The sequence below is a fragment of the Triticum urartu genome, chromosome 7 (genome assembly GCF_003073215.2).
Source record: "Triticum urartu cultivar G1812 chromosome 7, Tu2.1, whole genome shotgun sequence".
Lineage (NCBI taxonomy): Eukaryota > Viridiplantae > Streptophyta > Magnoliopsida > Poales > Poaceae > Triticum > Triticum urartu.
In genome coordinates this window covers 277,407,629-277,474,749 of record NC_053028.1, presented here as the reverse complement: position 1 = coordinate 277,474,749, position 67,121 = coordinate 277,407,629, and the positions used below count along the sequence as shown (strand labels likewise).

Genomic DNA, 67,121 nt, shown 5'->3' with positions numbered 1-67,121 from the left:
GCTAATTGCTCCCACTTTCAATATGTATCCATATTGAGATTTAGAGTCATCTGGATCAGTGTCAAAATTTGCATCGACGTAACCCTTTACGACGAACCTTTTGTCACCTCCATAATCGAGAAACATATCATTATTCCACTAAGGATAATTTTGACCAATGTCCAGTGATCTACTCCTAGATCACTATTGTACTCCCTTGCCAAACTCAGTGCAGGGTATACAATAGGTCTGGTACACAGCATGACATACTTTATAGAACCCATGGCTGAGGCATAGGGAATGACTTTCATTCTCTCTCTATCCTCTGTCGTGGTCGGGTTTTGAGTCTTACTCAACTTCACACCTTGTAACACAGGCAAGAAGTCCTTGTTTAACGCCATTTTGTCACGACGTTGTAAAACGACGGCCAGTGAATTGTAATACGACTCACTATAGGGCGAATTCGAGCTCGGTACCCGGGGATCTTGATGCTCAATATGTAAGCAGCTTCACCGAGGTCTTTCTTTGAAAAACTCCTTTCAAACACTCCTTTATGCTTTGTAGAATAATTCTACATTATCTCCGATCAACAATATGTCATTCACATATACTTATCAGAAATGTTGTAGTGCTCCCAATCACTTTCTTGTAAATACAGGCTTCACCGCAAGTCTGTATAAACCTATATGCTTTGATCAACTTATCAAAGCGTATATTCCAACTCCGAGATGCTTGCACCAGTCCATAGATGGATCGCTGGAGCTTGCATATTTTGTTAGCACCTTTAGGATTGACAAAACTTTCTGGTTGCATCATATACAACTCTTCTTTAATAAATCCATTATGGAATGCAGTTTTGTTTATCCATTTGCCAGATTTCATAAAATGCGACAATTGCAACCATGATTCGGACAGACTTAAGCATAGATATGAGTGAGAAACTCTCATCGTAGTCAACACCTTGAACTTGTCGAAAACCTTTTGCAACAATTCTAGCTTTGTAGATAGTAACACTACTATCCCCGTCCGTCTTCCTCTTGAAGATCCATTTATTTTTTATGGCTTGCTGATCATCGGGCAAGTCAACCAAAGTCCACACTTTGTTCTCATACATGGATCCCATCTCAGATTTTATGGCCTCAAGCCATTTCGCGGAATCTGGGCTCATCATCGCTTCCTCATAGTTCATAGGCTCGTCATGGTCAAGAAACATGACCTCCAAAATAGGATTACCATACCACTCTGGTGCGGATCTCACTCTGGTTTACCTACGAGGTTCGGTAGTAACTTGATCTGAAGTTACATGATCATCATCATTAGCTTCCTCACTAATTGGTGTAGTAGTCACAGGAACAGATTTCTGTGATGAACTACTTTCCAATAAGGGAGCAGGTACAGTTACCTCATCAAGTTCTACTTTCCTCCCACTCACTTCTTTCGAGAGAAACTCCTTCTCTAGAAAGGATCCATTCTCAGCAATGAATATCTTGCCTTCGGATCTGTGATAGAAGGTGTACCCAACATTTTCTATAGGGTATCCTATGAAGATGCACTACTCCGATTTGGGTTTGAGCATATCAGGTTGAAACTTTCTCACATAAGCATTGCAACCTCAAACTTTAAGAAACGACAACTTAGGTTTCTTGCCAAACCATAGTTCATATGGTGTCGTCTCAACGGATTTAGATGGTGCCCTATTTAATGTGAATGTAGCTGTCTCTAATGCATAACCCCAAAATGATAGTGGTAAATTGGTAAGAGACATCATAGATCGCACCATATCTAATAAAGTACGGTTACGACGTTCGGACACACCATTACACTGTGGTGTTCCAGGTGGCGTGAGTAGTGAAACTATTTCACATTGTTTTAACTGAAGGCCAAACTCTTAACTCAAATATTTGTCTCTGCGATCAGATCATAGAAACTTTATTTTCTTGTCACGATGATTTTCCACTTCACTCTGAAGTTCTTTGAACTTTTCAAATGTTTCAGACTTATGTTTCATCAAGTAAATATACCCATATCTGCTCAAATCATCTGTGAAGGTCAGAAAATAACGATACCCGCCGCGAGCCTCAACACTCATCGGACTGCATACATCAGTATGTATTATTTCCAATAAGTCAGTTGCTCGCTCCATTGTTCCAGAGAACGGAGTCTTAGTCATCTTGCCCATGAGGCATGGTTCGCAAGCATCAACTGATTCATAATCAAGTGATTCCAAAAGCCCATCAGCATGGATTCTCTTCATGCGCTTTACACCAATATAACCTAACCGGCAGTGCCACAAATAAGTTGCACTATCATTATTAACTTTGCATCTTTTGGCTTCAAGATTATAAAAATGTGTATCACCACGATCGAGACCCAATAAACCATTTTCATTGGGTGTATGACCATAGAAGGTTTTATTCATGTAAACAGAACAACAATTATTCTCTAACTTGCATGAATAACCGTATTGCAATAAACATGATTAAATCATATTCATGCTCAACGTAAACACCAAATAACACTTATTTAGGTTCAACACTAATCCCGAAAGTATAGGGAGTGTGCGATGATGATCATATTAATCTTGGAAATACTTCCAATACACATCGTCACTTCACCCTTAACTAGTTTCTGTTCATTCTGCAACTCCCATTTCGAGTTACTACTCTTAGCAACTGAACCAGTATCAAATACCGAGGGGTTTCTACGAACACTAGTAATATACACATCAATAATCTGTATATCAAATATACCTTTGTTCACTTTGCCATCCTTCTTATCCGCCAATTACTTGGGGTAGTTCCGCTTCCAATGACCAGTCCCTTTGCAGTACAAGCACTCAGTTTCAGGCTTAGGTCCAGACTTGGGTTTTTTCACTTGAGCAGCAACTTGCTTGCTGTTCTTCTTGAAGTTCCCCTTTCTTCCCTTTGTCCCTTTACTTGAAACTAGTGGTTTTGTTTACCATCAACACTTGATGCTTTTCTTGATTTCTACCTTCGTCGATTTCAGCATCACGAAGAGCTTGGGAATCATTTACGTCATCCCTTGCATACTATAGTTCATCACGAAGTTCTACTAACTTGGTGATGGTGACTAGAGAATTCTGTCAATCACTATTTTATCTGGAAGATTAACTCCCACTTGATTCAAGTGATTGTAGTACCCAGACAATCTGAGCACATGCTCACTGCTTGAGCTATTCTCCTCCATCTTTTAGCTATAGAACTTGTTGGAGACTTCATATCTCTCACTCGGGTATTTACTTGAAATATTAACTTCAACTCCTGGAACATCTCATATGGTCTATGACGTTCAAAACGTCTTTGAAGTCCCAATTCTAAGCCGTTTAAGCATGGTGCACTAAACTATCAAGTAGTCCTCATATTGAGCTAGCCAAACGCTCATAACATCTGCATCTGCTCCTGCAATAGGTTTGTCACCTAGCGGTGCATCAAGGACATAATTCTTCTGTGCAGCAATGAGGATAAACCTCAGATCACGGATCCAATCCGCATCATTGCTACTAACATCTTTCAACTTAGTTTTCTCTAAGAACATATCAAAAATAAAACAGAGGAGCTAAACGCGAGCTATTGATCTACAACATAGATATGCTAATAATACCAGGACTAAGTTCATGATAAATTAAAGTTCAATTAATCATATTACTTAAGAACTCCCACTTAGATAGACATCCCTCTAATCATCTAAGTGATCACATGATCTATATCAACTAAACCATAACCGATCATCACGTGAAATGGAGTAGTTTTCAATGGTGAACATCATTATGTTGATCATATCTACTATATGATTCACGCTCGACCTTTCGGTCTCCAGTGTTCCGAGGCCATATCTACATATGCTAGGCTCGTCAAGTTTAACCCGAGTATTTCTGCGTGTGCAAAACTGGCTTGCACCCGTTGTAGATGGACGTAGAGCTTATCACACCCGATCATCATGTGGTGTCTGGGCACGACGAACTTTGGCAACGGTGCATACTCAGGGAGAACACTTTTATCTTGAAATTTAGTGAGAGATCATCTTATAATGCTACCGTCATAACTAAGCAAAATAAGATGCATAAAAGATAAAGATCACATGCAATCAAAATATGTGACATGATATGGCCATCATCATCTTGTGTCTTTGATCTCCATCTCGAAAACATCGTCATGATTTCCATCGTCACCGGCATGACACCATGATCTCCATCATATTGATCTATATCAATGTGTCATCACATGGTCGTCTCGCCAACTATTGCTATCGCATAGCGATAATTGTAAAGCAATTATTTGGCGCTTGCATCTTATGCAATAAAGAGACAACTATAAGGCTTCTGCCAGTTGCCGATAACTTCAACAAAACATGATCATCTTATACAAACTTATATCTCATCACGTCTAGACCATATCACATCACAACATGCCCTGCAAAAACAAGTTAGACGTCCTCTACTTTGTTGTTGCAAGTTTTACGTGGTTGCTACGGGCTTAGCAAGAACCGTTTTTACCTACGCATCAAAACCACAACGATAGTTTGTCAAGTTGGTGCTGTTTTAACCTTCTCAAGGACCGGGCGTAGCCACACTCGGTTCAACTAAAGTTGGAGAAACTGACACCCGCTAGTCACCTGTGTGCATAGCACGGCAGTAAAACCAGTCTCGCGTAAGCGTACGCGTAATGTCGGTTCGAGCCGCTTCATCCAACAATACCGCTGAACCAAAGTGTGACATGCTGGTAAGCAGTATGACTTATATCGCCCACAACTCACTTGTGTTTTACTCGTGCGTATTACATCAAAGCATAAAACCTGGCTCTGATGCCACTGTTGGGGAACGTAGTAATTTCAAAATTTTCCAACGCACATGCAAGATCATGGTGATGCATAGCAACGAGAGGGGAGAGTGTTGTCCACGTACCCTCGTAGACCGAAAGCGGAAGCGTTAGCACGACGCAGTTGATGTAGTCATACGTCTTCACGGCGCGACCGATCAAGCACGGAAACTACGGCACCTCCGAGGTCTAGCACACGTTCAGCTCGATGACGATCCCCGGACTCCGATCCAGCAGAATGTCGGGGAAGAGTTCCATTAGCACGACGGCGTGGTGACGATCTTGATGTTCTACTGTCGCAGGGCTTCGCCTAAGCACCACTACAATATTATCGAGGACTATGATGGAGGGGGGCACCGCACACGGCTAAAAGATCAATGATTAATTGTTGTGTCCATGGGGTGCCCCCTGCCCCCGTATATAAAGGAGCAAGGGGGGAGGCGGCCGGCCTAGAAGGAGGGCACGCCAAGGGGGGAGTCCTACTCCCACCGGGAGTAGGACTCCTCCTTCCCTTGTTGGAGTAGGAGAGAAGGAAAGAGGGGGAGAGGAACAAGGAAAAGGGGGCTGCACCCCTTGTCCAATTCGGACCAGAGGGGGGGCGCCTCCTTCCTTTTGGCCTCTCTCCTCTATTCCCGTATGGCCCAATAAGGCCCATATACTCCCCGGCGAATTCCCGTAACTCTCCGGTACTCCGAAAAATACCCGAATCACTCGGAACCTTTCCGATGTCCGAATATAGTCGTCCAATATATCGATCTTTACGTCTCGACCATTTCGAGACTCCTCGTCATGTCCCTGATCTCATCCGGGACTCCGAACTCCTTCGGTACATCAAAACTCATAAACTCATAATATAACTGTCATTGAAACCTTAAGCGTGCGGACCCTACGGGTTTGAGAACAATGTAAACATGACCGAGACACGTCTCCGGTCAATAACCGATAGAGGAACCTGGATGCTCATATTAGCTCCCACATATTCTACGAAGATCTTTATCGGTCAAACCGCATAACAACATACGTTGTTCCCTTTGGCATCGGTATGGTACTTGCCCGAGATTCGATCGTCGGTATCTCAATACCTAGTTCAATCTTGTTACCGGCAAGTCTCTTTACTCGTTCCATAATACACTATCCCGCAACTAACTCATTAGTTGCAATGCTTGCAAGGCTTAAGTGATGTGCATTACCGAGAGGGCCCAGAGATACCTCTCCGACAATCGGAGTGACAAATCCTAATCTCGAAATACGCCAACCCAACAAGTACCTTCGGAGACACCTGTAGAGCAGCTTTATAATCACCCAGTTATGTTGTGACGTTTGGTAGCACATGAAGTGTTCCTCTGGTAAACGGGAGTTGCATAATCTCATAGTCATATGAACATGTATAAGTCATGAAGAAAGCAATAGCAACAAACTAAACGATCAAGTGCTAAGCTAACGGAATGGGTCAAGTCAATCACATCATTCTCCTAATGATGTGATCCCGTTAATCAAATGACAACTCATGTCTATGGTTAGGAAACATAACCATCTTTGATCAACGAGCTAGTCAAGTAGAGGCATACTAGTGACACTCTGTTTGTCTATGTATTCACACATGTATTATGTTTCTGGTTATTACAATTCTAGCATGAATAATAAACATTTATCATGATATAAGGAAATAAATAATAACTTTATTATTGCCTCTAGGGCATATTTCCTTCAACACTCTCCCCTCTCGTTGCTATGCATCTCCTAGATAGATTTTGCGTGATCGTAGGAACTTTTTTGAAATACTCCGTTCCCCAACAGGCCCATAGATGTCCGCTGTGGTGGTGAGATCGGGATGTATGCAGCACATCCAAATTTACGCAGATGGGGAAGAACTGTGATATGCAGTTGGCCTCAATTGTATCAAGTCAGCAGCGTGTAAAACAGTGTGACCCCAACAAGAGGTTGGCAAGTTGCAGTTCGTCAACAAAGGTCTTGCAATGAGTTTGATCCTCTTAATCAATGCTTCAGCCAAACCATTTTGTGTATGGACATATGGAACAGAGTGATGAACTTCAATCCCCAAAGCCATGCAACAATCATTCAAGCACGTGAGGAGAATTCTGCAGCATTGTCCATTCGAATTGACTTAATTCGACTTTCAGGATAATGGGCTTGCAACTTAATGACTTGCCTCTTTATCTTGGCAAATGCATGGTTTCATGTGGATAGAAGACACACACTTGACCATCGTGTAGATGCGTCAATCAGAACCATGAAATACCGGAAAGGTCCAGATAATGGCTGAATGGGACCACAAATGTCTCTTTGAATACGTTCAAGGAACTGAAGTGGTTCAGCTTGTATTTTGAGATGCGAGGGCCTCAAAATTAGCTTTCCCGTGGCACAAGATGTGCACACAAAATCAGAAGATTGAGGAAATTTTGACTCAAGCAAATTATGAATAATGGAATTGCTAGTAATTTTTCTCATCATCCCTAATCTAGGATGGCCTAGGCGATCATGCCAGGTTTGGAATGCGTTAACATTCTAAAAAAAATACTTTGTATGCAACATGTTCCACGGGGGTTTGATGTACATATAGTACAAACCAGACGATAGAGAAATAATTTTCTCATGTACCTTTTTGCCATATCCGTCATCTTTAGTGAAGAGTAAATACTCCTCTTTGTTGTCTTCATGGGTTTCAATGTGAAAACCATTCTTACGGATATCTCGATAACTGACCAGGGTACGTGATGACTCGGGATACAATAAAGCATCCTCAATCGTCACTTGTGTACCACTTGGGAGGGTGAATATGGCACGTCCAGTACCAACAATCACTGTATCGCGTCTAGCGATAGTTAGAATATCCCCATTCATCTTTTTCAGAGTTTGGAAATATTTTGTCTCCCTCGGTAAGTTTGTGGTACCACTGTCCACAAGGCATAATTCCTCTTCCATCAGATTGTCCCCGTAGAAAACTATATAAAACAAAAGAATTTTCAATAAGAAAACCTCATGTTAATACATAGAATACAATCTTTATTATATCAAATGTGCTGATACAATACAATATAAAGACAACAACAAACTTATGTTCTTATTACAATCATCACAAATGGATATAATTAAGTAGATCACTAAGGAGATTGAGGGACTAGTCGAAGTCGCCAAACACGTTGTTTGTGGTGTACTCAATCAACGTGTTCTCCATTTCAGCGGTATCCTCAGGCAGATAAGCAACCACGGCGTTGCTCGATCCAGGAGGAACATCATGTGAACCACCAGATCCTTTTGCGCTATCTGGATGAAGGTTGAAGTTGGCTTTAAACCTTTTCCCTTGAGGTGCTTTGCGTCCCCGAGATTGCTGGTACAGCATAACCAGATGCTTGGCCATTGTGCACTTTTCAGTAGAATGCGTGTAACATCCACACTTGTTGCAAAGCTTAGAATTATCAAACCTGGGCTTTGGAGTGCCTTTTCCCTTGCATGGATATCTAGATCTCCTGTTCCCATTGCGCTTTCGCTTATGCTCGAAATTGGATTGTTTACCCCGAGAGGTACCATTAAACTTTTGTCTATTTGCAACATTCAAGTGAACTTCAGGTAAAGGTTGTGCCCCAACTGGGCGCTGAGAGCCATTCTTAGCGAGTAGCTCATCATGCTTTTCAGCCTGAAGTAACATGTGAATAAGCTCGGAATAGACAGTGTAGTTACGAGCACGGCATTGCTGTTGGAGGATCCTATCTGAAGGGATCATAGTAGACAAAGTTTTCTCTATCTTCTCCCCCTCAGTAGGTTCCTTCTCACAAAAGCGCAGTTTGGAACATATCTTATGAGCAGCATGATTGTACTCACCGATGGACTTGAAATCCTGAAGACGGAGATGAGTCCAATCATGGAGTGCTTCCGGCAGGACTACTGCCTTCTGTTGTTCATACCTCGTTTTGAGGGCCAGAAACAGAGTACTAGGAGATTCCTCCTGTAAATACTCAGACTTGAGATCTGGATGAATATGGTGCCTTATAATGAATAAAGCAGCATAGTTCTGCTGTTCTGTCAGTGGCATGGCCCCAGCCAGGAGAGGAGTCTCCAGTGGTTGTATTGCACGCGCTATCCCACGGGACGCAAGACTGATCTTGATGTCCATAGCCCATGTAGAGTAGTTGTGGCCATTGAGGGCAAGCTCCTCAAACTCTTTGACACTCATCTTTGCCTACATGGGAAACCAGAGATAATTAATTTACGGGCGTAAATTAAAAACCATCATGGTTGTGTAATAAGACTGCAAAAATTTGATACTCAAGTGTAAACTTGAAAAATTCTCAACCTCAATTGTGTGAATATAACACTATGAAGATCAATTAGATCTCATAGTAATAGGCTGCATGGACATTACCTTGTGTATGCTACAATTTAGATATAAGGAACACACATTGAAGGTAATCGTTTGTCGGGATTGACAAAGCGTAGACCTTATAGTAAAAGAGGATAGTCTGCAAATGTGCAGTAGATCACAACTCATTACCTTGTGATTCCAAATAAGGTGAGGGAGAAATATTAAAAAAGTTGCAAGTTTGATATGCTAGAGAAGGTCTCAATCGCAAAAACATGTTCAATAAATATGAGATGTGGTAAACACATAGAACATGTCATTTTTCCCGAATGAAATTCGGTACTTTATTTATATTATCAAGCCATTACATAATATAAACACACCAATAATTACACAAATTCTAAACTAGAGTAAATCTAGAACTGGACTAAATGTAAATAGTAGTACTAAAACAGTACTAAATATAGTCTAAAACTACACCATGTAGAATAATTAGTACTAGACTAATAAAAACAGAGAAAAGAATGAAGTCCACGGCCAACAGGAGGACCCGCAGGCGCCTGGGCCTGGGCCTGCACGGCCTTTGGCCGGCCCAACTGTCGCCGCACCGCATAAGGCAGAGGGGGGAGAGGGCGGTTACGGATAGGGGTCGGATAATCCGACGCCCGCACCACCACTCGATCCCCTCCTCTGACACGGCGCTACCAGCGGGGGGAGCGGCCGCCGCCGCATCCCATTGGTCTCTAGTGGTCACCGGCTCGTCGCCGCCGAGCCCTCCTCATCCGAAGAGGAGACGGCGATGGTGGAGGCCTGGCGCAGCGAAGTGGTGGCGAAGCCGAGGTTCGCCGGAGCCCATGAGCCTGGGCGGCGAATGGGGAGGCTGTCGAGAGCCGCGACAGCGTGTCCAAAGAGGCTGCCAAAGCGCTGCTCCGCGTGGATGCCCGGGCCCGTAGTAGCCTCCAGTGGTGGTGGGGAGTTGACGTCGGCACCTTCCATCCCTACTCCGAGGCGGATGACGCTGGTGGGCGCTGACACGAAGCCAAGTGTGGCCTCTTCGTCCACAATGGCGTGCATCGGGACGGGCGCGTAGCCAGGAGAGCCACGGCTCGGGCCAACAGCCTCATCGGGGGCGTTGGTGTCGCGGGCAGGAGCCACGCGGCCGGTGGAGGAGGTGGAGGCGGAGATCCGGAGGGCGATCCAGGCGCAACGGCGGCCCCGTTCATCATCGGGGCGCTCGGGCCGGCCACCATCCGAGGGTTGAGCCCCATGTGCGCATGGCCATGGGCGCGGGGAGCACCGCGGTGGGCGCGTCCTGTGGCGCGGCGACCGTGTCCCGGGGTGTGGTGAGCACCACGAGCGCCTCTCCTAGCGCCACGGTGGTCGCGTTCAGCGGCGCGACGGATAGCCTGGCGACGAAATCGCCGGAGTCTACCCAGTCCGTGGAAACGGCGACCGTAGCGACGACCATCCTCATGGATCAGGCGGAGGAAGGAGACGAGGCTTGGCATCTCACCGGCGGCGAGTGCTCTTTCCCTCCCTTTCTTTTTCTCTTTCGCTCTTCACTGGTTGTTCTACGTGCGTGATAACGTGTTTGAAATCAAAGACTGCTTGATCCTTTGATGATGGTTACAGGGAGTATATATATCCCCTGGAGAGACGCGACGATCCTGAAGAGATGCATCGGTTCCAGGCGGACGGGAGAGAGGCGACGGTTGCGACGGACACAGGCGTCCGTGTGGGTGCAACCGCTCGTTCGATGGACAAAGAGAGATTTCCCTTAGTTACAGATTATACTTTAACAGTTTTGCTAAAGCACATCTAGATGTGCCATAAATATTGCACATCTAAGTCATATGTCATTGATGTTACATTGAGATTCGTGTGATTTTTTTTCCTTTTTAGGCTGGTTGTAATAGGGAGTATCAGGCTGGTCATAGTGGGGAGTAACTTATACTAGTGTCATGCATATGACACTAGGTTAAATTACTACCTTCATAGTGCAAAGTAATATAGTAGTAGTGTCATAGGTGGTTTCTTTTAATAGCTTGTAGACTCATCTTGTCTTGGATAGTGCTATGTTACATTAACATATTATGTTACCACCTCTCATTAACTACTTGTCACATAAGCAAAAAAAATTTAAAATGCGCTATGTTACTACCTAAATTACTCCCACTATGACTAGCCTCATATTGATACTACGTCCCTAATGCATAGTATCATAAGTTGGTATCATAGAGAACTACATTTATTGACATGCATGACACAAAATAACACATCATTTAATATGATACTCAAGCCTCTCTTTCTTCATTTAATTCTGTGCCACCTTATCAAACTTGCTTAGTTGGCATGCATGATACTACCTATGATACTTCTATTACGGGCAGCCTTATGCTTGATTCACTCATTTAGATATGCAATAACTAAATCACATCTAAATATGACCTAGACACATATTTTAATCTTAACAGAGGCCAACGCATCAGTAAAATCCTTATCCAAATTGCTAGTGGTATATTGAAGAGGTGGACCAATTGCTAGTGGTATATTGAAGAGGTGGACCGACAGAGGCGTCGGTTGTCGATGATCACGTTTGACCTTGACAGGGGAGGGAAATTTGAGGCCACCCACCCAATTGGCAATCGTTGGCTGGCATCGAATAAACAACCCGACGGTAGCACGTCGTCGTCAATCCTGGTTTGCCAGCCAAGAAACAGAGACGGCTTCGGTCGCCGGAAAACAATGTCGACCCGAAATGTACAGTATCAGATTGATGCTGCTATTGCATATTAACACAGGTTAATTTTTGATTCTGAAGATGACTGAACATTCAGAAGATCAAGAAGAGGTGGGGATTTACATGTACAGACGCATGGTTGGGTCACCGTAACAAAAAATCTATGGTGAGCGGCCATGGCCGCGCGTGGGGAAGAGCGCTGCTATAGTGGTGGCTATTCACAAGGCCGAAGCTCTGGATCGATGGAGGTCGGACCTACCAGCACTGGTCTGTCTCCCACGTGCGGCGAGGCCGGCCCCAGACGCCGTTCGGCCTGGAAGCGGGCGGCTGCGCGTAGGCCTGCACGACGACGTCGCGGTCGTAGCGCGCGCGGGCGTCCGGGTCGGAGAGCGTGGCGTAGGCGTCGTGCAGGCGGATGAAGTCGTCGCCGGCCGCGCCGGCCACGTCCGGGTGCCGCTCCCGAGCCAGTCGCCGGTACGCGGCCTTGATCTCGCCGCCCGTGGCGCCGGCCCGCAGCCCGAGCACCTCGTACAGCGTGCACCTCCCGGCCGGCGCCGCCGACGCGACGGCCACCGCGCACCGGACCGACCGGCGGGAGCTGGAGCAGGCGGCGGCCTGGCGGAACCCGGCCAGCGCGGGCCTCGCCGCGGAGGATTGCATCACCGGGGGCGGTGAAATCATGACACGAACCCACAAATCTGAGAAGAGAGAACGGAGGATGGGTTGGGGGAGCAGAGGAAAAGTAGGCAGGTGAGACGGGAATGCGGTTGGCTTCCGGCCGGGTTTGTTTTTATAACGCAGCGGACTGCTTCGCGCTGATTGATATTTGTTTTTGTGGGAGGTCGGGGCTGTGAGTCAGCGGCGGCATCATCGTGATCTGGCTGGGGCGTGGTCCCGTGGGTCGACAGAGGGAGCGAGCGAGGTGCACGTCGGCGTCATGTGGCCGTGGGTGCCTACCATAGCCATGCCTGTTCGCCTCGCGCAAGGCAAGGGCCGGGATCTCCACGTCGATTCGGGATTAATATAATAATATCCTGGCTGTTTTGGGTTTGGGCGCGGCGGTGCCCACTGAATGGCTGGCGCGCGGGTGGGGCAACGCGACACGATAGGGACGCGCGCCCGCGGGTTCGGCCGACTTCTTGCTCCTAGTACGGCGGAGAGCACACCGAATTCTGGCGGTGTGTGCGTCGGCCCTAATTTCCATCTAGAAGCCAGATTTTCTTTTGCCCTTCTGAGGACATCTAGAAGCAAGCTGTCGCTGTCGACATACCAAAGCAAACGTCCTCGTCCACAGGGCTGGGCCGGGCCGGACCGCGTTCCTGCGAGCCAGGAAAATCAAGTCACCTAAAACATTATGGGCGGGTTTGATAGGCTGCATGCACTTCGTCTTGAGCATGTGGCAGATGTTGTCTTTGCGGAAGCGGCGGCATTATTTAAAAGGCTAAAGTTAATTCAAAACATGGGGTGCAATAATGTTTTGGTAAGGACGGACAATTCTATCATGGTCGATGCTATACATCTGAATGAGGTATATTCTATGGTGGTGGCTACAATTTTAGATAATTGCATAGAGTCATTATAAAAGTTTAGGGAGGTTACTATTGAGCATCGTAATAAAGAATCAAATGTAGTTGCTCATGAGCTAGTGGAGTGGGGGCGTGCAAACACCCCTTTCTTATGGATCGATGCACCTCCAGTACTATCGCTAAATTTTGAGTAGATGATGTGCATTATTTGAGTTTAATAAAGCTAGCCATAAAGATCTTTCCATCAAAAGAAAAGACATATGTGTGAAAAGAATTTGGTATGTTTAGTTGCATGCATTCACTGTTGGGTCTGCATAGCACGAACCTTAATCCACCTCCGGGTCTATCTTGGTCGGAACGCTAAATCGGCAGTTTTCAGCGAACTAGGCTCGAGGGATGCAGTCGAGCGCAGGTGGGTTGGTCTAGTGATGAAATCTTGTTTTGTCTCGTGTATGGGTGTACTTGAAGATGCACATGTCTGTTCATTTAACTCCTAATCTCGTCTACTTTTATTAGTCCATTCTAATCTACACAACAGTGCTTCGATTCGATGTAAGGTTTACATGAACAAAAAAACACTACGATGTTGTGGTTCCATTCAGATGACTGGTTCGTGGTTCATTCATTGTAAATGTTTAATTTTGTGTTCATGTTTGAAGCTATTTTGGACAAATTTTGTTACATTCATCGCGCACAGTTGACCGTTTGAAATTTCCGTTCACCAGTAGCTTCATCTCACAGTTTCACACGACTTTCATGCTGCATGTTTTCTTTCTGTTTCGACAATCTCAGACGAGTAGATCTATATCTTCCTCACGAACTATACATATGCATATGCGTGTGATATATTTCAATGACACTCCTTAATCTTCTTCATCCCTTCTAATCCCACTCTCGGCCTCCTCTCCCGCGTCCTATTACACTAGCACCATCGTCGGCGTTGTTCCTCTCGACCTCCTCTCTAGTGTCTTGCTACACTGTCACCACCGACGGCGTGATCTTCCTCTCGGCCTCTTCACCCGCATCGTACTACACTAACGCCATCTTCGATGTTTTTCCTCTCGGCCTTCTCGCCCACATCGTACTACACTGACGCCATCGTTGGCATTGTTCCTCTCGGCCTCCTCACGGCGTCCTACTACACCGGTGCCGTCCCCGACGCCGTTCCTTTCGGCCTCCTATTCCTTGTCCTACTACACTGATGCTGCCATGGCATTTGCACTGTATTTTTTCTCCTCTGTCATGCATCTGCCTCAGCGCCCTTCTATTCCCCCCTTCGCTGGACTTTCTCCGTGGTGACGACGCTAGCAACTAGTTCATCGTGACGTTGACGGGGTCGCTCACCCATGACTCCGTGCTCGTCGTGTTGGATGCGGTGCCACGGTCACCGTCCACCACAGTCAATGTGGTCTAACAGGCACTACATTTCTCCTTCCCCATCCTCTACCTCAGCACTCCTCTGCACGAACTTTCTTCGCGGCGACGACGCTGACAACTAGTTCACCGCAGCACCGATAGGACCGCTCGCCCGTGACACCGTCATGTCGCACGCGACGCCACGGTCACCGCCCACCGCAGTTGCGAGGCACTCTAGTGCAACTCTGTGTTAACTGTAACGCTCGCCCGCGACTCCATCATGTCGGACACGGCGCCACGGTCACCGTCCACAGCAGTCGTGAGGCACTCTAGTGTAACTTGCGTGTTAACGGTAAGTGTTAACTCTCAATCATATCACGTGTATGCAACCATACAATGTGTAGCTACATGAGTGGAAACAATGCAGGACACCGAACGGCGTGCCAAACCAATCCACTGGTGTAGGCAGCCTCGATGCAGGCAACCAAACGAGGTGCAGATTTTGATTTTTTGCCTGTTTTCCCTTAGCCAAGCCCAATTGGGATATGTATGCAATGCAGACAAATTCGTAGATGACAACCAAACACGCCCTATGTATCGCTCTTCGCGAGCGGTAGGCCTATTTCTCGTCCGTCGCTAGACGTAACTCGGTCTCGCCTCTAGCCGCGAGGGAGTGGGTCAACCCACTAGTGTAACGCCTCTAGCTCTAGTTTTTGTCGGTGTTTTTCTTACCTTTTTCCTTTTTTCTTCACCGGCTTTTCTTCGGTTTTTGGCGTTTCTTTACCGTTTTTCTCTGGGTTTTTTATTTTTATTTTCATTTCAACACATGTCTATTTTTTAATACACATTGTACATTTGTAATATACACGTGGTGAAGGAAATATGCCCTGGAGGCAATAATAAAGTTGTTATTTATATTTCCTTATATCATGATAAATGTTTATTATTCATACTAGAATTGTATTAACCGGCAACTTAGTACTTGTGTGAATACATAGACAAACAGAGTGTCCCTAGTATGCCTCTACTAGACTAGCTCCTTAATCAAAGATGGTTAAGTTTTCTGACCATAGACATGTGTTGTCACTTGATGAACGGGATCACATCATTAGAGAATGATGTGATGGACAAGACCCATCCGTTAGCTTAGCATAATGATCATTTAGTTTTATTTCTATTGCTTATTTCATGACTTATACATGTTCCTCTGACTGAGATTATGCAACTCCCGAATACTGGAGGAACACCTTGTGTGCTATCAAACGTCACAACGTAACTGGATGATTATAAAGATGCTCTACAGGTATCTCCGATGGTGTTTGTTGAGTTGGCATAGATCAAAACTAGGATTTGTCACTCCGAGTATTAGAGAGGTATCTCTGGGCCCTCTCGGTAATGCACATCATTATAAGCCTTGCAAGCAATGTGACTAATGAGTTGGTTACAGGATGATGCATTACAAAACGAGTAAAGAGACTTGCCGGTAACGAGATTGAACTAGGTATGATGATATCGATGATCGAATCTCGAGCACGTAACATACCGATGACAAAGGGAACAACGTATGTTGTTATGCGGTTTGACCGATAAAGATCTTCGTAGAATATGTAGGATCCAATATGAGCATCTAGGTCCCACTATTGGTTGTTAACCGGAGATGTGTCTCGGTCATGTCTACATAGTTCTCGAACCCGTAGGGTCCGCACGCTTAACGTTCAATGACGATTTGTATTATGAGTTATGTGATTTGATGACCGAAGTTTGTTCGGAGTCCCGGATGAGATCACAGACATGACAAGGAGTCTAGAAATGGTCGAGAGGTAATTGATATATTGGAAGGTTATATTCGGACACCGGAATGGTTCTGAAGTGTTTCGGGTATTTTTCGGAGTACCGGGAGGTTACCGGAACCCCCGGGGGAGTAATGGGCCTTAATGGGCTTTAGGGGGAAGGAGAGAAGGGCCTCAAGGGGTGCCCCCCCATGGCTTGTCCGAATTGGACCAGGAGGGGGCGGCGCCCCCCTCTTTCCTTCTCCCCTCTTCCTCCTTCCCTCCTTCTCCTAGTTGGAATAGGAAAGGGTGGGGGGGAATCCTACTTGGACCGGGAGTCCAAGTAGGACTCCCCCCCCTTGGCGCGCCCTCCTTAGGTCGGCCTCCTCTTCCCCCCTCCTTTATATACGTGGGAGGGGGGCATCCCAAAGGCACACCAAGTATTCTCTTAGCCGTGTGCGGTGTCCTCCTTCACAGTTACCCGCCTCGGTCATATCGTCGTAGTGCTTAGGCGAAGCCCTGCGCCGGTAACTTCATCATCACCGTCGCCACGCCGTTGTGCTGATGGAACTCTCCCTCGTCCTCAACTAGATCAAGAGTTCGAGGGACGTCATCGTGTTGAACATGTGTTGAACATGGAGGTGCCGTACGTTCGGTGCTAGAATTGGTTGGATCGCGAAGACGTTCGACTACATCAACCACGTTACTAAACGCTTCCGCTTTCGGACTACGAGGGTACGCGGACACACTCTCCCCTCTCATTGCTATGCATCACCAAGATAGATCTTGCGTGATCGTAGAATTTTTTTTAAATACTACGTTCCCCAACATGTGGAACATTTTTATGATACACGTTGAATATATTTAAATACACGATGTACGTTTTTTAAAATACTTGTTTTGAACATTTTCATGAATACATGTTGAACATTTAAAAAAATTGTTTGGTCTAACATCATTATCCGCTCCTCGGATGGCTCCATTGCGGCGGCGGTCAGCGGGACAAGGGGGCAGTGAACGGGGCGGAGGCAGTGGGAAAAGACAACATGTTGTGGGAAAAGAGTGACGAAATTGTTGAGCAGGCTCCGCCTCATTTTTGATGGGCCCGTGTTATTGGAGTCCTACCCGACGAACGTCCAGACTTCCACAAACCTCCCCTCGATTTGGTGCCGCTTTGAGGGATTTCGGACATCCGAACCAGTTTGAGGGATTTTAGACATCCGGCCCGGTTCTTATGATTCATAAAAAATGGTTAAAAAGTTGTGATACCGTTTTTTTAGAGTATGCAAATTGCGTATCATAACTTTATAGAAGATAGAAAAAGTATGTACAAAATTAGGAAGCCTGAAAGCCACAGAACGCCCAAGGCAAATTACCACTCCAGCTCCAGCTCCTGCCACCCAAAGCTACTACTCACACCACACCCTTACTCCTCTCCCTCCTGCTAGGTCCACATACGTAGCTCCTCAAATATTTTTTGTTTCCAGGTCCGTAGCACTCATCAAACTAGCTGCATTGCGAAACACACGGTCGTTCCTTTGTTTCCAAAGGCTCCAACATACCAAGATCACCAGCGAGTAAAAATCTTTGCGGCGTGCTTGGGGGATGCGCTTGCGTGTAGTGCCCCGCCATTTCTCCAAAGATTCGGTACCCTCGGGCGTAAGCAATGGATCTATCCTGGTCTTGGTGAATGTCATGAACCAAACTTGCCTGGAATATGCACACTAGAGCATGATGTGGTCAACAGTGTCCTCCTCTTGGTCGCAAAGGAAGCATGTTGCTCGCTCTTCTTGCAGACCATGTCTAAGCCTCTGGCCAGAGGTCCATACGCGATATTGGATCGCCAGCCACATGAATATTTTCATGATTAGTGGCGCCCAACACTTCCAGATCCAGCTCGCGAAGGCAGCCTTTATCATACCCATGAAAAGCATCTTGTAAGCCGATGCTGAAGTGTAGACGCCACGCTCGTTCCAGGGCCAAGTCGCCACATCCTGCTGGTTAGGGTCGAGCTAAATGAACAACATGATCTCACAACCGGATCAGCTGAACCATGCCATCTATGGAAAGCTCTCCTGTAATGTCAGATGCCCATCTATGGTTCAGCAAACCCTCCTTCACCGATCTTCTGTTGACAGTTTGGGTGCGGATTAGTGTGTTGATACCCACGGCAATCTCATCGATCGTGGCTCCGTCCATCCATCTATCTTTCGAAAATAGCACCTTGTCGCCTGAGCCTAGTCGCCAGTGGACCAAGCTGGTAAACGCCGTCTGAACTTGCGGGTCGCTTGTCATCGGTAAAGCTTGCCAAGGTCTGGTGGGATCGGTCCGTCTGAGCCACTCCCAACATATCTCAAACCAGCCCATGCCTCCTCTGATCCAACACACCGAGCCCGCCTAGCTCTTTTGGCCTGCAGACCCTTTGCCATGACACCGAGCCCATGCCTCCTCAGATCCATGTTGCGGTACCATTGTGATACCATCAAATAAAACAAGCAGTACCGAAAACTTTTTCTTACTAATTATAAGCAATTCCTGTATCCTTTAGATTGTTTGAGTAGATGTGTTTCTTTTCAACTGTTTAAACCTTCACATTATGTTCCCTGTACTGCACACGACGGTTTATAATTGGCGGCGGCGTACCAAGAACACTTGTTTATTATAGAAGACTCAAATTTTCAAGCCTCAAATGGCCAAATCACTCTGAAGTCTGAGCATCCCTTTTTCACAGTGAACCACGGAAACACATTAAAAAGTTCAAAATATCAAAACCTTTCAGGCCTCGTTTGGTTGCAAGGCATCCCCGAAGGATCCCCGTTGTTTCCCCAGGCCAAAGAACCACGGGCCGAGTTGGCCCAGGGAAATCGAGATGGTCATTTGGACCGCATCCTCCGAGGGTTAACCCTGCCCGACCCACGACCTTACCACGGGAAGGAAAGCCACGACCCGACAGGTCGGGGAGGAAAGCCACGGCTCGAGTGGCACACGAGTGAACAACGCACCGTCGACCAAGATCCGCCGCCGCCGCCTCCGAGCTCCTTCCGCCGACGACAGAAGCGACGCCCCCCGACCCCTCCCTCCGGTGTTCAGGATCCAACATCCTCCCCTCCAGCGACGGCGACGGACCGCAGCCGTCATCGTCCGCCTTCCCCGGATCTCCCCTCCACCTCGAAGCTTCGACCCCCTTCGGCGACCACGACGGTGATGGTTTTGTGGTTGTTTTCTACCTCCTCCGGTCAAGGTTAGCCCCCTCCTCCTTCTCCCCCTCTGCAACCTCTATCTTTCTCGAGTTCATGCCTTCACCGTCACTGATGAACTTGAACATCCATATCCAGGAAGTGAGCACCGCCTCGTTCTCTCAGATCATTCCCACCATTGTTAATCACCAGTGAACACCTACATCAGTACACAATATTTGGTTGCTGATGTTTTAGTGGCTGTCCAGAAGAACTACACAATGCTAGATCTAGGAATGTTTTATTTGCTTGTACAAACTACTTGTCCAGAAGGAGGTAGGATTGATGCATCAGTGTTGGATATTAGAAAATGAAAGAAATGTAAGCAATGCTTAGTATATTAGAAGAAATAGAAAATGATTGTTATATTTTTCTACTGATGTTGCTTCACACAAGTTTCATATGCATTGGTCAATAGTAGTTCTTCCGTAGCGCGTAGGGAACTGAAATATATATCAGACCAATGTTTCATATGCATTGATTTTGTTTCCTTTTCAGTTCTCCTAGGTTTCTTGACGTTGTGACCATTGTTTAATATGTAATACTTATCATTGATGACAAACTGTTTCTTATGAAACATTTGTAGTACTGTTGTTTCATATGCTTTTTATGGAAGTGCATACTTAATCAGTTCTTCTCAACTATGAATGTATGTCATTGAAATATAAATCCATATGCCAACTTTCAGATTACTTGTTGCTTGAGCTGAAAGGTGTAGCTGCTAATTTTTGTGTGTGCTTTAGAACTTTATTTCATTACTGTAATGAAGACTAGTTTTGACCCTTTTTGATATCCTAGTTACAGACTAGTTTTGCCCCTTTTTTGCGAGATGACCGTTTACATGATGAATCTTTGTCTGCTGGTTTTATTTGAAATTAGTTTACTTAGTTTTGTTGGGACCAAGCCTAGTAGCTAATGCACCTCATCTTTGTGGTTAGTTTTATTGGGATCTTCCAAGGAATGTTTCTATTTTATTTCGTACACTAAGATCCAGAGCAGTTGTGTTCTTGGCCCTTCATCCATCAAGAATTTTTGAAGGTTGTCCCCCGAAATAATCTGTAGCCCTATACCTTAAAGATTACCACTCTACTTTCATTACTTATCTAGAGGCTTTGTTGGCATCGTTTTCTTTCTTGGGAGAGACCGTGAACACAAACTCATAAGCTTTGTTGGCTATTTTTTCATCCAGCAATATATTCTTCATTCATGCTTTCGGTAGGCTGATTCTAGGTTCATCCATGACACGGTTGTTTTTTTGTTGTTGATTTAAGTGGTGTGGTACCAGTTGCTCGATTGTTACTTGTTATTGCTAGCTGAAAATGTAGTTGGATTCATATAAGCACATGTATGCTAACACCGTACTGTAAGTTTTCTTGGAAATATGCATCTGGTTGTGTGCTGATTAGATAGTCATCTCTGCACATGTGGGCTAATGAGGTATATATGTATCTTGTGCTGATTAGATAGTCATCTCTGCAGATGTGGGCTAATGAGGTATATATGGATCTTGTGCTGATTAGATATATGCATCTGGGTGTTGATCTTAATGTTGCCACTCCTAGGAAACTGACACGACACAGTGTATATTATTCTGAATATTACACAATTAGAATAGTGTTTATACAATTGAAAAGCTTTGAGGACTATTTTCAAGCTGGCTTCAGTGTAACATTCTTTTCTTGCCAAATGATGGCTTTCATGCCGTGGTCGTCTAGGAATCAAAGGGAACAATATTTTATTTATTACTCCGTAGAACACAAATCAGTCTGACTTATTATGTTTGCATCTATTTCATTGAAAACCATGCATATGTGCTTATATATATTAAAATGTGATATTTTATAGTAACTATATTGTTCCTTTTCTTTTTGCAGGTTTCCTAAAGCTAACCAATGAAAATGTCCAAAGAAGTTGATGGTGAAAGTTTTAGTAGAGTGATTATTCCAATGACAACACATTTCCCCATGGATCAGTCACATATGCACATCTTTTTAGTAGAACTATATGTGTTGTTACCCTCCTTGGAGGCGGCGGTATGGACTGATCCCCTCACCTCCCCTGCCCGGTATGGACTGATCCCCTCACTTCCCTTGCCCCTAGGTCTCCCGGGCGAAAGCCCTAACTTTGTTGGGCGGCGGCGGTGCTCTTGGCGTCGTTCCCTTCTTGAAGGCGCCGCTTTGTGAGCCTTGTGGTCGAGTGGTGCTTGTGGGTGTTGGGTGGCGGCGGCGGTGTGGCCCTCTTGTCCTAACGTGAAACTTCCCCCTCCGGTGTTGGATGTGTGCAGCGGCGATGTTCTGCTCAAGGAGAGCCTCCGGCGTCTCGTTGGGGATGTGTTGACCCTCTCTATGTGGCCATCTTCCTGCAGCATCCATCTCATCTTGCGATGGTGCGACACCTTCAATCCAGGCAAGGAGGTAGTGGCCTTCTACGAAGATAATGGACGGGAGTGCCGTGCCGGGGCCCGTAGGTGCATGGCGACAACATATGCCCCGCTGGTGTCGCCCCCTCTCTCCTCCGAACTAGTGTGATATTGTTCCTGGTGCAGCATTCTTGGAGGAGGTCCTCGTTATCTTCGGCTTTGTTCTCTTTTGATTATCTCTAGTTTCCGTAGCGTGTGAGGAGTAGTTTGGTGTTGTCCATCGTTTATGTATCTTACCGCCGTGTTGTTCTTTCTTTTGCATGAGGGCGTTTGTTTGTAATCTGGCCAGCTGATGCCTTTTCTCAAAAAAATTGTTAAACCATGATTACCGCACCAAAATTAATCCATGATGTTGTGTTATTTATGTGTAACATCCCAATTTGGAATGTTATACAATAGATCATCATTGCATATCATATTTTATTGCATTTGATTCTAGAAATTCTACGCAACTCAAGGACCCTCGGAGAGAGTTGGGGATTTCGTTATTTTCATATTTGAGTTTTCTTAAATTTTCAAAATAGGATCATTTGATTTTATTTATTTTATCTTCAATTATTTCTATTATCAAAATATGAGAGAGTGAATAAAATGACTTTCCCAAAATAAAGAAATATTGAGGATTTGATAAAAAAATCAAATAAGATTTTACTTTGGTTTTATTTGCTATTATATTTGAATTTAAGAAAAATGCATGTTTTTCAAAATTGCATTTAGGCCCAAAATAAATATTCATCCTGTGCGGCTTGATTTTAGAAGTCGGGGAAATTTTATTTCAGAATTTTTGGAGTCCGTTTAGTATTCCTTTTGGTTTTTTTCTGAGCGTAATTATAAAAAAAAGTCGAATCGACCTATCGGGCCGTGTCCGATCAGGACACCCGGCCCGGCCGGCCTTTATAAGCCGGGGAGCCCAGCCCGAGTCGCCCCAAACCCTAGCGCCCAATCCTGTCGCCCCTGACACCGCCGCCGCCGCCTCGCCTCGCGCGCTGCATTGCCGCCCCGTCGCCGCCGCTCGGAGCCGCCGCCCCGCCGGAGGTTGACTGCTGCCCCGCCGCCGGCGGTTTTCCTTGAGAAAACTGTTTGGTTTTCCGTCCGGTTTTTCATTTGGTTTTTTTAGATTCGTTTTTTTAGATCGGTTTTTCGGTTTAGCTAATTAGCGAGCGTTCGCTCGTTAGTTTGTTTTAATGAACGCGTTCATCGTTTAGATCCAGATAACGAACGTTCGTTCGATAATCTGTTCGTCGTTTTTATTTTTATCGGATTAAATCCGCGATTTTTCTGATCGCGATTCCTGATCCGATTTTCGTTCTAGTATAACTTTTCGCTCGTTTATCGGAATCAGGCGATTCAAGTGCCTGGAGTTTCGTCTCGAAACTCTCTTTCCGTTTAACCAGCTCAAATAAGTTTTTGCCTCTGTAAAAATTGCCCTAGATCTAGAATAGTAAACGAAGCCTTTTTCTTTTGTCTTTGTCTTTCGTTGCTTCGTTCGATTTGATTCTTTTTGCCAATCGGAGTTCTTAAGTTGAACTTTCTGGTTAGATCTCTTATTCGAGTTTTACCTTTGCATTAGTTGAGTATTTATTGTATGCTTGTTTGTTTGCGATAGAGTACCCAGAGTGCCCCGCTTGCTACTTCGAATCGCTAGAATCGCTAGGTTTCACGGATCATCAGCAAGCCAAGTAACACTTTGATCATACCTCCTACTACCCAGTTTTATTGCATTAGATCAATTCTCACACATTGCATGATTAGGATCTAATTAAATTGTGGGTTTCGGAAGTAGTTGAGGTAGTACCTATTACCTGTTTATTATCAAACCTTTGGGAGTTACTTCTACGTTTGCTTGATATGCCATGCTATGCTAGTAGACATGGATTGGGTGAGTGAAATCCATGACAGATGTGAGTTTGTTAAATTAATGGTTTATCTATGGTGGCAACTTAAATACACATCTGGGTGGATTGAGGCACCTAGGTATTCCGGCGATTGCCTGTTTTCTTTTGGACCGCCACCCAGGCTCAAAGGGATCATGAGATTATTCATGATAGAAACTTCTGTATGCAGCCACAAGCTACTATGGACTCTAGTATAGTTGACTAAGTTGTGCGAACTCTTACAGTGGTAGACTAGCAGATGTAGGGGAAAGTAGGTGTAACGGTCTACCCGATCGTAAGGTGCTAGCGCTTCTGAAAGACTATGTCTCGGTCATCTGTTTCTCAAACACCATGTAGTGCGAGAATCCCAACGGAGGAGATCGAGTCTTGTGGGGAAAAGTGCGCAAACCTCTGCAGAGTGTATAAACTAATCATGATTAGTCGTGTCCCCGGTTATGGACATCTTGAGTATCTAGTACTTGGATTATCATGTGAATCTCATCATGTTACTCTAATTAATATTGTTGGGTTTTAATGATGTTTCTTAATTGGGATTGAGAATGTTGTCAACCATTCTCAATGTTTAACAACCACCATGAAGGATAAATAAAAATGTATTCTTTGCAGTAGGGAAAAGATGGCTTTACGCAAAACTGTAACCATAGAGCTTTCCACCAGCCATATATGCATGTAGAATAGCTTTAATCTTCCATTACTCTCTATGTGTTACATTGCTAGCATATTCCATGTGCTGACCCGTTTCGGGCTGCAACGTTCATGTTGCAGACTTTTCAGACGACGAGTAAGGTACTTTTAGGTCGTGGTTCTATACTCAGTGATGCCGTTGGAGTTGATGGACTCACTTATCTTCCAAGCCTTCCGCTGTTATCATATTAGATGGCCTTAAGCCATATTTATTGTAATAATTTCTCTTTTGAGACACTCGATGTAATAAGTGTGTGATTGCTACTCTGTTATAAATCCTTCAAGTACTATGTGGTGTCAGCATTACTGGTCCAAGGATGACACCGGAGCACAAAGATTGGACCGTCTGAGGTCTGGTCGCTACAAGATGGTATCGGAGCATACGCTGACTATAGGACACGACCATTAAGCTAAAGCCCTAGATCACTATTCACTCTCTTCTCATTCTGACCTCTCATCTTTTCTACCCTTTTAGGTTGGCGGATGCGAGGAACAAGTTCACGCAACCGGATGAAGATACACCCTTTGGACGTCACTTGAAGGAAGTCACTAGATACCTGAACATAGGAGTAGCAAGCTTCACCGGGGCCTACAACGCCAATTTACCTGAAGAAGAGCGCTGGTTGATTCAAGTTCAAGTTTCAGGAAGGACGTTCATGCCAGTCACTAAACCCATAGAGTTTTATTTTGATGCACCAACTTGGAATCTAGGAAAGAGCATGGCAGTTCACATCGTCATGGGACGCATTGGAGAAGTTTACCGCAATGATCTCAAGGATACTATCTACCAGATTTGTGGGCGCCGAGATGAGTACTGGGAGATGATCAGCACCCAGAAGGATAGATCAATTGCAGCTTTTATCCAAGAGTTAAACCAGCACATTCGACGTCAGGAGAACCAGATGTGCGCCGACATGATAGATCTGAAGAAGGCGTTGCAGAATCAAGGAACTAGAGGAAGAACTCAAGGCTACACGTGAAGATTATGAAGAGGAAATCGAATTATTAGTGGAGAAGAATGACGATCTGATCAAGAAGATTGGAATATTTATGGGAGGCCCTACACTAGTAGAAGAAGACGAAGAACCCAAGGAGATTCGCCCGGAAGACTACATCATCATCGACGACACCGACTCGGATCCAGATGATAGCGATGATGACTATGTGGATGAAGCTGGAGCAGATATCATGGAGTCTGCAACCAAAGAATATTTCTAGTAGACCACCCCATCAGTAGTAGTAGTTCACCATGTAAATATAGCAGTCCGAGCACTTTTGCGATAGTTAGATCGATTTTATGCCCTTGTTTGATTGAATGAAGTGAATTGTTGCTTTTGCCTCATGTGCATATGGGTAGTGTTTTCTCTCTAGACCCCTCTCTATTCTTAAATCTCATTTTTTCTAAAACCTCAGATGCCTCCGAGACGTGACCCCGGATTTACCTTCCCACTGGAGCTCACCCAGTTGATCCAGAAGCAGAACACATTGATGCAGTTGCTAGTCCAGAATCAGAATCAGGGGAACAACAACAACAACCCACCACCACCACCACGACCTATTGATCACTTAGCCCGTTTTCTTAGGCTGAATCCGCTGGTGTTTTCTAGTAGCACCGAGCCTATAGTAGCAGATGATTGGCTCCGCAAGATAGCAAGGGAGTTGACCACGACAGGATGCACAGATGCGGAAAAGGTGAAGTTTGCCGCACATTAGCTTGAAGGACCCGCATCATCATGGTGGGAGAATTTCACCGCCACTTTCCCTATCGACACTGTCACATGGGACCAGTTCCAGCAGGCTTTCCGTACTGCCCATGTTTCAGCAGCAGCTATGTCCATGAAGAAGCGAGAGTTTCGCAACTTGCGCCAAGGAGGACGGACAGTTGGCCAGTATTTGGAGGACTTTAGTAAGTTAGAACGTTATGCCCCAGATGACGTTGCTACGGATGCAGCTAAGTAAGAGAAGTTTCTGGAAGGACTGAATGATGAGCTGAGCATGCAGTTGATGATAGCAACCTTCAACAACTACCAGGAGTTGGTAGATCGTGCTCTCATGATTGAAGGGAAGCAGCAGCAGATTGAGAACCGCAAGAGGAAGTATGGACAAGGGAAGTACAATTCAGAAGCTCAGCAGAAGCCACGTTTTACCCCTAGACCGGGAGGAAATTTTCAGCATACCCATGAAGGAGGTAGCTCGCACAATCACAATGGCACCAAGAATGATAATGGGAATGGAGGAAGCAACGGCCAGAACCGCACCAACCCATCAACCCCAGCCAAGAGAGACCTGAGCCAAGTCACTTGCTTTAAGTGCCAGAAGACCGGTCATTATGCCAATGAATGTCCTGAATCCCAGAACGGAAATGGCAATGGAAGCTCTGGGAAGAAGTCGAACCCTTTCAATAGGGGACAGGTGAACCACGTTAACGTGGAAGAGGTTGAAGAGCAGACGGATGCAGTAATCGGTAAGTTTTTGGTTAAGTCATTTATTGCACTTTTTTTATACTGGTGCATCGCATTCATACATATCAAGGGGATTTGTGGATAAGTATAACCTGCCCACCAAAGTTCTTATAACACCTATGTTAGTAAGCTCACCAGGAGCGGAGTATATGGCTAGTAAGGGATGTTTTCAAGTGCCATTGAGTATAGGTGGGCATGTGTTTCCCTCGGATTTGATCATTTTGGAATCATAAGGTTTGGATTTAATTCTGGGTATGGATTGGCTGTCGATGTATGGAGGAAACATCGATTGCGCTAGTAAGTCAATTTTGCTTACCACACCAGAAGGGAGAAGGATCAAGTATGTATCCCGGCATGTGCCGAAGAGGACTCAAGTAAATTGCTTAACAGGAGTTGTGCAGGAGGAAGTACCAGTAGTGAAGGATTTCCCTGATGTATTTTCAGAAGAGTTGCCAAGCATGCCATCGGATAGAGATATTGAGTTTTTGATTGAGTTTTTGCCAGGCACAGGGCCAATATCTAAGAGACCATATAGGATGCCCGCAAAGGATTTGGAAAAGATTAAGAAGCAGATTAAGGAGTTACTGGATAAAGGTTATATTCGCCCAAGTTCTTCACCTTGGAGATCGCCAGTACTTCTAGTGGAAAAGAAGGATGGATCGTTAAGGATGGTTGTTGATTATCGAGGATTGAATGAAGTAACCATCAAGAACAAGTACCCACTACCGATGATTAATGATCTGTTTGATCGATTGCAAGGAGCTAAGGTATTTTCCAAGATCGATCTGCGATCAGAATACGATCAGTTGAAGATTCGAGAACAGGATATACCTAAGACGACTTTTACCACCAGGTATGGGCTGTACGAGTATACCGTTATGTCATTTGGTCTGACTAACGCACATGCATACTTTATGAACATGATGAACAAAGTGTTTATGGAGTTTTTGGATAAGTTCGTCGTGGTGTTCATTGATAATATCCTAGTTTACTCGAAGAATGAAGAGGAGCATAAGGAGCATTTGCGTTTGGTACTTGGTAAATTCAGAGAACATCAGTTATATGCTAAGTTTAGCAAATGTGAGTTTTGGTTGAAGGAAGTTGGATTTCTCGGACACGTTATATCCGGAGAAGGTATAGCAGTAGATCCCACCAAGGTTGACACTGTAACAAATTGGGAAGCGCCAACAACAGTTGGAGAGATCCGAAGTTTTCTTGGACTCGCAGGATACTACCGGAGATTTATTGAAAATTTCTCGAAGATTGCGAAGCCTATGACAAAATTGTTGAAGAAGGATACCAAGTTTATATGGACCGAGGAATGTGAGGCCAGTTTCCAGGAGTTGAAGAAACGTTTGGTTACATCACCTGTGTTGATTTTGGCAGATCAGACCAAGGATTATGAGGTGTATTGTGACGCTTCACGTCGAGGACTTGGAGCAGTGCTTATGCAGGAAGGAAGAGTTGTTTCATATGCCTCACGACAGCTCAAGCCTCATGAGTTGAATTATGCTACACATGATTTGGAGTTAGCAGTCGTAGTGCATGCATTGAAAACCTGGAGACACTTTCTCATTGGAAATCATTGTGAGGTGTACACAGATCACAAGAGTTTGAAGTATATTTTCACGCAGAAGGAGTTGAATCTCAGGCAAAGGAGATTGTTGGAACTCATCAAGGATTATGATATGAGATTGCATTATCACTCAGGAAAGGCTAACGTAGTAGCTGACGCGTTGAGCCGTAAAAGCCATGTCAACACCCTAATGACGGGAGATTTACCAAGAGAGTTAGCCGAAAATCTTCGTGAGCTATGTTTAGAGATAGTCCCGAGAGGTTATGTAGCAGCATTGGAGATTCAGTCTACTTTGATGGATAAGATCAGAGAAGTCTAGAAGACTGACAAGGAGATCGCTTCTATTAAGGAGAAAATGAGCAAAGGAAAAACTAAAGGATTTTGTGAGGATGAGCACGATACCTTATGGTTTGAAGACCGTGTTTATGTGCCTAATGACCCGGAGATCAGGAAGTTAATTCTGCAAGAGGCCCATGATTCACCATATTCGATTCACCCAAAAAATACCAAGATGTATTTGGATTTTAAGGATACTTTCTGGTGGACCAGAATGAAGAAGAATATTGCGGAGTATGTAGCAGTTTGTGATGTATGTTAGAGTGTAAAGGCAGAGCATCAGAAGCCAGCAGGATTGCTACAGTCATTGCCGATACCCGAATGGAAGTGGAATAAGTCAGGCATGGATTTTATTACAGGATTGCCCAGAACACGTTCAGGCTATGACTCGATATGAGTTGTAGTCGATCGTTTGACAAAGGTAGCTCATTTCATCCCAGTGAAGACTACCTATACTAGTGCCAAGTTGGCAAAGATATACATGATCAGGATCGTATATTTGCATGGAGTTTCAAGGAGCATTGTATCAGATAGAGGAACCCAGTTACCTCAAAGTTCTGGAATCAGTTGCATGAAACTTTAGGTACCAGGCTAGAGTTTAGTACAGCTTTCCATCCGCAGACAGATGGACAGACCGAAAAAGTCAATCAGATTTTGGAGGACATGCTAAGAGCTTGTGCGCTAGATTACGGATCTAGTTGGGACGAGAATTTTCCATATGCAGAGTTCTCTTATAACAACAGTTATCAATCCAGTTTGAAGATGGCCCCTTTCGAAGCCTTGTACGGAAGGAGGTGTAGGACCCCATTGTCGTGGGATGAAGTTGGAGACCGTTAGTTGTTTGGACCGGATCTGATTAAGGAGTCTGAACAGAAAGTAAAATTGATTCGCGATAGGCTCAAGGTAGCTCAGTCCAGGCAGAAGAGCTACGCAGATTCTAAACGCAAGGAGACAGTTTACGAAGTCGAAGACCGAGTTTATCTTCGAGTATCTCCACTTCGAGGAGTTAAACGTTTTGGAGTTAAGGGAAAGTTAGCGCCATATTTTGTAGGACCATACAAAGTTTTGGAGCGTATGAGAGAAGTAGCCTACAAGTTGGAATTGCCCGAAGGATTGTCAGGAGTTCACGACGTGTTCCACGTTTCCCAATTGAAGAAGTGCCATGCATAGATGGCTGATATACCGCTGAGAGACACAATGCTGCTGGAAGCGATTCAGTTGGACAGTGATTTGACCTATGAGGAGAAACCAGTCAAGATTCTTGAATATGCCAGCCGAGTCATCCGCAGCAAGGTTATTAAGTTTTGCAAAGTTCAGTGAAGCCACCACACGAAGAATGAAGCCACCTGGGAGCGAGAGGAAGATTTGCTGAAGGACCACCCTCACCTATTTTCTAGTCAACCCGAATCTCGAGGGCGAGATTCATCTTAAGGGGGTAGGTTTGTAACATCCCAAATTTTCAATTTGGAATGTTATACAATAGATCATCATTGCATATTATATTTTATTGCATTTTGGTTGATCCTAGAAATTCTAGGCAACTCAAAGGACCCTCGAAGAGAGTTGGGGATTTCGTTATTTTCATATTTGAGTTTTCTCAAATATTGAAAATAGGATCATTTGATTTTATTTATTTTATCTTTAATTATTTCTATTATCAAAATATGAGAGAGGGAATAAAATGACTTTCCCAAAATAAATAAATATTAAGGATTTAATAAAAAAATCAAATAAGATTTTATTTTGATTTTATTTGCTATTTTATTTGAATTTAGGAAAAATGCGTGTTTTTCAAAATTGCATTTAGGCCCCAAATAAATGTTCATCCTGTGCGGCTTGATTTTAGAAGCCATGAAAAATTTATTTCGAAATTTTCGAAGTCCGTTTAATATTCCTTTTGTTTTTTTTTCAAAGCGTAATTATATAAAAAGTATCGAGCCGACCTACCGGGCCGTGTCCGACCAGAACACCCGGCCCGGCCGGCCTTTAGCCGAAGAGCCCAGCCCGAGCCGCCCCAAACCCTAGCGCCCGATCCCGCCGCCCCTGACGCCGCCGCTGCCGCGCAGCCGGATCGCCCCGCCGCCGCCCGGAGCCGCCGCCCGCCGACCTTGCCGCCCCGCCGGAGGTTGACCGCTGCCCCGCCGCCGGCGGTTTTCCTCAAGAAAACCGTCCGGTTTTTTGTTCGTTTTTTTAGATTCGTTTTTTAGATCGTTTTTTTCGGTTTAGCTAATTAGCGAGCGTTCGCTCGTTCGTTCGTTTTAACGAACGCGTTCATCGTTTAGATCCAGATAAAGAACGTTTGTTCGATAATCTGTTCATCGTTTTTCTTTTTCTCGGATTAAATCCGCGATTTTTCTGATCGCGATTCCTGATCCGATTTTCGTTCTAGTATAACTTTTCGCTCGTTTATCGGAATCAGGCGATTCAAGCGCCTGGAGTTTCTTCTCGAAACCCTCTTTCCGTTTAACCAACTCAAATAAGTTTTTGCCTCTGTAAAAATTACCCTAGATCCAGAATAGTAAATGAAGCCTTTTTCTTTTGCTGTTTGTCTTTTGTTGCTTCGTTCGATTTGATTCTTTTTGCCAACCGGAGTTCTGAAGTTGAACTTTCTGGTTAGATCTCTTATTCGAGTTTTACCTATGCATTAGTTAAGTACTTATTGTATACTTGTTTGTTTGCGATAGAGTATCCGGAGTGCGCCGCTTGCTACTTCGAATCGCTAGGTTTCACGGATCACCAGCAAGGCAAGTAACACTTTGATCATACCTCGTACTACCCAGTTTTTATTGCATTAGATCAATCCTCACACATTGCATGATTAAGATCTAATTAAATTGTGGGTTTGGGAAGTAGTTGAGGTACTACCTATTACCTGTTTATTATCAAACCTTTGGGAGTTACTTCTACGTTTGCTTGATATGCCATGCTATGCTAGTAGACGTGGATTGGGTGAGTGAAATCCATGAAAGATGTGAGTTTGTTAAATTAATGGTTTATCTAAGATGGCAACTTAAATACACATCTGGATGGATTGAGGCACCTGGGTATTCCGGCGATTGCCTGTTTTCTTTTGGACCGCCACCCAGGCTCAAAGGGATCATGAGATTATTCATGCTAGAAACTTCTGTATGCAGCCACAAGCTACTATGGACTCTAGTATAGTTGACTAAGTTGTGCGAACTCTTACAGTGGTAGACTAGCAGATGTAGGGGAAAGTAGGTGTAACGGTCTACCCGATCGTAAGGTGCTAGCGCTTCTGAAAGACTATGTCTCGGTCATCTGTTTCTCAAACACCATGTAGTGCGAGAATCCCAACGGAGGAGATCAAGTCTTGTGGGGAAAAGTGCGCAAACCTCTGCAGAGTGTATAAACTAATCATGATTAGTCGTGTCCCCGGTTATGGACATCTTGAGTATCTAGTACTTGGATTATCATGTGAATCTCATCATGTTACTCTAATTAATATTGTTGGGTTTTAATGATGTTTCTTAATTGGGATTGAGAATGTTGTCAACCATTCTCAATGTTTAACAACCACCATGAAGGATAAATAAAAATGTATTCTTTGCAGTAGGGAAAAATTGGCTTTACGCAAAACTGTAACCATAGAGCTTTCCACCAGCCATATATGCATGTAGAATAGCTTTAATCTTTCATTACTCTCTATGTGTTACATTGCCAGCATATTTCATGTGCTGATCCGTTTCGGGCTGCAACGTTCATGTTACTGACTTTTCAGACGACGAGTAAGGTGCTTTTAGGTCGTGGTTCTATACTCAGTGATGCCATTGGAGTTGATGGACTCACTTATCTTCCAAGTCTTCCGCTGTTATCGTTATTAGATGGCTTTAAGCCATATTTATTGTAATAATTTCTCTTTTGAGACACTCGATGTAATAAGTGTGTGATTGCTACTCTGTTATAAATTTTTCAAGTACTGTGTGGTGTCAGCATTACTGATACAGGGATGACACCAGAGCACACAGATTGAACCGTTTGAGGTCTGGTCGCTACATTATGGTTAGAGTGTGTGATGTGGACTGAAGTGTTTTTTCCTGATTAGGCATGTTTCATATTTCCTGGTTTATCCTTGAAATTACAGAATTATTCTCCATTGTTCTTTCATTTTTGAATTTTGCATGGAAATTAGAAATTTACTTACTGAAAAACAAAAGAAAAAAAGAAATAGTTCTCATGGTTTTTGAATACTACATTTCTTTTCTAAGAAATCTGGCGCTTCCCTGACGTGATTCCCTCCCCTCCCCCTTGCCTCCAAACTCACGTGCGGATCTCCCCCCGTGGTGGGAGAGGATTTGCTATGGCCATGGAAAAAGCCCCCCTCGTGGGATTACACCCTGGAATGTTTTCACTATGCAACCAAATGAGGCCTCAGAGTGGCATGTTGCATCTGGAAAACCGATACCATCATTTCAGAGCTTGGGCAAGCATCAGCGCACCATCCAGCATTTTTCAGCAACGCTGTCATCTTTCAAGCATGTAGTCAGGCGATAGTGTAAAAGAATGACTATAAATATAATGATTATTTTACATCCACGAATCACAATGGGCAACTAGCGTCTAACAAAGAATGGCTATAAATTTAAGCTATTTTACATCAATGATCATACATGGACCATGAGCCCCTAACAGGATACACAAAGCAGCATCACGGTTTAGTCCAGAAGTACATGTGTCCCGAGTCTGCTGGGCTGAAAAGCAGAGAGACGAACTCGAGGCTTGTTTGCTAGTTTCTTTGGACAATACAACAGCTCCTGGTGCTTAAATCTCACCGGCATCAGAAAATATATGCTGTCCCTATTTCTTCCCATTATTCGCCCATCATTACGACCACAATAGAATGTCATGCCTCGTTGTTACCCGGTGTAGAAACTTCTGCACTGCACATAGGGCATACCTGCAACATAGCAATGGCCGAAACAGTTTTCTAGTATTCAGTTTCATCATGCGCCATTAATAACAAATTCCCTCTACAAATTAAGCTATTAGAGGAAAAATATAGATGGTATACGCATACTTCAATATCTAATACTCCCTCTGTAACTTAATTTAAGGCGTTTCCAGAGTCCACGTCACACAAGAAAAAGGTCTTACTGTGTATAAAATTGCTGTTTATGGTTGCTTTATCATGCAAAACAGGACTTCATGAGGATTGGCATCATGCAGGCTGATGGTGGAGAAAAAGTTTATGAAATCGCATTTGATGGAGGAATTAAGAGAACTTATTGTGTGACAATAGGTCCTTTCTTCCTTTTCTTTTATAAGAGATTGGTGGACATTTTTCCGGCTATGGAAGGAAGAACAGGGGGTGCTGGCTGTACCTTGTTTAACTGCAGCCACTGTTTTATGCAGTCAGAATGATATGAATGCTTGCAAGGAAGTGCAACCAATGATTCACTTTCCTCAAATTCCACACGGCAAATAACACATCTGCAAAATGAACTTCACGTATCAGAACATTTAATGACTATAGACAAAATTTTGAAAATATAAAAGGTTTTAAATCATGTACATACTGTTCCATGTTGCTGTCTTGATTATCTTCTGCTTGGTAAGTTACTGAAGGCAATGAAGCCAAAGTATCGGCAGAAACACCTCTGCTTTCCGTACCAACCACTTCACCCAATGCAACCAGCTCCTAAGAACACCAAAACTATTAATTAATATTGTAACGGTGAATCTTGAAGTTCAGTCTGGTTTAATAGAAAAGAATCTTAAATCTTCATATGCAGATATAAATGCAAATAATAACCACTTCTTCTAGTACAAAATAGAGAACTTACCTCATACGAGTATTCGTCTGGATCAACATCTTCCCATGCATCCTAAAGTTTGACATAAGCACAAATACTGAAAATGTCAGGTACCAACTTCATGCTTGGAAGATTGTTTATAATTAATTGATTATAACAAGAAAACAAGACTATCACATTGACAAAAATACAAATTGGTCGTATGGAACGGATATTGATAGATTCATAAGATTACTTTCAGCAGTTCCTAGTCCTGGATGCCAGCAACAATATGCTTATTCACAATAAAAAGATCATGATGAAAGGAAAATTTCATTCAAAACTCTAATAAACGATATGGTTGTGGGCATTTGAGGATGCTAGGATGCTTTCCCTTCCTTATTAAAAAAAGATTGGAAAATTACATACCAAATTCTATACTGGTCTTCTGTATATTTACAAACGACAGACAATGGAGTGAAGGCGCAAATATACCACCGTGTTAACCCAATCCACATTATTTTACTACATGTAGAGCAGTTCTAGGTTTTAGCCACCAACTACTGAATCCGATCAATGGCATGAAATTATTTATTCTAGACAAGATCACTGCAAAATACATAGATGATGAGTAGAAGGCAATAATGAAGATACAATGCAAACCCTAACATGAGCAATTAACTGATATGTGCTTGAAACATTCAGCTATCCAGGTTGAAAAACTGGGCCAAAAAACTAGTGCATACGATTTTAGTTAGACACAAACTTGAAGCTATCCTGAATAAAATAATAAATCTAATCTTGAGAGAGAAACTGCATGGTTGCCTAAGCATACACGTCAATAAACATTTGATTGTAACAATGGAATGTACTGTCACCTGTGCGCTATCCCCATCTTCCTCATCTTCGCCATCTTCAACATCATGCTCCATCTCTTCCCCTACTGAAGAAACAAAGAGACTAATCAACACCCAAAAAGGGGACCGGGAGAAAACGTGACTGAATTTCGAAAAGTCTTGTCTCCGGCACTCACAATCAGTGATCCCAGCGAGCGCCATGAGCCGCTGGGCGACCTCGCGCTCCTCGGCATCCTGCAGGGCCCGCGCATACGCCTCGTCGTCCTCGTACCGCGCGGGGTCCAATTCGGGCCCCTCCGCGTCGCCCACCTCCTCGTCCTCGTCCCCCTCCTCCTCGTAGTCGCTCCCCTCGTCGCCTTCGATCCCTTCCACTTCCTCTTCGTAGTAGTCGTAGCTCCCAGCGTCCGAGGCATCGTAGTCGCTGCCGTCCCCGCCGTGCGCGCTCAGCATCATGTACGCCCGCTCCTGCGGCACCGAGCGCGGCAACCCCAGATTAATTAAACCACGAAGCATCGGCGGCGGAACCGACCCCGGTAGATCTGGACGCTTACCTGCTCCTGGAGGACGCGCGCGAGGGCGAGGTCGGCCTCCTCCTGGCTTAAGGCGGTGAACGGCCGCCTCCCTACCGCGGCGGCCGACACGTCGTCCCCTCCGGCCCCGGCTGCGGCGGGAGTATTGGGGCTATGGTTTTGGTCCGCGCTGGGCTTCTCGCCGCCGTTTCCCTTGGGGCCCTCCATGGGGAGGGAGAGAGGGAGCAGTTAGGGATCGGAGACGAGAAGGAGAAGGGAACGACGAGAAGGAAGCAGAAATTCAATAGTGGCAACGTTAAGCAATCTCAGGCGCACCGCACCCGCACGCGGACGCGGTAGCTATATGAGGACGAGGCAAACGTTTTGCCGTGGGTTTGAACAGGAGGTATCTTTTTTTTATAGTATAACCTTAAAACATGAGGTATCTGTTTTTTTTTTCTTGAAATGCAGGAAGTACAGTATCTGGTTGGGACCGAGTCGGTCAGGGGACTCCTTTTTCTATTTCTTTAGACAGAGTGTTTCGTCAATGTTACATAAATTTTCCCTCCTTCTCTTCATTTCCATTTTTTCTTTTATATCTGTCTTTTTTTCCTTTTTGAAATCCGTCTTAATTGTCACACCTTTATTGACTTATCAAAAATGATAATTCGATAAATTTTTACCAAATAAGTAATTTCTATTTAGGTTGGTAAATCATGGGTAGGGATTTTATAAATAATTATTTACACAATCACATTAATACAAACATGTAATCACCGACTAAAGTACTGGAATTGTTATATCTTGTTGCTCATGCACAATTATCCAATGTAAAGAGAAATGTTCATATTGCAACTCTCAACTTGCCACACGATTTAAAAGTCAACCCTCAACTTTAAAATCGGGCATCCACATCTCAAACTAAGAACAACTCCAACACATCACCAAACATACGACACTAAATATCCACAGAAAATGTTCAGACGTGTCTGTCATGGATAGTAGGCAGGGTGCCAGCCATCCAACCGTATGCACCAAAAGTTTACCAGCTAAATTTTATTCCTATGCCCGGAGTACTAAAAATAATAAAAAATAAATACTCCTCGATCCATAACATATTCAGACACATGTTCGAGGTGTCTCCCTGAAACTCCCATAGATGTTGAACCAAATCATCCCGAAACTAATCATGAGTTTCTCGATTGCGAATTTAATGATGCATTTGCAGAAAATCCTCAAACGTTATCTATTCTATTTCAGAAGCTGGATATGATCATCCATCTCTTGAAATTTTAGACCTTGGCGACCACACAAGTTGTCGTCCTATCCCACAATACGTCTACATCTCATAGTTTAGCAGGTCCCCAAACAGTTACAAAATGGTCTTGATGCACTTCAAATGCCCTCTCAACATCATTTGTAGCTCCTTGTTTTTAGACTACGTGATTTTTTCGTCATCCCTTGACTCACAAATGGTCTTGACGAAGGTCACCCATAGAGGATAGATACCATCATAAACACAATATCTCATGTTATAATCATGATCATTGATGGTATAGTGCATGCAGTAGTTCGCCCGCACACAACCTTGCAAAACAATGAAGACTGTTGTGGCACGTTGATGTCACTGTGAGGCTCAGGTATGCTAAAGAAATATTGTCAAATTCATACATCCTGTAATGTAATTGCTTCAAAAATGATGGTGGTATTTTTACAGTGGCCTTCGTATTGGCCCTGTTGAGAATATGGATAGTTCTTCCATTTTCAGTGCATGCAATCTAGTGATTCAAGCATACCCGAAGCCCTCTTTATTCTCCAAGTGCCATGAGCCTTGTTATGTCTATGGCATTTGGTTCTCTCAAGTACTCCGGTTCAAACACCTTGATCACTTTAGTAGCAAATCTAAACATGCTTTGAGGCATGTGTTTTTAGACATGTCGAGGTACTCATCCTATGAGTTTGCTCGCGTGCCATATAGAAGCATCCTCATAGAGCCGTACACTAGTAATTAGAGAACCCAATGTTATTCATCATAGTGTGACGCCCGGATAATTAAGCTACAGTAATTCCACGCTAATGATGCCACGTCACCTCGATTACTGTTGTTGATCTCGCTTTAGTTCAAAAACCGATTCAAATTCAAATTTGAATTAAAGGCAGACATCAAAGTTTTGAAACTTTAAAACTAAAATGTTCGGGTGGTTCCAAATAATTCATAAGTGAATATGGTGAAGAAACCACACTATCAAAAAATGTTTAACTATTCAAGATAAATATAACTCTAGGTAAAACAATTAATTAAATACCTTTTGTATTATATAAAATTCTAAACTATTTTGTTCTGGGTAAAACCTTTTGTGATAGTGGGTTTAGTGGCAATGCTAAATTAGGAGTTGAAATTATATTTTTTACAAAATTAATATAAATTGAAGAGTAAAAAGGAAACAAATAAATAAAGGGAAAACTAAACCAAAAGAATAAATGAATAAAACGAAACCCCTGATGGGCCCCGGCCCACCAGGCCACAACCCAGGCCGGTCCACCTCCCACATCGGCCTACTTAACCCACCCCAAACCCTAACCTAGCCGATCCCCTCTCTCTCACTCCCTCCTCGGTCAACTCTTCCACCCCCGATCCCGATCCGGATCGGGGCGATGACCCCGCCGATGCCGACGCACGGAGGCCTTCCCTCGCCGGAGCCACTGCCGACGCTGTGCTCCTCCATCCCCTCGCCTCGTTGCTCACTGCCCGACGTCGCATGTCGCCCGGCCCCGCCGCCGTCGCACCTCGCCGCGACGCCGCCGCCTCCACCTCGTCGTCTACCCCGCCGGCCTGCCTCCTGCTCCGCCGCGTCGTCCCCGCCATGGACCTCCCCGACCTCTCCCTCGACCGGCTTCCCCCACGCCACAGCGCCCATCATCCCTCCAACGCGGGTGAGGCCCCCGGCCTCTCCTCTCTCCCCCGCCCACAGTCACCGTGTCATGCATGTGCTCCCGTTGCGTCCTGGCCGCCCTGGGCACTCCCTGGTCGTGCCCCCGTGCGTGCCAGCTCGCGCGTTGCCGCAGCCCTCGCCTCGCTCGCCGTTGCTAGCGCCTACCGCTGCCGCTGAAGATTGCTGTTGCGCTGATGCTTGCTGCAGCTGCTGCCGCTCACTGCCGTCCTTGTCGCCGAGCGCCGCTCCTCGACGCCCTCCGCGTGAGACCGCGCCCCCATGCTACGCTGCTTCCACCCAGCTGTGCCGCTGCTTCCGCATTAGTTGCTCTGCCTAGCCCTGCTAGAGCTCCGCTCCAGAGCCCGCCTCCGACCGTTGCTAGCGCCGGCAGCGGCGCCCCAACCACCCCTCCTCGCCCGCTTTGCCCCCCCCCCCCCCCCCCCCCCCCCCCCCCCCAGCCGCGCTGACCAGTCGGCCTCGCCGCGCCCTGGCCTCAGCCAGTGCTACGTGCGGGCTGTGGCCGCCGGCCACTACCGCTGGGCCCGGTCCAATAATTTGGGGGCCAATCCCCATTAACTTAACCCCCCACCTAATTAGTGTTTGGCCCAATGACGAACGGGGCCCATGCCCCTGTGCTATTTAGAACAAAAAAAGAAACAAAAAGTAATAATAATAAAATATTAATTAATTAATTAACTTAATTAATTTTGATTAATTAAGCTAATCAACTAATTAAACTAATTAAATTGTTAATTAATTAATTAATCAGTCAATGACAGTGGGGCCCACCCATAATTAATTCAAATTAGATTAACTAAATTTGAATAATTAACATGTGTCTCTGACCAGTGGGACCCACTGGTCAGGTTGACCAGTCAACCCCTGTTGACTGCTGACGTCAGCATGACATCATGCTGATGTCATAAATCCATTTTCAAATTAAGTTAAATAATTAATTAAATTCCAGAAATTAATAAAATCTTTAGAAAATCATATCTTTTAATCCGTAACTCGGATTAAATTATTTTCAACATGAAAGTTGCTCAGAACGACGAGACAAACCCGGATACACAACCCGTTCGTCCGCCACGCATCCCTAGCATACCGACACGCAACTTTCCCCCTCCGGTTCATCTGTCCGAAAACGCGAAACACCGGGAATACTTTCCCGGATGTTTTCCCCCTTCACCGGTACCACCTCGTACCGCGTTAGGGCACACCTAGCATTACGCTTTATCATGTCATGCATCGTCATGCATTTGTTTGCATTATATTTATTGTTTCTTCCCCCTCTTCTCTCGCTAGACACCGAGACCGACGCCGCTGCTACCCAGTACGACTACGGAGTTGACGACCACTCTCTCTTGCCAGAGCAACCAGGCAAGCCCTCCCCTTGATCACCAGATATCGCCTACTCTCTTCTATACTGCTTGCATTAGAGTAGTGTAGCATGTTACTGCTTTCCGTTAATCCTACCCTGATGCATAGCCTGTCCTTGCTACTACTGTTGTTACCTTTACCTGCAATCCTAATGCTTAGTATAGGATGCTAGTTTATCATCAAAGGCCCTACATTCTTGTCCGTCTGCCATGCTATACTATCGGGCCATGATCACTCGGGAGGTGATCACGGGTATATACTATATACTTTATATATGATACATGTGGTGAACAAAGACGGGTCGGCTCGTAGGAGTACCCGCGAGTGGAACTTTGAGGCGGAGCGATAGGGCAGGTTGAGACCACCTAGGAGAGAGGTGGGCCTGGCCCTGGTCGGCGTTCGCGGTTATTTCAAGATAACACATTTAACGAGATCTTGGTATTTGATCTGAGTCTGGCCACTGGCCTATACGCACTAACCATCTACGCAGGGACAGTTATGGGCACTCGACGTCGTGGTATCAGCCGAAGCCTTCGTGACGTCAGCAACTGAGCGGCGCGCGCCGGATTGGACTGGAACGCCTGCTAGGCTAGGTCTACTTCCGGCCACCCACGCAACGTGTAGGTGTGCTAAGGGCAATGGGCCCAGACCCCTGGGCGCTTAGGTTTAGACTGGCGTGCTGACCTCTCTGTTGGTCTAGGTGGGGCTGCGACGTGTTGATCTTCCGAGGCCGGGCATGACCCAGAAAAGTGTGTCCGGACAAAGGGGATCGAGCGTGTTGGGAAATGTGGTGCACCCCTGCGGGGAAGTTAAACTATTCGAATAGCCGTGATCTTCGGTAACAGGACGACTTGGAGTTGTACCTTGACCTTATGACAACTAGAACCAGATACTTAATAAAACACACCCTTCCAAGTGCCAGATACAACCGGTGATCGCTCTCTCACAGGGCGACGAGGGGAGGATCATCGGTTAGGGTTTTGCTATGCGATGTTACTTGGTGAACTTACCATCTACTCTCTTTTTCTGCTGCAAGATGGAGGTTACCGGAAGCGTAGTCTTCGAAAGGACTAGCTATCCCCCCTTATTCCGGCATTCTGCAGTTCAGTCCACATATGATAGCCTTATTCCAGTTGATACCAATGCATTCATATGTAGTGTAGCTCCTTGCTTGCGAGTACTTTGGATGAGTACTCACGGTTGCTTTCTCCCTCTTTTCCCCTTTCCCTTCTACCCGATTGCTGCGACCAGACGTTGGAGTCCAGGAGCCAGACGCCACCATCGACGACGACTACTACTACTCGGGAGGTGCCTACTACTACATGCAGCCCGTTGACGGCGACCAGGAGTAGTTAGGAGGATCCCAGGCAGGAGGCTTGTGCCTCTTTCGATCTATATCCCTGTTTGTGCTAGCCTTCTTAAGGCAAACTTGTCTAACTTATGTCTGTACTCAGATATTGTTGCTTCCGCTGACTCGTCTATGATCGAGCTCTTGTATTCGAGCCCTCGAGGCCCCTGGCTTGTAATATGATGCTTGTATGACTTATTTTATTTGTAGAGTTGTGTTGTGATATCTTCCCGTGAGTCCCTGATCTTGATTGTACACGTTTGCGTGTATGATTAGTGTACGATTGAATCGGGGGCGTCACAAGTTGGTATCAGAGCCGACTGCTTGTAGGAATCCCCCTTCCACACTCCTTGGCCGAAGTCAAGTCTAGACATTATAAAAACTTTTACTAACATGGCTGTGTGCCTTACGGGCCCACGTCGCCATCTGGGTGGTATTAGGATCTTTTATTCCTCGACCTATACTCTGCGACTCTGATCTCTTTTCTATTCGGGTTAAATGATTTTTACTAATGCCGACTCTAGGTTCTCATAACTACTTCCACCCGGAGAGCCCCTTACTCCAGATGAATACTTGGTGCCTACCGACTTGCAGTTCTTTGTCACATGAATACCCCTACGGATAAATCCTCGCACTTGTTGAGTATCGCTCATACCCAGTTGATTCAAGCAATTCACAGAAGTCTTCAAAATACCATTCGATCTTCCGAAAATCCTTTGGAGCCTTTTGCTCTTGAAATTCTTGCTTACTTGCATTATGGTTAATCCCATAAGTCTAGTAATCTTATTGACATCCTTTGTCATTATCATTTTGAGTCTGTTGATTCAATATGTTGTGAATGCTCGCAATCCTCAATCAGTTCCTATAATTCATCCTTCCGGCTCAGTCGTCGTTTTTAACTGGAGCTGGTTCTCGACCAATCAAATTCCCGTCGATTGTACCCCTAAGCCAGCTTAGCTTATCCATCCTAAATCAGAGCGTTTGCTTCTAATCCCTTGATTTGGAAATCATAATTCCTTGGCAATTAAACTTTGAATTAGTTAATTGCTTCTGTAGTCCAGTGCCTTCGCATTGTTTCTTCCTCTGGTTGTGTGCCGATGCTCACATCAGCTCCACCATGGACCGTCGGATCATTTGTTGAAATATCATCCGACAGCGTCCTTCGTATACAAATGTTGGAAATATGCCCTAGAGGCAATAATCAAAGGATTATTATTATATTTCCTTGTTCATGATAATTGTCTTTTATTCATGCTATAATTGTGTTATCTGGAAATCGTAATACATGTGTGAATACATAGACACCAACATGTCCCTAGTAAGCCTCTAGTTGACTAGCTCGTTGATCAACAGATAGTCATGGTTTCCTGACTATGGACATTGGATGTCATTGATAACGAGATCACATCATTAGGAGAATGATGTGATGGAAAAGACCCAATCCTAAACATAGCACAAGATCGTATAGTTCATTTGCTAGAGTTTTTCCAATGTCAAGTATCTTTTCCTTAGACCATGAGATCGTGTAACTCCCGGATACCGTAGGAGTGCTTTGGGTGTACCAAACGTCACAACGTAACTGGGTGAATATAAAGGTATACTACGGGTATCTCCGAAAGTGTCTGTTGGGTTGAAACGGATCAAGACTGGGATTTGTCACTCCGTATGACGGAGAGGTATCTCTGGGCCCACTCGGTAATGCATCATCATAATGAGCTCAAAGTGACCAAGTGTCTGGTCACGGGATCATGCATTACGGTACGAGTAAAGTGACTTGCCGGTAACGAGATTGAACAAGGTATTGGGATACCGACGATCCAATCTCGGGCAAGTAACGTACTGATTGACAAAGGGAATTGTATACGGGGTTGCTTGAATCCTCGACATCGTGGTTCATCCGATGAGATCATCGAGGAGCATGTGGGAGCCAACATGGGTATCCAGATCCCGCTGTTGGTTATTGACTGGAGAGCCATCTCGGTCATGTCTACATGTCTCCCGAACCCGTAGGGTCTACACACTTAAGGTTCGGTGACGCTAGGGTTGTAGAGATATGAATATGCAGTAACCCGAAAGTTGTTCGGAGTCCCGGATGAGATCCCGGACGTCACGAGGAGTTCCGGAATGGTCCGGAGGTGAAGAATTATATATAGGAAGTGCAGTTTCGGCCATCGGGAGAGTTTCGGGGGTCACCGGTATTGTACCGAGACCACCGGATGGGTCCCGGGGGTCCACCGGGTGGGACCACCCATCCCGGAGGGCCCCATGGGCTGAAGTGGGGAGGGAAACCAGCCCATAGTGGGCTAGTGCGCCCCCTTGGCCCACCCCCTGCGCCTAGGGTTGGAAACCCTAGGGTGGGGGGGGGCCCACTTGCCTTGGGGGCCACTCCACCCTTGGCTGCCGCCCCCCCTAGGAGATCCCATATCCTAGGGCCGGCGCCCCCCCTTGGGGAGCCTATATAAAGGGGGGAGGGAGGGGCAGCCGCACCTTTGAGTCTTGGCGCCTCCCTCTCCCCTGCTACTCCTCTCCCTCTCGCAGAAGAACAGCGAAGCCCTGCTGCGGTGACTGCTGCATCCACCACCACGCCGTCGTGTTGCTGGATCTTCATCAACCTCTCCTTCCCCCTTGCTGGATCAAGAAGGAGGAGACGTCACGCTGACCGTACGTGTGTTGAACACGGAGGTGCCGTCCGTTCGGCGCTAGGATCTCTGGTGATTTGGATCACGTCGAGTACGACTTCCTCATCCCCGTTCTTTGAACGCTTCCACGCGTGATCTACAAAGGTATGTAGATGCAATCCGATCACTCGCTGCTAGATGAACTCATAGATGGATCATGGTGAAACCGTAGGAAATTTTTTGTTTTCTGCAACGTTCTCCAACAGTGGCATCATGAGCCAGGTCTATGCGTAGTTCTTTTTGCACGAGTAGAACACAAATTGTTGTGGGCGTAGATGTTGTCAACTTTATTGCCGCTACTAGTCTTATTTTGCTTCAGCAGTATTGTGGGATGAAGCAGCCCGGACCAACCTTACACGTACGCTTACGTGAGACCGGTTCCACCGACTGACATGCACTAGTTGCATAAGGTGGCTGGCGGGTGTCTGTCTCTCCCACTTTAGTTGGAGCGGATTCGATGAAAAGGGTCCTTATGAAGGGTAAATAGAAGTTGACAAATCACGTTGTGGCTTTCACGTAGGTAAGGAAACGTTCTTGCTAGAACCCTATTGCAGCCACGTAAAACTTGCAACAACAATTAGAGGACGTCTAACTTGTTTTTGCAGCAAGTGTTTTGTGATGTGATATGGCCAAAGTTGTGATGAATGATGAATGATATATATGTGATGTATGAGATGTTCATGCTATTGTAATAGGAATCACGACTTGCATGTCGATGAGTATGACAACCGGCAGGAGCCATAGGAGTTGTCTTTATTTTTTGTATGACCTGCGTGTCATTGAGAAACGCCATGTAAATTACTTTACTTTATTGCTAAACGTGTTAGCCATGGTAGTAGAAGTAATAGTTGGTGAGCAACTTCATGGAGACACAATGATGGAGATCATGATGATGGAGATCATGGTGTCATGCCGGTGACAAGATGATCATGGAGCCCCAAGATGGAGATCAAAGGAGCTATGTGATATTGGCCATATCATGTCACTATTATTATTTGATTGCATGTGATGTTTATCATGTTTTTGCATCTTGTTTACTTAGAACGACGGTAGTAAATAAGATGATCCCTCATAATAATTTCAAGAAAGTGTTCCCCCTAACTGTGCGCCGTTGCGACAGTTCGTTGTTTTGAAGCACCACGTGATGATCGGGTGTGATAGATTCCAACGTTCACATACAACAGGTGTAAGACAGATTTACACATGCAAACACTTAGGTTGACTTGACGAGCCTAGCATGTACAGACATGGCCTCGGAACACAGAAGACCGAAAGGTCGAGCATGAGTCGTATAGAAGATACGATCAACATGAAGATGTTCACCGATGTTGACTAGTCCGTCTCACGTGATGATCGGACACGGCCTAGTTAACTCAGATCATGTTATACTTAGATGACTGGAGGGATGTCTATCTGAGTGGGAGTTCATTAAATAGATGAACTTAATTATTATGAACTTAGTCTAAAATCTTTATAATATGTCTTGTAGATCAAATGGCCCACGTTGTCCTCAACTTCAACGCGTTCCTAGAGAAAACCAAGCTGAAAGACGATGGCAGCAACTATACGGACTGGGTCCAGAACCTGAGGATCATCCTCATAGCTGCCAAGAAAGATTATGTCCTAGAAGCACCGCTAGGTGACGCACCCGTCCCACAGAACCAAGACGTTATGAACGCTTGGCAGACACGTGCTGATGATTACTCGCTCGTTCAGTGCGGCATGCTTTACAGCTTAGAACCGGGGCTCCAAAAGCGTTTTGAGAGACACGGAGCATATGAGATGTTCGAAGAGCTGAAAATGGTTTTTCAAGCTCATGCCCGGGTCGAGAGATATGAAGTCTCTGACAAGTTCTTCAGCTGTAAGATGGAGGAAAATAGTTCTGGCAGCGAGCACATACTCAAAATGTCTGGGTTGCATAACCGCTTGACTCAGCTGGGAGTTAATCTCCCGGATGACGCGGTCATTGACAGAATCCTTCAGTCGCTTCCACCGAGCTACAAGAGCTTTGTGATGAACTTCAATATGCAGGGGATGGAAAAGACCATTCCTGAAGTATTTGCAATGCTGAAATCAGCATAGGTAGAAGTCAAAAAGGAACATCAAGTGTTGATGGTGAATAAAACCACTAAGTTCAAGAAAGGCAAGGGTAAGAAGAACTTCAAGAAGGACGGCAAGGGAGTTGCCGCGCCCGGCAAGCAAGCTGCCGGTAAGAAGCCAAAGAATGGACCCAAGCCCGAGACTGAGTGCTTTTATTGCAAGGAGAGTGGTCACTGGAAGCGGAACTGCCCCAAATACTTAGCGGAAAAGAAGGCCGGCAAAACGAAAGGTATATGTGATATACATGTAATTGATGTGTACCTTACCAGTACTCGTAGTAGCTCCTGGGTATTTGATACCGGTGCAGTTTCTCACATTTGTAACTCAAAGCAGGAGCTGCGGAATAAGCGGAGACTGGCGACGACGAGGTGACGATGCGCGTCGGGAATGGTTCCAAGGTCGATGTGATCGCCGTCGGCACGCTATCTCTACATTTACCTACGGGATTAGTTTTGAACCTCAATAATTGTTATTTAGTGCCAAGTTTGAGCATGAACATTGTATCAGGATCTCGTTTAATACGAGATGGCTACTCATTTAAATCCGAGAATAATGGTTGTTCTATTTATATGAGAGATATGTTTTATGGTCATGCTCCGATGGTGAATGGTTTATTCTTAATGAATCTCGAGCGTAATGCTACACATATTCATAGTGTGAGTACCAAAAGATGTAAGGTTGATAATGATAGTCCCACATACTTGTGGCACTGCCGCCTTGGTCACATAGGTGTCAAACGCATGAAGAAGCTCCATGCAGATGGACTTTTAGAGTCTCTTGATTACGAATCATTTGACACATGCGAACCATGCCTCATGGGTAAAATGAGCAAGACTCCGTTCTCAGGAACAATGGAGCGAGCAACCAACTTATTGGAAATCATACATACTGATGTGTGCGGTCCAATGAGTGTTGAGGCTCGCGGTGGTTATCGTTATGTTCTCACCCTCACTGATGACTTGAGTAGATATGGGTATGTCTACTTAATGAAACACAAGTCTGAGACCTTTGAAAGGTTCAAGGAATTTCAGAGTGAGGTTGAGAATCAACGTGACAGGAAAATCAAGTTCTTGCGATCAGATCGTGGGGGAGAATACTTGAGTCACGAATTTGGCACACACTTACGAAAATGTGGAATAGTTTCAAAACTCACGCCGCCTGGAACACCTCAGCGTAATGGTGTGTCCGAACATCGTAATCGCACTCTATTAGATATGGTGCGATCTATGATGTCTCTTACCGATTTACCGCTATCATTTTGGGGCTATGCTTTAGAGACTGCCGCATTCACTTTAAATAGGGCTCCGTCGAAATCCATTGAGACGACACCGTATGAATTATGGTTTGGGAAGAAGCCTAAGCTGTCGTTTCTAAAAGTTTGGGGATGCGATGCTTATGTCAAGAAACTTCAACCTGAAAAGCTCGAACCCAAGTCGGAAAAATGCGTCTTCATAGGATACCCTAAAGAAACTATTGGGTATACGTTCTACCTCAGATACGAAGGCAAGATCTTTGTTGCCAAGAATGGATCCTTTCTAGAGAAGGAGTTTCTCTCGAAAGAAGTAAGTGGGAGGAAAGTAGAACTTGATGAAGTATTACCTCTTGAACCGGAAAATGGCGCAACTCAAGAAAATGTTCCTGAGGTGCCTGTACCGAATAGAGAGGAAGTTAATGATGATGGTCATGAAACTTCAGATCAAGTTTCTACTGAACTTCGTAGGTCCACAAGGACACGTTCCGCACCAGAGTGGTACGGCAACCCTTTCTTGGAAATCATGTTGTTAGACAATGGTGAACCTTCGAACTATGAAGAAGCGATGGCGGGCCCAGATTCCAACAAATGGCTTGAAGCCATGCAATCCGAGATAGGATCCATGTATGAAAACAAAGTATGGACTTTGACAGACTTGCCCGATGATCGACGAGCGATAGAAAACAAATGGATCTTTAAGAAGAAGACGGACGCGGATGGTAATGTTACCATCTATAAAGCTCGACTTGTCGCTAAGGGTTATCGGCAAGTTCAAGGGGTTGACTACGATGAGACTTTCTCTCCCGTAGCGAAGCTGAAGTCCGTCCGAATTATGTTAGCAATTGCCGCATACTATGATTATGAGATATGGCAAATGGACGTCAAAATGGCATTCCTTAATGGTTTCCTTAAGGAAGAATTGTATATGATGCAGCCGGAAGGTTTTGTCGATCCTAAGAATGCTGACAAGGTGTGCAAGCTCCAACGCTCGATTTATGGGCTGGTGCAAGCATCTCGGAGTTGGAACATTCGCTTTGATGAGATGATCAAAGCGTTTGGGTTTATGCAGACTTATGGAGAAGCCTTCGTTTACAAGAAAGTGAGTGGGAGCTCTGTAGCATTTCTCATATTATATGTAGATGACATACTTTTGATGGGAAATGATATAGAGCTTTTGGACAGCATTAAGGCCTACTTGAATAAGAGTTTTTCAATGAAGGACCTTGGAGAAGCTGCTTATATATTAGGCATCAAGATCTATAGAGATAGATCAAGATGCCTCATAGGTCTTTCACAAAGCACATACCTTGATAAGATATTGAAGAAGTTCAATATGGATCAGTCTAAGAAGGGGTTCTTGCCTGTTTTGCAAGGTGTGAAATTGAGCTCAGCTCAATGTCCGACCACGGTAGAAGATATAGAAGAGATGAGTGTCATCCCCTATGCCTCAGCCATAGGTTCTATTATGTATGCCATGCTGTGTACCAGACCTGATGTAAACCTTGCCGTAAGTTTGGTAGGTAGGTACCAAAGTAATCCTGGCAAGGAACACTGGACAGCGGTCAAGAATATCCTCAAGTACCTAAAAAGGACTAAGGAAATGTTTCTCGTTTATGGAGGTGACGAAGAGCTTGTCGTAAAGGGTTACGTCGACGCTAGCTTCGACACAGATCTGGATGACTCTAAGTCACAAACCGGATACGTGTATATTTTGAATGGTGGGGCAGTAAGCTGGTGCAGTTGCAAGCAGAGCGTCGTGGCGGGATCTACATGTGAAGCGGAGTACATGGCAGCCTCGGAGGTAGCGCATGAAGCAATTTGGGTGAAGGAGTTCATCACCGACCTAGGAGTCATACCCAATGCGTCGGGGCCGATCAAACTCTTCTGTGACAACACTAGGGCTATTGCACTTGCCAAGGAGCCCAGGTTTCACAAGAAGACCAGGCACATCAAGCGTCGCTTCAACTCCATTTGTGAAAATGTTCAAGATGGAGACATAGATATTTGTAAAGTACATACGGACCTGAATGTAGCAGATCCTTTGACTAAACCTCTCCCTAGAGCAAAACATGATCAACACCAGAATTCCATGGGTGTTCGATTCATCACAATGTAACTAGATTATTGACTCTAGTGCAAGTGGGAGACGGTTGGAAATATGCCCTAGAGGCAATAATAAAAGGATTATTATTATATTTCCTTGTTCATGATAATTGTCTTTTATTCATGCTATAATTGTGTTATCCGGAAATCGTAATACATGTGTGAATACATAGACACCAACATGTCCCTAGTAAGCCTATAGTTGACTAGCTCGTTGATCAACAAATAGTCATGGTTTCCTGACTATGGACATTGGATGTCATTGATAATGATATCACATCATTAGGAGAATGATGTGATGGACAAGACCCAATCCTAAACATAGCACAAGATCGTATAGTTCATTTGCTAGAGTTTTTCCAATGTCAAGTATCTTTTCCTTAGACCATGAGATCGTGTAACTCCCGGATACCATAGGAGTGCTTTGGGTGTACCAAACGTCACAACATAACTGGGTGACTATAAAGGTATACTACGGGTATCTCCGAAAGTGTCTGTTGGGTTGAAACGGATCAAGACTGGGATTTGTCACTCCATATGACGGAGAGGTATCTCTGGGCCCACTCGGTAATGCATCATCATAATGAGCTCAAAGTGACCAAGTGTCTGGTCACGGGATCATGCATTACGGTACGAGTAAAGTGACTTGCCGGTAACGAGATTGAACGAGGTATTGGGATACGGACGATCGAATCTCGGGCAAGTAACGTACCGATTGACAAAGGGAATTGTATACGGGGTTGCTTGAATCCTCGACATCGTGGTTCATCCGATGAGATCATCGAGGAGCATGTGGGAGCCAACATGGGTATCCAGATCCCGCTGTTGGTTATTGACCGGAGAGCCATCTCGGTCATGTCTACATGTCTCCCGAACCCGTAGGGTCTACACACTTAAGGTTCGGTGACGCTAGGGTTGTAGAGATATGAATATGCAGTAACCCGAAAGTTGTTCGGAGTCCCGGATGAGATCCCGGACGTCACGAGGAGTTCCGGAATGGTCCGGAGGTGAAGAATTATATATAGGAAGTGCAGTTTCGGCCATCGGGAGAGTTTCGGGGGTCACCGGTATTGTACCGGGACCACCGGATGGGTCCCGGGGGTCCACCGGGTGGGACCACCCATCCCAGAGGGCCCCATGGGCTGAAGTGGGGAGGGGAACCAGCCCATAGTGGGCTGGTGCGCCCCCCTTGGCCCCCCCCCTGCGCCTAGGGTTGGAAACCCTAGGGTGGGGGGGGGGGCGCCCCACTTGCCTTGGGGGCCACTCCACCCTTGGCCGCCGCCCCCCCTAGGAGATCCCATATCCTAGGGCCGGCGCCCCCCCTTGGGGAGCCTATATAAAGGGGGGAGGGAGGGGCAGCCGCACCTTTGAGTCTTGGCGCCTCCCTCTCCCCTGCTACACCTCTCCCTCTCGCAGAAGAACAGCGAAGCCCTGCTGCGGTGACTGCTGCATCCACCACCACGCCGTCGTGCTGCTGGATCTTCATCAACCTCTCCTTCCCCCTTGCTGGATCAAGAAGGAGGAGACGTCACGCTGACCGTACGTGTGTTGAACACGGAGGTGCCGTCCGTTCGGTGCTAGGATCTCTGGTGATTTGGATCACGTCGAGTACGACTTCCTCATCCCCGTTCTTTGAACGCTTCCACGTGTGATCTACAAAGGTATGTAGATGCAATCCGATCACTCGTTGCTAGATGAACTCATAGATGGATCTTGGTGAAACCGTAGGAAATTTTTTGTTTTCTGCAACGTTCTCCAACAACAAAAACCTCGAGAAGTTCTTTCCCTGATACATAATGCCTTAGGTAAATAGTATTCTCTGTTTTTGTCAACCATGCTCTACTATCGAGCTTGTGTTATTTACTATTGAAGCTTGTGGTATATGTTTCCATGATACCCTGACGGGTTGAACCTATGCCTTCCTTTATATGTGTGAACTCAGAAGTTTTCACGAGTCATACTCATCTGGTATTTCACCGGGTAAAACTTTCAACACTAATGCCTTTATCAAAGCGAGAAGTGAATGGAAGGTTATAAATTGAAGAAGTGGGAGTCGACCTTGAACCTTGCGTTCATGCCCATGGACACGATGTATAACTTAGCATGGAAGCTGCTCGTAAAAATAATTACCCCCTTGTTATAAGTTCATCTTGTTTCGTGGTTCGATCCTTTATGATCGTGGACTCCGACCATGTTCTCCTTTAAATACCATTTCTCGTGCAAGTTTAAGCACTTGTCTTCTACAGAGCATTACCCTAGTCCAACCTCTACTTTGATCTGTCGTCGAGTATTACCCCCTGGTATCTCGAGATTATCATGGAACTGCATAGCTTCTTATGAGTACTTCATCCCACTGGTTCCAATTTTTGACGGGCTCTGAGTCATTAAACACTCAAAGACACCGATATCTGAACCGAGTCCGCACTACGGTTCAACAACTTTTCAGTAATATTCTTTAAGTACGAGTTTGTACCCGGTCACGCCATTCCTAGCATATTTGGCTATATCATTGTCACGATGATTTTAATTGTGCTACCTGGTCCTTATTCTCGGAGCATAAATTTACGACGATAGCTAAGCTTACGTCGAATTTCCTCGTCATACCCTTTCACCTTAAACAACAAGCTTGAGTTCGAGTTTGTGTCTTAACTGTGGTTCCAATAACCTCTTGCTTCATCATTCTTTTGACTTGATGCCATCACTGGTCGATTACATCTTGAAATCTCTCGACAAATGTGTAGTGATCATCATCAGCATTCGGAGCTCTTCCAGGATATCAATTGAATTCATGATGAGAAATACCATCCTTGCCCATGATGATTTGTGTTGTCATCGACCACTTTATTGCCTTCCCTCCAACACAAACTTGTTCGTGTTCTGTGTTATACCTTGAGTTCCTTGCTATCCAACATTTGTTCTTCTTTACCTTGGAGTATTACCATCGGTTATGTCAAGAATGTTGAGATAATTGCCCCCAACTATGAAGTCTTGATATTGTAATACTTCTCACCACCACCATTCTTTCTTGGTCCCCGTGTTGTTTCAAACCAGAATACCGACAATTAAACTATGATGTGTGAATTCAAAACTTCTAGCGACCCTATTGCTTTGAAGTTAATGGTCAACAGTTCGTTCTTAGACCATTGGTTATCGAACCACCATTCTAACATTGATCATGCTACTTAAGCCCATATTTCGGGTGCACCTTTCAACCAATGTTTAACTGTGTATGTTTTTCTCGAGCATACATCATTATATCATTTGATCTGACTAATGTTATCTCCTTGTTCAATAATTGTGGAAATCCATCTTTTGAAAATCTCAATGATTTGTCGCTGAGTCCATCAACCACCTCCTCACCCTCTCCTTGGTTTAATGATGAACTCTTGTTGTGGAACTCGCTTCCATAGTTCAATTCTCAAGAATCTTACAATGTCATCTCGACAATTTGTGTTGCACCTTTCTTCTCAGGCATCCTAAGTCTAAGTTATCCTGACACCAATCGGATTTGAACCTCGGTCAGATATGATGGTTGGAACATATTTCTAAGAGTTAAAACATTGGTCTCTATGTGACTCGGTACGGTGATGTCGTGCCTAGCACACCTGGCCGGAGGCCCTATTGTTATAGATTCCTTTTTCAGCAAGGTCATCCATTCTTCCATGAGGAAATTGTAATACTTATTCTACAAATTATTCCTGATGGATCCTTTGTGTTTCCAAAGTCTGATCTTCACCTGATGACCATGTCAATGCTATCTCAAAGCATGTCTGTGGTACTCTGATCATTGATAAGAACATTTTGAAGCACCATGCTAAATTCGTTTATCAATTATTCAAACACTGTTGTTTGGGTAATGTCATGAACTTCCTCTCCCCCTTACCTAAATGGTTTTCTACGTTATATCCTGTCATGGATATCATGCTCTACTTGTCCTTGGGAAGGATATACCCATGGGATATGTGTTCCAACACATTTTCCTTTCCATTGTTCTGTCTAATCTGATAATGATATATTCCTTTCCATTGTTTGGTTTAACCTTTCTGGTGATCTATATGATCTAAGCAGTAATATTTTCCTGCTTACGAAAACACCTCGGTGTACCACCTTATCAGTCAGACCCTGTTACTATTGTTGATGACATTCCGGTAACCACCGATGGACGAGAACTTTGCCTATTGGTCCGCCTCATTTCAATGAGCAGGAAAATGGTTCTCCTTGTCCCTCACCCTTGGTACCGACGTTGTTGCTGACATATAACTGACAGGCTACCCTCTGACATGCCTCACTTGCATGATCGTGCAAGACATCACCGCCTTCCTACTTTTAACCCACATGGTGAGCCCATAACCCACAGTTCCGCAGGATCGAAACCTGACTCTCATGTACACCACCTGTTCCCAAGGTTGTTCCTCGCGCTTGACTTCATATGCAATTCACGGACCACCTGTCTGGTGATCTATTCTGGTATGGGACGCAATACCTATTCTCATTGCCCTGAAACCCTTTCACCTTCTGATTAGGCATCGAACGATTGCCTATCCATTTGAAACTTCTCATGGTACCTTCTTACTTTGCTCTCGATATCTTCTTAAGATTCAATTCGAGAGATACTTATGCTTCTTCCCAGAGTTAACAGTCTGATGCTCGATCTTGTTAGAATCCATCCTTATAGAGTTTTCCCTTCTTACCCTTTCGTAATTACGGTGGAGTTCCTGAAGAAAGGATGCCGACTTCATCATGATGACCTGAAGAAGAGAAATGAAGACATCAACATAGTGGATCGACCGCTCCGAGAAGAGCAACCAAGATCGAGTGCGCTCGTTATAATTTCGTAACCAAATCCCTTCCCCGCACTTCCCCTCTTAAATCTCGGGACGAGATTTATTGTAGTGGAGGAGAATTGTGACGCCCGGATAATTAAGCTACAGTAATTCCACGCTAATGATGCCACGTCACCTCGATTACTGTTGTTGATCTCGCTTTAGTTCAAAAACCGATTCAAATTCAAATTTGGATTAAAGCCAAACATCAAAGTTTTGAAACATTAAAACTAAAATGTTCGGGTGGTTCCAAATAATTCATAAGTGAATATGGTGAAGAAACCACTCTATCAAAAAATGTTTAACTATTCAAGATAAATAAAACTCTAGGTAAAACAATCAATTAAATACCTTTTGTATTATATAAAATTCTAAACTATTTTGTTCTGGGTAAAACCTTTTGTGATAGTGGGTTTAGTGGCAATGCTAAATTAGGAGTTGAAATTATATTTTTACAAAATTAATATAAATTGAAGAGTAAAAAGGAAACAAATAAATAAAGGGAAAACTAAACCAAAAGAATAAATGAATAAAACGAAACCCCTGATGGGCCCCGGCCCACCAGGCCACAACCTAGGCCGGCCCACCTCCCACATCGGCCTACATAACCCACCCCAAACCCTAACCTAGCCGATCCCCTCTCTCTCACTCCCTCCTCGGTCAACTCTTCCACCCCCGATCCCGATCCGGATCGGGGCGACGACCCCGCCGATGCCGACGCACGGAGGCCTTCCCTCGCCGGAGCCACTGCCGTCGCCGTGCTCCTCCATCCCCTCGCCTCGTCGCTCACTGCCCGACGCCGCATGTCGCCCGGCCCCGCCGCCGTCGCACCTCGCCGCGACGCCGCCGCCTCCACCTCGTCATCTACCCCGCCGGCCTGCCTCCTGCTCCGCCGCGTCGTCCCCGCCATGGACCTCCCCGACCTCTCCCTCGACCGGCTTCCCCCAAGCCACGGCGCCCGTCGTCCCTCCAACGCGGGTGAGGCCCCCGGCCTCTCCTCTCTCCCCCGCCCGCGGTCACCGTGTCGTGCCCGTGCTCCCGTTGCGTCCTGGCCACCCTGGACACTCCCTGGTCGTGCCCCCGTGCGTGCCAGCTCGCGCATTGCCGCAGCCCTCGCCTCGCTCGCCGTTGCTAGCGCCTACCGCTGCCGCTGAAGATTGCTGTTGCGCTGATGCTTGCTGCAGCTGCTGCCGCTCACTGCCGTCCTTGCCGCCGAGCGCCGCTCGTCGACGCCCTCCGCGTGAGACCGCGCCCCCATGCTACGCTGCTTCCACCCAGCTGCGCCGCTGCTTCCGCATCAGTTGCTCTGCCTAGCCCCGCTGGAGCTCCGCTCCAGAGCCCGCCTCCGACCGTTGCTAGCGCCGGCAGCGGCGCCCCAACCACCCCTCCTCGCCAGCTTTGCCCCCCACCCCGCCCCCCTGCTCACTCCTGCTCGCGGCCGCGCTGACCAGCCGGCCTCGCCGCGCCCTGGCCTCGGCCAGTGGCTACGTGCGGGCTGTGGCCGCCGGCCACTATCGCTGGGCCCGGTCCAATAATTTGGGGGCTAATCCCCATTAACTTAACCCCCACCTAATTAGTCTTTGGCCCAATGACGAACGGGGCCCATGCCCCTGTGCTATTTATAACAAAAAAAGAAACAAAAAGTAATAATAATAAAATATTAATCAATTAATTAATTAACTTAATTAATTTTGATTAATTAAGCTAATCAACTAATTAAACTAATTAAACTGTTAATTAATTAATTAATTAATCAGTCAATGATAGTGGGGCCCACCCATAATTAATTCTAATTAGATTAATTAAATTTGAATAATTAACATGTGTCTCTGACCAATGGGACCCACTTGTCAGGTTGACCAGTCAACCCCTGTTGACTGCTGACGTCAGCATGACATCATGCTGATGTCATAAATTCATTTTCGAATTAATTTAAATAATTAATTAAATTCCAGAAATTAATAAAATCTTTAGAAAATCATATCTTTTAATCTGTAACTCGGATTAAATTATTTTCAACATGAAAGTTACTCAGAACGACGAGACGAACCTGGATACGCAACCCGTTCGTCCGCCAAACATCCCTAGCATACCAAACACGCAACTTTCCCCCTCCGGTTCATCTGTCCGAAAACGCGAAACACCGGGAATACTTTCCCGGATGTTTTCCCCCTTCACCGGTACCACCTCGTACCGCGTTAGGGCACACCTAGCATCACGCTTTTCATGTCATGCATCGTCATGCATTTGTTTGCATTATATTTATTGTTTCTTCCCCCTCTTCTCTCGCTAGACACCGAGACCGACGCCGCTGCTACCCAGTACGACTACGGAGTTGACGACCACTCTCTCTTGCCAGAGCAACTAGGCAAGCCCTCCCCTTGATCACCAGATATCGCCTACTCTCCTCTATACTGCTTGCATTAGAGTAGTGTAGCATGGTACTGCTTTCCGTTAATCCTACCCTGATGCATAGCCTGTCCTTGCTACTACTGTTGTTACCTTTACCTGCAATCCTAATGCTTAGTATAGGATGCTAGTTTATCATCAGTGGCCCTACATTCTTGTCCGTCTGCCATGCTATACTATCGGGCCATGATCACTCGGGAGGTGATCACGGGTATATACTATATACTTTATATATGATACATGTGGTGAACAAAGACGGGTCGGCTCGTAGGAGTACCCGCGAGTGGGACTTTGAGGCGGAGCAACATGGCAGGTTGAGACCACCTAGGAGAGAGGTGGGCCTGGCCCTGGTGGGCGTTCGTGGTTATTTCAAGATAACACGTTTAACGAGATCTTGGTATTTGACCTGAGTCTGGCCACTGGCCTATACGCACTAACCATCTACGCGGGGACATTTATGGGCACTCGACGTCGTGGTATCAGCCGAAGCCTTCGTGACGTCAGCAACTGAGCGGCGCGCGCCGGATTGGACTGGAACGCCTGCTAGGCTAGGTCTGCTTCCGGCCGCCCACGCAATGTGCAGGTGTGCTAAGGGCGATGGGCCCAGACCCCTGGGCGGTTAGGTTTAGACCGGCGTGCTGACCTCTCTGTTGGTCTAGGTGGGGCTGCGACGTGTTGATCTTCCGAGGCCGGGCATGACCCAGAAAAGTGTGTCCGGATAAAGGGGATCGAGCGTGTTGGGAAATGTGGTGCACCCCTGCAGGGAAGTTAAACTATTCGAATAGCCGTGATCTTTGGTAACAGGAAGACTTGGAGTTGTACATTGACCTTATGACAGCTAGAACCGGATACTTAATAAAACACACCCTTCCAAGTGCCAGATACAACCGGTGATCACTCTCTCACAGGGCGAGGAGGGGAGGATCAATGGTTAGGGTTTTGCTATGCGATGTTACTTGGTGAACTTACCATCTACTCTCTTCTCCTGCTGCAAGATGGTTACCAGAAGCGTAGTCTTCGAAAGGACTAGCTATCCCCCCTTATTCCGGCATTCTGCAGTTCAGTCCACATATGATAGCCTTATTCCAGTTGATACCAATGCATTCATATGTAATGTAGCTCCTTGTTTGCGAGTACTTTGGATGAGTACTCATGGTTGCTTTCTCCCTCTTTTCCCCTTTCCCTTCTACCCGATTGCTGCGACCAGACGTTGGAGTCCAGGAGCCAGACGCCATCGTCGACGACGACTACTACTACTCGGGAGGTGCCTACTACTACGTGCAGCCCGCTGACGGCGACCAGGAGTAGTTAGGAGGATCCCAGGCAGGAGGCCTGCGCCTCTTTCGATCTGTATCCCTGTTTGTGCTAGCCTTCTTAAGGCAAACTTGTCTAACTTATGTCTGTACTCAGATATTGTTGCTTCCGCTGACTCGTCTATGATCGAGCTCTTGTATTCGAGCCCTCGAGGCCCCTGGCTTGTAATATGATGCTTGTATGACTTATTTTATTTGTAGAGTTGTGTTGTGATATCTTCTCGTGAGTCCCTGATCTTGATCGTACACGTTTGCGTGTATGATTAGTGTACGATTGAATCGGGGGCGTCACACATAGGCCCTAACAACTCGGTAGATGTGTTCAAACACATGTCGTTGCATCTGAAATTGACGATGGAAATAGGTTTCAATTAGCGCATCAAGGGCAAAGTAGTCAACGTACAACATCATATGTCCCTTGCCTCTGTTAGTTCAACACCCGATGTCTCTTCGATTAAGCCTTGAAGTTTAGAACATGCTCCATGTCTTCAAGAATCGCGCTCATCATCGTCGTTTCATCGTCTGACAAGGATGAATCCATAAACTCGGCGTAGAAGTACTCCTCATCTGAATCCACTGTGTTAGCTTCAAAGTAAACAATGAGACCGTAAAAAAAATGGCTATGGCATCTCGCCGAACACTTGCCATGCATGGTGTCCATCACGGACGACGTCGGCAAGGGAGGAGGGTACCTAGGCGGTGGCCGGATCGGGGGTGGAAAGGCGGCGTAGGCAAAGTTGTGCGAGTGCATCACCCGTCATCCTCCAATGGCGGGGTAGGACCTCCATGAGTGAGTAGGACAGCCACGACGAGCGTGGAGGCGGAGACGTTGGCGGGGGCATAGAATAACTGACGCGGCTGGCAGCATGCGTGAAGGCGCATCCATGACAAAACCTCAGCTTCGTTCCGGAGCGTCGGAGCGTTAATGTAGTAAACGCCTGGAGTTGCCAGGAGACGGGGTGACGCCGAAGTCGAAGGTGAAGCTTGGGCAACATGTGGGGTGGATAGAGGCCGCTACGGGGTTTCGGATCCGGTCGCAGCTACAGGACCGGAGGTCAGACAGAGAAGATCTAGGTGGCAGCGCGCCTGATGTCAAGCAAGTTGTGAGAGCCCCATCCTCCTGCCAGTGATTAGTTTTTTAGTAGTTTTTACTGGTATATGTACTCCTTTCGTTCATAAATATAAAATGCTCTAACTCTTTTGTAAATCAAATGCATATAGACATGTTTGATTTAGACTGTATGTACTCCCTCCCTTGTTTACGAATGTTGATTTAGTACTATGAATGTTGATATTTTTTTCTATAAGTTTGGTTAAATTAGAGATACTTTAACTTTAAACAAAACTTATATTGAGACTAAAAAGAATTGGAGGGAGTACTTCGTATAGATTCGCGAGCAGCCGTCCGTGACTATGGGCCAGTTCTTTTCAGCGATTCTACCAGAATCACCCCCCCCCCCCCCCCCCCAGTTTCTTCTAGAATCACCACTTCATATGTTTTTTACAATCCTAGCTAATTAGATCTTAATTAAATAGGATTATAAAAAAAATGAAATGGCGATTCTGTCAGAAGCTAGTGAGGGGGTGATTCTGAGAAAATCGCCGAAAAAAACTGGCCCTATGTATCGGGAGGATTGCCATCCCAATTTGAAGTTTTTTCCTTGGAAGTTTTAACCATCATCATCATTGACTATGACAACTTAAGATCCTCGCCGTCCGTGACTATGCATATCGTGGCGAGATGTTTGAAACGGAACGCAAGACGAGCGTTGCCGTCTCGCGGAGACGCGGACTTCAAACTTGCCGGCCGGCAAGGTAGAAGCAGCCGTCCTGCTCACGGCAAGTAAAGCATTGGATTGCATTGCAAGTACATATCGGCGCCATCTCGTCGGTTTCTTGCACAGCTGCGCCATGGATTTAATATTCTCGACGAGGTGTTGGCATGGACTGGTTTTCCGCCACCTCAACTGCAAGCAGGGAGACGAATCCTACTGCATCATCTGATGTGCACGGCAGGTTAAGTTTGCCGTTTCATCAGGGGCAGCTGGGCGTTCTGATCTCATAAATAAAATGGAAGAGCATATCGTGCCCATACTCTTTAACACCACGGGATTTATAATGTATGGCGGGTAATAAAAGATGCCTTAAAAGATTACCACCACCAAACCTTGCCAAAAATGTTGAAATCATTGAAGCTGTTAGAGCAACTCCAACGGGCCGACCCAAACGGACGTCGATTTTGTCCGCTTTTTGTCCGTTTGGGTCAGTCAGACGGACACGGATGCCCGCTTCCGCATTTGGGTCGGCATCTGCGCCCAACGCTGGCCTGCGACCCATTTAGACGGCGCCAAAAAAAATGAACGCATGCATATTTAAAAAAAGGAAAACTACATTAATTAAACATTAAAGCCGGCCACGAAGGCCAGCGAGAGTCCACGCGTCCACATTTGTATTTTAAAAAATAAAAACAGCCTAAACTACGAGGCGGCGCGCTGCCCTAGGCGGCGGCGTCGTCGTCCTCGGGGTCCGTGAGTTCGATGAGCGTCGGCGCCGGCCCGGCCCAGGCGAACATCGTGTTCCAGAGCGCTGCCATGTCGGGCTGTGCCGGCGCAGGCAGTGCCGGAGCGGGGGGGGGGGGGGGGGGGGGGGGGGGGGGGGGGGGGGGGGGGGGGGGGGGGGGGGCTGTGCAGCCGCCTGTGCAGCCGTTGCCTGGCGCTCCCCCTCCTCGGCCTCGCGCGCCTCCTCCTCGAGGTCGCGTTCGAGCATCTCCTCGTACTCGCCTTGCCGGCGCTCCTCTGCCAGCCGGCGCTGGCGCCACATCTCGAGGTAGGTCTGCTCCTGCGCCGGCGTCGCCCCCAGCCAGACCGGTGGTGCGGACACCCACTCGCGCACCACTCCATTCCAGGAGAAGCGCGCGATGGGCTCGGGCTCGGGCTGCGGCTCCAGCTTGATGGGGGACGGCGGGGCCACCAGCGGCACCATGTTGTCGCCCGCCGCGGAGAGGGCAAGGGCTTCCGCCATTGCCTTTCGCCTCCGCCGCCTCCGCTCTGCGCCGTTCGTCCTCTTCGCTCTCACGGTAGACGGCCGCAAGGGCCGCCTGGTCCTCCTCGCGGACGACCAACGGCGTTGGCCTCCGGTCAACCTCGCGCACGCCCCGGCGCCTCGCCTCCTCGTGCTCGAAGGCGAACCACCTCGCCCAGTTGGGCGAGTCGGTTGCGTAGGCGGAGTCGCGGCGCTGCTCCGCCGTCAGCAGCGCCCGCCAGGGCCGCACCTCCTCCGCGTGAGCACGAGCCGACCGCGGCGCCGCCGGCACTGGGATCCTATCTGGATCCAGATGCCAGTCGTGCGGCAGCGTCACGTCGGGATACGGCAGCGGCTGGCGGTTCTGCCAGTGCCACTCCGCCTGGTGCACTAGCACGTTGACGCGCTGCCTCTGCCGGCGAGGCGCCGGCGGAGGTGGGAGAAACTCGGAGGGGAAAGGGGTGGCGGGGGACTTGCCCTTGGCCTTGCTGCCGCTGGCGCCGGAGAAGAGGCCCATCGTCGATGTGGTTGCGATGGCTAGGGTTTGCCAGCGACGAGGGAGCAAGGGTGGGCAGATGGGGACGGCTAGTTTGGATGAGGACGATCCCGCCGCACGGTCGGCTTAAAAAAGAACGAGCGCCGTTGCTGATGCGTGGGCCCATCGTCATAAATTAAGCTGACCGTGTGGGCAGCGGGTAGTTGGACGACCGCCATGTGGGGATGCGGCGAACAGCGAGAAGGCGCGCGAAGCGTCCGTTCGGCGTCCGCGCCGACGCATTTGAGACGCAAATTTGGGCCGCAAATGCGTCGGCGCGGACACGATTTGGGTTTGGGTCGGCGTGTTGGGCCGCCATTTTTGTCCGCGCCGACCCAAACGGAGCAGACGGACGAAATGGGTCGGCCCTTTGGAGTTGCTCTTAGTGATGAAACTGTGGAGTATTGACAAAAGATTGAACTAGGAAAAATTGCACTGACAGATAAAACTAAGCAAAATCACACCTTTTCTCAGTGAAACAAGACGAATCCCGCCGATGACCAACCTATAGCCTGAACAACAACTCTTCAGTTTCATTGACGGCACTGCGAATTCAGCAGAATCCACGCCAGCCCATACAAAAACTGGAGATGTTGGCTCAGCTGGAACCAATGCTCAGAGCTGCAACACCAAGATCAACACAAATGAAAGAGAACATGACCATCGAAAAGCGAGTATCTCATGGCCTCCCCAATCCGAAACTGGGATGACTGAGCATGTAAGGAGGCAAGTACTTGAAAACTAGTCTGGATAAATAGTCAGCTATAGATAGTATTCTCAACAGCCTACATTTCACGACCAAGAGTCTCTGGTACAATTTTCACCAAACAGTTTATAACTGAAAAAGAAAAGGCAAACAAGACTCTTGAATCCATCCCACATGGGAAGAGCGAAGGTTGGGCGCCAGAAGCAGAGCCACTGTTCAACAGTAAGACACAGCACCAAACAGATGAGTTGTCCATCATGATGCAGATTTTACACCACCCCAGAAGGAAGTCGCAGCACTAGTTGTCCACCAGCAAGACTGCACAACAACAATTCACTGGTTAACACATGTTAAACGGTTTGCCAAAGTGATAGCAGATGCTAAGATTATGTACCTCTTCACATAGTAGTAGCAGAAATCTGCAAGGATGAACGTCTGGACGATTTCAGAGAGGAGAACCATCGATGGCCAAAAGCCATAGCCCAGAGCAGTCAATAATCTGCCACGAGTATCCAAGACCTAAAAAGGCGAGTACCATTACTTGGTTTAGATGGACCCACACAGTCATGAATGAATTCTGCAACATGGATATAGTCTACTATATTTTCAAACCCCATGGATAAGCATGCTATTATTCCATGCATTAAAAGTAACATATTTCTTAAACAATGATGCAGCCAAGTGTGCAGACACTGAGAAGATACCGATACCATCCAACATGCAACTAGGTAAAATTATGATTTCCTAGGATATGTTAAATCAGGCATGAACATGGGTGGTCATGATGGCAACAAATGGAAAATTTACCTCAATAAAAACATTTGATTATGTGAACTTCTACTTAATGGTGTAAACAGTAAACATCAGTGAGAGATACCATTTTATTTTATGTGTAGTAAAACTATGTTTTCACTGTTCTGCTTTGTTCACCAAAGTATCTGGACTTTCTACCACTCTTTTGGAATATTTCATTATGTGTCGTCAGAAGGCAGTTTGTATTGGCGCTTTGGCGTAACAGAGACTAAAATTGCACATTTTAAATAAGAAAAAGATAGAGTAAAGAACCTGAAGGACCCAGTGTGCACAGCTAAGGAACCTTGCCACTCCCAATGCAAACACATAATGAGCTGTGAATGGTTCAACAATCTGCTCAAAAACATATCTTAAAGTTAGATAAATTTGACCGTTCAATTCTGCATCCAAGGGCCTATGTATGTTTTAACAGTTACCTTTGTATTCTGCATCAAGCGCAACTGGGGCAGCACTGAAACAGCTTCCAAGTAAACACAGAAGGCCCAGCAGATCCTATTGATCATGATATGTGATGTCGAAGGATGAGCAATAAATGCCAGCACACAACATGGTACAACCTGGACAGTAAGTCTAGTGAGTTGGTATTGGCGGCAATAAGAGGAAGTTCACAAGATAAACAGATTAACATGCAAAACTAGCTACCACAAGGGGCAAAGATACAACTCTTTCTAAAAGTGATACTGACATCTTGTGGACCTACAACATACAACCAGGAAATAAGACTCCCTAATCAACTAATGTCTAATGGCCTAAATCCTCACAGTTTTATAGTTTATAGATGTTGAATTCTTACCACGTAGTACAATGCAAAATTGTCCTTGTCCAGCATATAAGTTGACCTCAGTCTGAACCGAATCATGTAAATGACAAAAAGAGTAGCTACTAGTGTAGCTGAATCCAGTATTGTATGGATGTCATACTCCATAACAAAGCTGCAGTACAACCTAACGGCCAGGAACAGTGCTGTCAAATCCTGAGACTTGAGTGAAAGTCCTGCGAGAATTTAAGAAAGAGGGGAAGTTAGAGCATGTATATAGATTACAAAGCAATTGTCACGATCAAACTACACCAAAGAAAAAATAAGCAAGTTTATCACACTGATATGGCAGTTAGTGTGTTTTATTACAGCAGATCAGTCATCTGTATGCACTTCACTATCAGTAGAGACCCAGTTTCTTGTTAATGAAAACATGGTACATAGATTCCATTATGTAAGAAACTTTATTACTCCCTCCGATCCGAATTAAATGACGCAACCTCTATACAATGTAAAGTACCAGAGATATGTGAGAAGGCAGATTCTGTGACCATACAAATTATCCATGTGCATAGCTGTATACAAAATTTTCAGAGCTTGAGCATAGAAATTTCCTTGTATCTTGTATCAGGTGATGAAACAGAAACCTAATCATAACATTCAAACAGCTAAAAGACAGGCAGCAATATGAGCAGCAGACACACTAAGAAAAACCGAAATCCTTTAGTGACATGCAGAAAAAAAAGAGGAGTGGTTCATGTTTCTTAATAGCCACAGTTACCTAAACCCCAGCAGCAAACATAAGAGCAGATCAACTAAAAATTCCTAGCTCACTGTCTAGAAGAAGGAAGATGCTGCTGCTTTGGCTTCCGTTTCTAGCTCTGCTTGAGCTGCTTCGTTTCACGAAGAAAACATGCATCTTAAACAGACGAAGAACAAAGGAGCTCACTTTCCGCAAAGAAAACATGCATCTTAAACAGGCGAAGAACAAAAGGGGCACACATATGTTCCTAATAAGGATCAGAAACACAAATTACAAGAATGGAATGATGCTGATGTTGTATGAACAACATGTTTGTTGGTTCTTCTTCTCATGCAAATAGTACCATCCACGGACCCTTTTTTCATCAAAATAGCATCTAGGGACAAAGTCATTCCAACAAATAAAGCAGGAAAGTTTCTTACGAACAGCAAGTCCATGAGAGAGACAGGTGTTCCAGTAGGGACTGGACTGAAGCGCCAAGAGATGAAATGGTCCAAACAAACACTTTATGCACTATCACATACACCATACTGATCAGAACAATCTGCTAGAATCTTATGGAACCACATTCATAGAACGAGCATACAGCATGAATTGCCTGCATTTCGCAGCAGGGCCTCTAAAGTACACAGATGCAGCTACAGACACGCGAACGGGGCAGGGCAGTTGGATGGAACAGGAACATGCTTTTTGCTCACTTTGCACACATTCAGCGAAATGACCACACAAGAATTTCAGCGTTCCCCAAATCAGCATGTACGGAGTAGTAATATTCCACTTCCTTGCAATGCACCACGCAGCGTAAGTCGCAGACAGTGTCCAAGTAACAGTTACCTCTCATAGCAAAACAGTGGATTAATAATTTCATATGCCTCACCCCCACAAAAGAACAGAAGTACCTAGGTCCGAGGATAAATCAGGTTCATGATTCCAAAAGGAAAGAAAAAAATCCATATGTTTTCAGCACAAAGGTGACCCAGAAAGGAAGGAACTTTGGAAAAATCAGATCAGACCGCGGTGAAGTGAAGCTAGCTGGACGGATCGAGAGGATAGCTTTGGGGAAAGAGGGGGCAACAGAAGAGAAGAGAGCGAACCAGCGCAGGTCTTCTCCTTGGTGAGCTTGTAGATGAGCACGGCGATGCCGAGCGCGTGCGCGGCCTCGGCGGCGACGAAGAGGTTGTCGTGGTCGTGGACGATGAAGCGGATGAAGACGAGCGCGGTCATGCCCGCGACGACGGCGAGGAAGGCCTTGACCTTGGGCGGCTGCCTCCGCACCCAGCTGAGCACGACCGCCATCGGCCTCCGCGGCGCCCTCATCTCGGAGCTCCTCCCCGCTGCTCTGCTAGACTGCTACCGGCGGCGAGAGAGCACGATCGGAGAAGGGCTTGTGTTGGGTGCCCGTGCAGCGCGTGCGGTGCGGCGTGAGCGGTCTGGGTCTGGGTCTGGCCTTTGGTTTTGCAGGAGAGGAGGATGGATGGGTGCGGTACTGATACTGTGGTGGTGGAGTAAAGGCCCGGACGGGTCGGGCTGGGTTTGGTGCAGCTGCAACCGTTTCGTGTCGTCGCCTCGGGAGATCAGGCAGGTTACCTTTTTTTTTTGAGGCAGGTTGCTAGTATATGGAAACGTAGGATAAATGCGATGCTTATCTTTGCTTTGATGAGTCACCGCTTCATAGCAGATTTTGGTAGTATTATAACTCGCCTCCTTTTTCCAATTAATGGATAGATAGATAGGCAATAGAATAAACGCAATTAATCCGTATTTGCATTTGAGGATATGCTTCCTACTGGTGCGAGTTTGGTTCGCGTAGGTGGGGGGTCCGGCGTGGCGAGTGGGTCGGTCGATTCGATGGGAGTAGGCCGGGTTAAGCCATCTGACCGATCTACCTGAACCGATCGGCTGAGCTGAACGATCCGGTGTGTTGACTTGAGCGTGTTGGA

General features: G+C 45.9%; 4 protein-coding genes and 1 long non-coding RNA gene across 5 annotated transcripts; 2 read left to right on the top strand and 3 right to left on the bottom strand.

Moving 5' to 3' along the window:
• The first annotated feature begins 9,106 nt into the window (after positions 1–9,106).
• Positions 9,107–11,024, top strand: LOC125523729. Its single transcript, XM_048688792.1, has 2 exons — positions 9,107–10,650; positions 10,765–11,024. Exons 1-2 carry the CDS (start codon positions 10,407–10,409, stop codon positions 10,911–10,913), a joined length of 393 nt encoding a protein of 130 aa, XP_048544749.1. The 5' UTR covers positions 9,107–10,406; the 3' UTR covers positions 10,914–11,024.
• An 893-nt stretch (positions 11,025–11,917) lies between these two features.
• LOC125523728 (chaperone protein dnaJ 11, chloroplastic-like) lies at positions 11,918–12,664 on the bottom strand. The gene has a single exon (XM_048688791.1). It carries the CDS (start codon positions 12,551–12,553, stop codon positions 12,128–12,130), a length of 426 nt encoding a protein of 141 aa, XP_048544748.1. The 5' UTR covers positions 12,554–12,664; the 3' UTR covers positions 11,918–12,127.
• A 6,740-nt stretch (positions 12,665–19,404) lies between these two features.
• LOC125523083 lies at positions 19,405–22,538 on the top strand. The gene is made up of 2 exons (XR_007290099.1): positions 19,405–19,764; positions 21,634–22,538. It is a non-coding gene; the product is annotated as an uncharacterized LOC125523083 (long non-coding RNA).
• Positions 22,539–33,640: 11,102 nt separating this feature from the next.
• Positions 33,641–36,634, bottom strand: LOC125521908 (E3 ubiquitin ligase BIG BROTHER-related-like). The gene is made up of 7 exons (XM_048686969.1): positions 36,290–36,634; positions 35,915–36,203; positions 35,760–35,824; positions 34,933–34,974; positions 34,666–34,787; positions 34,471–34,579; positions 33,641–34,046 (listed from the first exon to the last, which is right to left on the bottom strand). The coding sequence occupies exons 1-7, from the start codon at positions 36,473–36,475 to the stop codon at positions 33,993–33,995; spliced, it is 867 nt and encodes a 288-aa protein (XP_048542926.1). The 5' UTR covers positions 36,476–36,634; the 3' UTR covers positions 33,641–33,992.
• Positions 36,635–62,873: 26,239 nt separating this feature from the next.
• On the bottom strand, positions 62,874–66,679 carry LOC125520721 (ER lumen protein-retaining receptor erd-2.2-like). The gene is made up of 6 exons (XM_048685709.1): positions 66,276–66,679; positions 64,455–64,654; positions 64,078–64,218; positions 63,914–63,994; positions 63,243–63,367; positions 62,874–63,166 (listed from the first exon to the last, which is right to left on the bottom strand). Exons 1-6 carry the CDS (start codon positions 66,496–66,498, stop codon positions 63,118–63,120), a joined length of 819 nt encoding a protein of 272 aa, XP_048541666.1. The 5' UTR covers positions 66,499–66,679; the 3' UTR covers positions 62,874–63,117.
• Positions 66,680–67,121: the final 442 nt, after the last annotated feature.

Coding starts and splice junctions, on each gene's coding strand:
- LOC125523729 (XM_048688792.1), top strand. CDS start 10,407: ATGGCCATGGGCGCGGGGAGCACCGCGGTGGGCGCGTCCTGTGGCGCG. Junction 10,651..10,764: donor GGCTTGGCATCTCACCGGCG/GCGAGTGCTCTT, acceptor TGATGGTTACAG/GGAGTATATATATCCCCTGG.
- LOC125523728 (XM_048688791.1), bottom strand. CDS start 12,553: ATGATTTCACCGCCCCCGGTGATGCAATCCTCCGCGGCGAGGCCCGCG.
- LOC125521908 (XM_048686969.1), bottom strand. CDS start 36,475: ATGGAGGGCCCCAAGGGAAACGGCGGCGAGAAGCCCAGCGCGGACCAA. Junction 36,204..36,289: donor CGCGCGTCCTCCAGGAGCAG/GTAAGCGTCCAG, acceptor TCGGTGCCGCAG/GAGCGGGCGTACATGATGCT. Junction 34,788..34,932: donor CAGACGAATACTCGTATGAG/GTAAGTTCTCTA, acceptor TGGTGTTCTTAG/GAGCTGGTTGCATTGGGTGA.
- LOC125520721 (XM_048685709.1), bottom strand. CDS start 66,498: ATGAGGGCGCCGCGGAGGCCGATGGCGGTCGTGCTCAGCTGGGTGCGG. Junction 64,655..66,275: donor CAAGGAGAAGACCTGCGCTG/GTTCGCTCTCTT, acceptor AAATTCTCGCAG/GACTTTCACTCAAGTCTCAG. Junction 63,368..63,913: donor GTGCACACTGGGTCCTTCAG/GTTCTTTACTCT, acceptor TCGCCTTTTTAG/GTCTTGGATACTCGTGGCAG.